At 44.2% G+C, this 71460-nt stretch overlaps 1 protein-coding gene across 1 annotated transcript; it reads left to right on the top strand.

Annotated features, from left to right (window-relative positions):
• Positions 1-35572: 35572 nt before the first annotated feature.
• Positions 35573-70800, top strand: BARX2 (BARX homeobox 2). The gene is made up of 4 exons (XM_005237155.3): positions 35573-36075; positions 66257-66554; positions 69166-69250; positions 70528-70800. The coding sequence occupies exons 1-4, from the start codon at positions 35889-35891 to the stop codon at positions 70777-70779; spliced, it is 822 nt and encodes a 273-aa protein (XP_005237212.3). The 5' UTR covers positions 35573-35888; the 3' UTR covers positions 70780-70800.
• The last annotated feature ends 660 nt before the right edge of the window (positions 70801-71460 follow it).

The following is a 71460-nucleotide window of genomic DNA, read 5'->3' as shown; positions in this document are numbered from 1 at the left end:
GGCATTGCACCATCAGCTTTCCGAGTGGTTATGGGGACTGGCGTGGGTGGAGAACTGCCTCAGCTTGCTCTGGTAATGAGAACAGAGATTGAGATGAGTTAATAAAGCATGTAAGCAGGGGCCCTGCAAAACCGAGGAGACTTAGTGCTTGCTGTGCATTCCTGTGACTAAGCAAGTGCTCAAGATCTGTGTTTAATAACTTGACACTTGGATAGTTTTCCTATGGAGAAATGATGCTGGATTTGGGAGGTTGGTGTGAATTAGGACATGCTAGCTTCATACCCACCCTGGGAGGAAAGAGCTGAGAGAGAATATGAACTTAAAACGTCATAGCACACCACTGAGTAAGTAAAGATACCGGGCTGAGGGAAACCAGGCAATGTCCTGGAGCCTAGCACTGTTCCTTAGCTGAAAGAGTATCTGGGGTGCTGCAAACATGCAGGGTAGACCAGCCCCTGCCATGTTTTCACAGTGACTGATTCAGCGCTGCTCCCCATCATACTTAGTGCAAATTATGTTGTGTAATAGCTTGTATATTTATGACTGTGTGGCCAGAGCTGCCTGTTTCTACTCATGTCTCTCTTGCCTGAAGTGAGTGAACAGAGCAGATTGGAACAGGCCTGAGGTCTAGCTACAGAAGCTGGACAAGTATCCTGTGAGAAGTGCACGGTATTCTGCATTTTTAACATTAGATTTTTTTTTCCATCTACATTGCAGAGTGGCTTAACCTCTGACACAGGAGCTGTAACATCCAGTTGTAATGATGACAACTGTGGCAATTCCTTATATCCAAATGTTGGATGTGGGTTGGCATGGAGCTGGGCTGCTGTAACCCTGAGCAGGTAGAATGAAGTTTAGAAGCTCTTTAGTTTGGAAAAAGGATAAGAAGGTGAAGGATGGCTTAGTGTGGAAACACTAAGGGAGGGAATCTGGATTTGAACTGATGAGATGGGGAGAGCTTAAAACAAAGTGACGGGCTGTCAGGGTTGAAACTGGGATGAGATCTGAACTCTGCCTTTCCAGTCGTACCCACTGAATTGCAATCCTGCAAGAAGAGCAAGTGAAAGGAGGTAAAGTGAGGGGCTGCATGGTGCAGGTGCTAGAAATGGCCTCTGGTACCAGCTAGCAGAGCTGCTTTCTGGAGCTGTGATGGACGTATGGCAAATTCAAGGAACCTCCAGGAAAGCCTGACAGAGCTGTCAGTTGTGGACCTGTCATACAAGATGCAGATGTTTGGCGGGCTCTGGCTTATGGAAACTTGGGGACACTTTTTCCCCTCACTAGGCGTAGCCAAATACAGGAAAGTTGTATTTTGGGCAAGTACTGGTAAAGTGTGTAACAGAGGTAAAGGCTGTGCTGTCAAGAGGGCTCAAGAGCAAGCAAGACAGAGCAAGACCTCGTTGTTTTGCTCTGTCCCATATTATTTTTCCATCTATTCCTTTCTTGGAGCGCTTCATCTGATTGTTGTATCATTCATGTGCAGGAGTTCATCCCCTGCATTGGTGATCGTGTTGTATTTTGGGTGTGTTAATCAGCATAGGGAGAATCAGTGAAACTTTTGGTAAAACCTTCATCTACCTTAGAACTTGAGGGCTGAGGCAGCTTTTTGCTGTTCTGTTGTTGTTCCAGAGAACTGATCCCACACCTAAGCATAAAGGAGAGTTTACTTTTCAACCTTTTTTTAAATTAGATTTTTTTTTTCATGTTTACAAACATGCTGTGAAATTCAGGGATGGTAAAACTTCCCAACAGCTGGCTGTAAGAAAGGCCATGACTGAACCAAGTACTTTTATTTGGCTGTGAACTCTCCAAAAGCTCAAGGTGGCTACTTACATCAAATACATAAACTAAGAATTACTCTGTCTGAATAGGCTTACACATAAAAGTAGGATTTTTATTTTCCTACACCTGTCTCGGAGCTGGGGGAAGCCAAATTTGATCCTGACTTCTGAGAACTGTATCGTTGCAAGCAGCAGCAGCTGCTGCCATAAAATACTGGTGCTCGGTGCTAAACAGGAATTAATGTTGCATATTTATCTGGAGGATGAAAATATCTACAAATATCTTACAAAATATATTGCAAAAAAAATCTGTAAATATATTGATTTATTATTGGAAGAGGTATTTAAGTCTTCTATTGGTTGAGTGTCCTGGATATAAAATAATGGAAGTGAGGGAATCCTCTTCTTGCAAATAAGTTATTTGGTAATGTTTCATCATAGGTTTTGCTGCTTTAGGTCAATTTTCCTGGGCAGGGCACTCATTTAAGCTCAACCATTCATCTGATCTTTGCAAAAGTTATTTCACAAGTGTACGCATTTGTGGCAGCTTGCCTGTGTTGTGTGCGCTTTACCGAATGAGAGAAAAGCTCAGGAAGCCTGCTTGTTTTCAGGCAGGTTCTGTAATAAGACTAATTGACTAATTTAGCACTCAACCAATGGTTATTTGCACTATTTTTAGCAAAACTTTTTTTGTTAACCCAAAATAGCGTATGGTGCTTTGTTTAAGCAAATAAATGATTCTGTTGGAATTTAATGATCTTACAAATAAATCTGAGAGTCTTTTAAAGTATCACCTACTCTAAGCCTTCCTAGATTACCTGTAGCTAGTTTTGAGCCACACAAAGGTTAACACAGGCTACAGATTTATAAAGGTGAAAAATTCAGAACAGCTTAAAGCTCAATACTTACCTTCACAGAATGTATTGCAGAAACTTAGTAAACTAGTTAGTAATCATCTAAAACTTCCTACTGACTTGCTGCACTGAAGGTCAATTTCTAATATCGCTGCAGTGAAAACCAGAAATCACAGTAATTTTTAAGGGCAGGCAGGATTTCACCACATAATTCTTTTAGGCTTGTATAGACATTATTTCACTTAAAGTACTGTATAAAAAGCTTAATCTGTAGATTTAAAAAAAAAAAAGGTTAAAGCTGCAAAGTTTAACCTGAATGGGATAGAAGACATCAGATAGAAAGCAAGCTCAGGATATGAACACTGAATTTAACAGCTGTGCAATTTAGAGTTGATAATTAGCTGCAGAGCTGTGCAGATACCAGGACTACAATACTTTTTACTGGAAGCAAAAGGTGATTATTGCTGACATATGTCAGACTTCTGGCTGTTGGCATTAGCCACCCCAAAAGTCTGGAATAGGAGAGGGAGTGAAAGAAGTCCTGTGCACGAAGCCAGATTAAATCTCATGTGAGTTAGTAGAAAAGGTGAGAAGAACCGTGCACAGGATATGTGGCAAGGTCAACAGCAGGTGTGATATACTGTTCCAACTTTTTCTACATACAGGGCATAGCAATAAAGGGGTCAATAAAGTTCTGTTGTAGAAAATGTCTGCAGGAATTGAGCTGATGCTGGGCTCACCCTGTGAACCAGCCTAATAAGGTGATTGTTGCAGACCTGTGCTGCAGCCAGCATGGGCTCCTCTGGCCCTTGGGCACTGGTTGAGAATCCCAGATAAGGGGAGGCAGCATCCAAGAGAGAGCCAGTTTGCTTATGAGGCTGTGGGAGTAGAGACAAGCTGGAGGAAAAAAACGCTGGAAGGAAAGGAAAGGTTGAGGGTGGCTTTGGGCGAGGGGTAGGAAAGAGAAAGTATGAGAAATAAACAGGGAATTTAGCTAAAAGGTTCCTTTGCTGATTGATTTAGCTTACACTGGAGAGAAATTGGCCTTCAGTCAAGGCTTTTGCATTGCGATTTGCAATGCAGTGCTTTTACAGGATTGTTCTCCCTCTGGGCATCCTAGAATGACAGTTGGGCCAAGCTGTTTTGGCCTGTGGGTGTGTAAACAAGAAAGGCATAAGAAATGTCCCTTACAAGGACAGTTCCCCAATACATGCTTTACATACCAATGCAGAAGTTGTGGGTCTGTTTTATCCCTGTGCTCCTCTGTTAGGAGGTGGATAGAAAGTGCACCTTCTTGTATCTGGAAATCTGTTTAAAAATGCTGCATCATCAGTTGTGGCACTTTTTTGGGGCTCACTTAGGATATGGAAACTCTCAGGCTGTCTTTGGAGCACAGCCATGTGCTCAGCCCCTTGAAAATACAAGTTGATTAAATATGTAGGTCAGAAACCAGAAAGCACATGTCAATTTGTTTAATAGATGAGACTTTTGTTGCCTAATGTTCTGTCACTGGTGCTGCTGATCATTTTTTGAAGGTAATATAATAATAGCTTTGTTCTCAGCTCAGAGATTAAGGAGGGTCACCATTAGGTAATGCTACCTAAAGGGCAGCTGCAGGTTTTTCAGAGGGATTAATAAATAATAATACCTGCCAGAGAATAAGGTTACATGTGAGGATTTCTGTGATAGAACAATCGCTAACAAGGAGCAAAGTCTTCAGAGCAGAACCAATCTCTGTTCCGTAAATGGTCTGAACATAAACACACGTGTATCTCTACAGCACATCAAACCAAAAATTAAGCCAGGAATCCTACTGGTAGCCTCCACTGTAGCCCTGTTTCTTTCCTCCTCTTCCAGCCCCCAAGGAACTCACTGGGAGCTCCTCCTGTCTGGCAGTCTGGGCTGTATCACTCTGCTTTGCGCTGATTGTCCCCCAGAGTTACCTTGCTACTGTCTGTAGTAGCCTCAGACCACACTGAGCGGTTTTGCACCTGAAATTAAAAAGATGCCTGGGTCTGTCTGAATCATTCTTCATTATCTCAGCGGGCAGCAGATTTAGGAGCTAGACTTGCAATGAACATTTATTAGATTGTGTGTCTTCTGGGGATAGCTCATTTTTTTAGATCATCAGATTCCATGTCTTAGCATCATAATTAGCTATAAGACAAATATACTCCAGTCAAGAGCTGCTTTTTTTTTTTTTTTTTCTTCCCTAAAGCCTGCTTATTCCAGGAGTCTTTCTTTTCTCATTTATAGGGGAGTTTTGCACAGTTCTTCTGACAAGTACAAGATAGCCAGTGGGAATGAGACCTGTAATTAATCCACTGAACGCACAATGCAAGTGGAACAGCTCTTGGATGAAGCAGCTCTTCAGTCTCTGTAAGGTACCTGACAAGGTGGCGAACACTGTTAGAATGGTGGGGTTTGCAATGTTGGTGCCTGGGTATGGTACCCAGCAAATTCATTTAATGTAAGGTATTGAGGACAGGAGGGAGAAAATTATGTCTTTCAGCATTCCCCTGAATTCTGAACACAGTTGCATGTGCATGATTCTGCACTTTCTCATCAAGACCTGATTCACTGGGTATCTAGTAAAGAAAATAAATTAAGCAGGAATGCAGTTTCCTACCCCTTCTTGTAGGTGTGCACGTGTTGAGGGAGGGGTGGTGTTGTTAAAAGCGAGTTCAGCACTGAGAACATTGGCCTGACTTGTGGGAGGTCCACATTCAGCTCTTGCATAGCCAGAGACAAACTGTGTGAATTTGGTCATGTATCCTCATTGTACTTTGGCTTGGCATCCCTAAAAATAACATCAGAGATTTTGTGGTAAAGTAAGATCCCCTTGGATGCTGCAGGATTAAGGGGTCTTGTTGGTTTGTCACAAAAGTGTTAAAAGTGGTTGAAAGCAGCAAGTGGGGATGGTTGTCCCTGTAAATTAAGTTCTTCTTTTATGTAATGCTACTTGGTTTATTACACAGGAAATATCTTTGTCTCTTAGCTCTCCAGCTACTATACTACCTGCCATTTATCGCAATTTACTTCTGAGACTGTTTTTCTAACTGCCTTGTGTTCTTGGATCAGATACAACACCCTTTCATTCTTGTTGTCCTTTTGTCTTTGCTTGTTTGGCTCTAAACATTTTGTTCTCTGAACATGGGCCCAGGTTCTCCTCTCTCCCATGCTGCAGCAAATCGGGAATACTGCTTCTGAAGCAATTAGTTAAGAAGCACCGACACACACGAGGGGAATTAGGACTGCTGATTATTTTTTTCAAGTTTTGTCAAGAATTCTGTACTTCTCTTCCCAAATCTTCTGGTATTAGTTCCAATGTACAGACCAGTTCCAAGACTGAGTGACTATACTTTGCCTGGTGATAATCCACACTGTATTTCCAGTTGCCTGATCCTCCTTCACTGGTTTGTAGTCACAATATGAGCTATACCACCAGCAGAGTTTGCATGTGCGGTTGTCTGACTCTTGCCTAGCTCAGCTGGATGGGTATCTCAAAAGCCAGGCATGTCCAGACAGTCATATTCTCAAGGCAGATGGCAAGCTCACTTACTTGGCCACAAGACACTCAAAACATCAAGTGAAGACTGAAGTGTCACTGACATAGAGTGGTGCAAAGTCTGCAGGAGTGCTGACTCTCAAATGAGAATCTGTGGGCAAGACCTCTGCTAATGGTTTCCTAGTGGAGTATTCCAGAAATGAGGAAAGAAATTACTTTCTTGATGTAAAAGCTTGCATTTTTATTACTGATCTCCAGGGAAGAGTGGAGTTGGTTAAAAAAAAAAAAAAAAAAAAGTTTAAAAAATTAAGGTCTGAGCAGAAATACTAATCTTCCTGAGGTCTTCCATGTTATTCTGTCATAGCTGTCTGTCCTTAGACTCAGTCCTTCTCCCATCTTATTGCTACATGCTGTGTCAGGAGGTGCAGGCTAACGAACAGATTTGGTCTTAACTTTCCTGTGCTGCTGTTTTCAGTACCTCTGCGCCGTGGCACTCCGGTCCACATCAGCACCTGCCTGTGTTTGGAAGTGGTTTGCCTGCAACCAGCTGCTCTTTCCTTGTTTGTATGACACCTAGTGCACCGGTGTCATCTCGGATAAAAACCAGGATTTTTTGGTATTTTATCTCAGATAAAACACCAAATAAAGAGGGGTAGCTACAGTAGAAACTTAGGTAGCTACTGAGTTTGAGATGTAAGAAGGCATTGCTCTTCTCTCCTGGGTTATAGCAGAGTTTACACATGAGTTGAAGTGTTTCCCTGCTCAGAATAGGGCCTGTTTAGGTCTGTGCAAAACTACAGCTGCCCAGGATACTTCTGGGTTAATAAGAGTCTTGAATTAGCAGCTTCCAGCCATACATGGGTACTGGGCAGAGGGGTTGTGGCTTTCAGTTTAAATGCCCATGAAGCTCCCATGTGAGGTGCTTAAGGTCTCATCCAAGAATTGTTTATTTTCGGTTGTATTTAGCCTTAACAGCCTGACAATGTTCAGTGTTGCTGGTCTCTTAATATTGCTGAGAAAAAAAATTGTTAACCCTGTTTTGTAAATGGCCAAAGCTGCATAGAGTGGCTGTAGTGGAGCAGGGACTGTAATCCCTAATTCTAAATTCTCTGTTAAAACCCTAATCCCTGGGCTATCCTTCTGCTTCAGACAGGGTTTGGGATGGATGGTGTATAATTTGTCTGGAGTGATGCACCTGCCACTATTTAAAGGTAGTTATTTTCCTTCTCTCCCTGTGGGGTTTTTTGATTGTTGGTGGTTTGTTTTGCTTCTTTTTCACTTGCCAAACACTTTTTTTTTTTTCCTGGAGTGATTAAAAAAATAATTGCTTGCATTTTGTAGGTCTCTGTCAGAGTCTTGTGGTTCAAATACTTCAAAAATTCCATGTAAGCTAACAGTATCTTGCAACTGATAAAGGTTGATGCCTGGACTGGTTTAAGGGAAGAATCCTAGCACGTGGTTTCCAGCGTTCACTGGATGGTGAGAATCGAAACATCTTCTGATTTACCTGAGGATCCTTAATATTTATATATTTTTTTAATTTAAAGGAAAAAGCAGGGGGGGAAATACAGATACTGCACACAGAATAGAGACAGAAAAGAACAGCAGTGTAAGGGGAACATGGAAGTAGGTCAGATGCATTGCAGACAAAAAAAATAATCATTATTATGATTAGGAGAGATTAAGGAAGGCAAGAGCAAACAGCATCAAAGGAATCCAATTTATCAAGCCATTTAAACAAGAGCATTCCTTGCAAGGCAAGTTCTCTGTACCATACACCAATTTGGAGCAAAAGGACAGGAAAATGTCCCATGCTATATATTTAATATCTAGTCCTCTATGTATTAGTCTATGAATTCTTGAAGAAACCTTTTTTTTAATTGTCATGAGGAACAAATGCTACAGAAACTGTTACTTGCCCTTCCTTGCTTAAGTTCTTTTAGATTTTTCATTTCTAAAGCTATAATTATCCAGTCAGGTCTCTAGGTGAAGAATGCACCCAGTGTAATAGTAGTGCCTGCTGACAGCAGTCAATTACTGCTTCAGCACATTAGGTTCTTTACATAAAATAAGGAGATTCTCATCTCAAAGCTTTCACATAAAAGACAATTTATAAGTGTGAAGTTATTTTATTGGAGGACATTAAGAAACTTTGCACTGACAAGTAGGTTCTGTTGCTTTTCTTAACTTTTGGGCAACTAGAAGTCTGGGAGCTCAGGCCAGCATGCTGGGACTTATCAATCTCCTTTTCTTCCCTTTTTCTGTCTAGTTTTGACAAGCTTCTTTGTCCCATGTGCCATAACAGCAAGGAGATGGATTTTGATTTGGATGGGGTTTGCTTGCTTTGTTTGTATTGAGGCAGAAATGAATACTGAAAGCTTTAGCTCTGTAAAACAGAACATTCTTCTCCTCCAGCATGGTTTTTTTGATGTACCGAACAATGGACCTTAATGGTAAACATAGGCTATGCCTCTTGATTTGCAAGATGCTCACATCCTTTTGCAAGACAGACCCTATGCTGTATGAATTCTGTTATGACCTGAGGGTCTGGGGCCTGTTTCTGCACCACACTGCATGCATCTTTTGTTGAGGTGGATTACCTGCTGCTGCATTTTTGTTGACTTCACACCGAGTTAGAGTGCTACTTATATGTTTTTAACATTGGCTTGGGTCCTCTAGACAGAAACCACAACCTCTGAGCTGTCTGACAGAGCTCTGCCATGTCAAATGTTTCTTAGCAGGAGCCAGCTGTCTGATAAATTTAAACAAGATGTGGATGTCTCTTAACAGCGGGTTAAATTCTGGCTGAACATCTTTCTAAATAGCTGAACAGTGCTGCCAGAGGCTGCAGGCTGGTTTGCAGCCTAGACCAAGCCCTATAGAACTGCTGACTTGAGCCGAAGCATGTAGAAGGTTTGGCGTTTTAGAAGCTTTTAATTAACACCACATTTTATGGCACTCATTAGTTTCCTATTCAGGAGGAGCTGGTGTACGAAGCATGCTGAAACTTTAAAGTAGTGGTTACCCATACAGCTGAAGTTACAGCTGGTGCGTTCTCAGCCTTGGGAGCTGAGAAGTCATGATGCTTTTCTGCTGCCTTTGCAGGGATCTGGTGCAATACAAACCCAGACTTGGGTTAACGCTTTTATTGCTGACTGGCTGTCACACTGTCACTCTAACAATGTTGCCTTTCAGGTCCAAGCACTGCCAGAACTCACTCTGCTCTGTGTACAGCACGAGGCAGAGCTTTGATGGAAATAACCTGGCTCTCCTTTGTTTAGGCAATAGTGAGTGTGTGGGTAAAATCTCAACCCCAGTCTTGTTTTGGACCTTTTCCAAAGATTGGCTTAAATGTTAAAGCAAGATACTTATCTTTCTATTTTGATGAAACTCCAGATCTTGATGGTATTATGTATGTTAAATACTTCCTGTGAGACTTGCTAACACAGCTTTGACTGGTTTAAGTTGGTCTAGAGTTTCTGGGTTCAATAAAACTATGATGAATTATACCTTATTATAAGATTTTGGTCTCTTATTGCTGCAATACAAGGTAACTCAATAGCAGTAGTCTTCTATTGCTGTGGTCCAGCACCTGTGAAAATCTTGGGTATGACATCGCAAGGTTTAGCTGCTTTGGAGTAGTCTTGCAGTGTTGGGTATTGATCCAGTCTGATGGTGTGCGGGCTCAGAAGGAGAAAGAGAGAGAGAAAGAGCAGTGAGGCATGAAGTACAGCTGCTTCTTATAAACCAGCACACTAGAAACACTTTAATTAAGTAGTGGAAAGGAAAAATTAGGCCTTGCCATTACTGCCTGGATATTTGGACTCTATTCCTAAATGTGTTACTGACTCCAGTGACACCCTGCAAGTCCTTTTAACCACTGTGTGCTTAAGACTTTCCATTTACAAAAACATTTAATTAATGTTGATGAAGAACACTGCATTGCTCTGAGAGCTGCTGGAAAAAATGGCAAGTCTTGCCATTATTATTATTATTGTTCCATCTTTAAGCTGTCAGATTATATAAATCTAAGAAGATGCCTTGAAGCGCTGTGTGCAGAGGAAGGCTCTCTAGAGGAACAAATTCCCTTTTCCTTCATCTTGGAATAAAATGTCATAATTGTACAGGAAGACAGGACAGCTGTTACTGAAAAGGAGGTATAAAAGGGTAGGAAAGAAGCTAATGCAGGACCAGAAAAATAAGGGATGGGAGACAGCTCTTCATCCAAACTGATAATGAAACACTAGGTATCCCCAAACAGACCTGTTGAGAGCACCTAATAAAAACTTTGACATTAAGGGGCCTTTATGGCTGTGAGATAATGGCTGTTGTCCGCTTAATGCCCTGGGCTGCGGAATGCAAATGCAGATAATACCCAGGAGTCTGAGATAATAGCACTCTACATGCTCAATGATGCTATTTCTTTTTTAACCTGAAAAACTCAAAGGTATTTTAAAGGCATCAGCTAAACCCCCAAACCCATTTGCCGCCTTTGTGGCAGTCTTGCCTAACTGATCAGAAACCTTTGTGCTCAGAAGTTGAAAACCTTGACTTGACTATTTCTATGGGAATTGTAGATCAAGGCTTCTGTGGGCATTCTACAGGGTACTTTTAATTTTTGTTCATCACATTCACGTTAATCATACTGGTGATTGGTATATCTGTCAAAAAGAAATATTGAAGCGCTTTGTCCAGAAATCCTGTACCACTGGTGATTTACCTACGTGCATTCCCCTTTCCTGAATCCCTTTCCAGAGCGTAATATGGAACTTTTTAGAATCTTTCTAAAGCTGCTACTTTTTGTTGCATTTCACTGCTGTTGCGACATACCTGCTGCATTTTGATGAAATTACTGGAACCAGAATCACTGGTGGTGCAATTATTCCTCATATAGATGCTTTAATTACAGCAGTGAGATGTTACGGGGTTAATTAATTGTTGCTTATTAAGTGCTTTGAGACTCTTGAATGAAAGATGCTACATACGCGCAGGAGATGATTATTAGTTATTAACAGTGATGCTCCCAGCTATTTGCAGGGTAAAAAACAATTTAGTTTCATTGTGAAATACTGAATTTGCAGTCTAGTCGGATCCATGGAATGTTTCAGGTTGCAAGCCAAAATCCAAGCATATACTGAGGTAGCGATGCAGAATGCCAAATGTGGCTTGTGGGAGTGGTCCCATCAGTCTCGGCTGGAACAGAAAAGAGCTGCAGAAATGCAGCAGGTTATAGAAACTGGAGGAGGGGATTGTGTAGGAGGAGGTTCCTCAGCTTTCAGCAAAATCAGTAGGAAATGGAAGAGCTCGCAGGAATATTGAGATACAGGCTCTAATTTCATGATCTTTAAGCCACGGGTATTGAACAGCATCCATCGGCATGTGTGCAGCCATTGTGGTTCCATTACCTTCGGAGCCATCTTCTCCTTTTTAGGCTTTTTCCTAAACAGTTTCTCTATCAGCAGCAACTGTAGGCTTGCCTGTGGGCATGGACAACGTATCTGTGTTGAAAATCAGGCTGCCTAAGCTCTGGTATTTATCCTGGCACTAGGGAAGCGGTGCTATGTCTAGAGAGATATTTCATCAGTTCTCAAAATTTAATAACTCAGTGTGTCAAAATATGAGCTGTTCAATTACTGGAATTTCTTTACTTATTTCAGAGTGATCTCTGTTCCCTTTGCTCCATCTTGCCACACTTACTCTTTCTTGTACGGAGGAATAAACATTTACTGATGAGAGAGGAGAGGGAGAGAGACTTTTGCTCTCTTGTTGCTTCCCGTAAATAAGCACAAAGTGCCTTATAAGGCTTTTTTTCGTACCTGGATGTTCAGTATTCGTCTCCATCCCAGAGATGAACCCACTTACTGTGGGAGTTTGTGTGAAGATTCTGCAACGCCTGTAAGTGGAAGGAGGGAAATACAAAGAAATCTCCCTGAACCCTGTGCCAAGCCGAAAATTACTAATATTAACGTCAGCTGAAAAGACTGGTCCTTTCTTTCCCTAGAAAATGATTATTGAAAGGGATAACTGTAGCAGTTCTTCAGGGTATTGGCCAATCACAAAGGTGGGGATCAGTTGCGTCTACAGAAGCAAAGTGTGACTACAGTTGCTGTTAAACTTCCACTAAGATGGAGAATCCAGAGAGTGTGGCTGGCAAGGGCAGTGTGTGATGTTCTGCAAGGTGGTAAATGCCCGCAGCTCCTGCTGACTCACACTGAAAAAGCTGCTCAGGCTGAGGGCTGTTGGATCTAGGAGAAAGCCAAAACAGCTGCCAAAGGGGGCACTGGAACCCATGCAGCATATTTCTAAATTTTTGGGGCTTGCCCCAGCATAGGGCAATAAAAGCCACCCAACAGAGGGGAGCTGGAGAATCTCAGTTCTAGAATAATGTGGCTGCTGGCTTCTGCACAGTTAATGTGCTTGGTTTCTACATGTATAGCCTTTTATCAAACTGCCTGTCACGATGACAGTGTTTGTCTTGCTGGAGGGGTGTGGGACTGCCATGTTTCTATTCAGGCATTCTGTGTTTGTACACCATGAACGCCATGGATTCACTCTGCATATGCAGATTGTCTGTGAGCTGCATGCTTAATAGCTCCAAATTTTCCTGGCAGTGTTAGTCTTGCTCTGCAGGTACTGTAGGGATAAGCTTTACATACCCAAAGGATATGTTCAGGAGTCCTGGACACAGAACAGTGTGATCGAAGCTGCTGCTGGATATTGAGAAACCCAGGAAAGTGTATGTGCTTTTCAGTTCCGCTCAGATAAAGTTTCCTGGAAGGAGGAACAACAACAGAATCCCATGGATCTGAGAGCCCTAGGTAAAAGTATGGATTTTAGCAAGTTATTTTGGGGTTGGGGTTTTTTTGAATCACTGTGCTGTGCCGTGTCCAATTTAGGACTGAAGTGTGGCATCCAAATGACACAATTTTAAGAAGCGTCAAAGAATGTCTGAAAAATTGGAAAATTCCTCCCAATTAAGTGACATTATCCTCTGGGTAGTTTTCACCAATTGTAATGGACCTAAGGCTTTTCCTGTTCACAATGAGAAAAGGTCTAGGTCTGTTCTCTAGCTTGATGGTTTAGGGGAGCTTAATTTTGTATAAACTGGCTTTATTTCCAGAGAATGAAGATAACGGTAAACAGAAATCACTTTCTGAAGCTTAGGAGCTACCCACTTAGGGGTCATAAGGAGGATTCAGCAAGTCTGACCAGACAAACTTCCTTGAGGAAAGCCTGTTGCCATTTTCCTGTATGTGTACAGCAGCTGGTACTGCAGGGCCACGGCTGGCAATCCTAGATGCTTCTGCAAAACAGATGATGATAATAAAAATACCCCACACCTCATTAAGCAAGGCACGGAAAACTCCAATGAAGATGCAGTTAAACTTTTTATATCCTGATGATGCAGGTAGGGATTTCTGGCTTCAAAAGCAGGACTGGGGAGGAAGTTAGGGCAAATTCCATTGAAAAGCCTGCATACCTAGAGCTGTTTTGTAGTATGAAATACTGCAAGTGTTGTGGCAGATAGAGAGAAGTGCATTTGTCTCAGTTACTGCTACAGCCCAGAAATGCAAACATTTTCTATGCTGCAATTGTTTTGACACAGAAGAATGATTCTTCTTTCTGTGTTCTGGCTTTCTTGGACTCTGATCACCTGTCAGGCAAGGTATGCCGCTAGGCAGAGGCGAAGTGAGAATGGCTTGGTGCCCATCTTTGTGGGCGAAAGACTATTTTATTAAATCTTTCTGGACAGTGCATTTCAATTTCTATTGCTCTAGGGGATATGGAATCTGAGCCAGTCAGTGAAACAGGCCTCCTGCTCTGAGAGGTGCCAGAAGCGATCTGCCTCTCTGCTGAGTGGAAATGATACAGTAACGGCCAAAATCTGTGTTCCAGGATTCAGCCCACGCCGTTGATTTTCCCATTGTGGTGGTGTTTAGAGACACAGCAATTCCACTGGGTAGACACTGTGTAGGTCATGTGAGACACCAAAAGAGCACGCATCTCCAAAAGGCAAGACAGAAAAGCAAATTGTTTTTCTATGGATGGGTTATCACATAGTGGCTTACTAATGATAGTATGTAAAATCTGCAGTGTCTGTTTTACTGATTTATCCATGAAACTATTCTTTCTCTTAATATTCAGCTCCTGCTCGTGGGATTGAATTGATGGTAAAACCATCTGCAACATTATTAGCAGTCTCAGTATAAAAGAGATCCTTTAACAAGGTGTTAGGGTAGTCTGTTGTCTTCCTGCTTCAGCCAGCCCCCCACCCAGTCTCTCTATTTTCCCTGCTTAGTCAGCAGGTTAGAAAACAGATTCAAAGCAAGGATGAAAGAAAACGGCCCTAAAAATGCTGACATCTCAAAGTACTGCACCCTGTCGTTCAAGCACCCAGGGACAGAAGTACTACCAGCATCTTCCTAACAACAGACTTTAATCTCCTTCTGAAGGTAGACATGCATAAAAGGGAAAATAATTTACAAAGACTGATGCTAAAAATAAAAGCTTAGAAGAAAGAATACCTTATTTAATCTAAAATAGGCACTGTACGGAACAGAGAGGAAAAAAATCAAAACCAGTCTTTTCTTCCCTTTCCTGAATATAATCTATTTTTTTAAAGCTTGGATAAGTCAGCCTGGTATATTTAACCTCTCATGGTGGTGGAGGGAGTGTAATTTGCAACCTGCTTCTTGTGTCTTCCTCTGCTAGACAACCATCTCCCTTTGCTCAAAGGTAACATCTCTCACATTTTTGTATTCCTGAGCAGAACAAATTTTGTCAGCCCTTTACAGCCAGACTGGGAATATATCCTGAGGAGTGGCTTCTGGTACTGTTTTTTCCAGGAATCCCATTGGCATTCCCAGTGACATACTGCTCCTGCTGGTTTACTTTCTGTTAGCTTCTTCATCCCCTTTGTCTGAGCTCTGTGCAGCCTGGCAGAATAATGTCACGCAGGTCAGCAGCATGTCTGGGAGTAGAGCAGAGGTCTAATGCTGCATACTTGCAAACTGGCTTCCCAGCAGTGGTTAGAGTCTGTAGCTGTACGTGGGACACTCATTTTCTGTTGACTTACTCCAGGTGAGAATCTTGCCAACTACAGAGAGGGACTCAGTTAATGTTGATTTAATGTCCACACTTTGTGTGCCTTTTAGACAGCCACTTTCTGTATAACACAGCTCCCTCATTTCTCACCGTAATTTAATTTTAATTGAAGGCTTGGGGCCTCTGTACAGGTAATAGATTACTATTCAGTGAAAAGGAGCTTATCAAAGCAATACAGAGCAATATTGTGGGTGTGTTTTTCTTATTTGCTTTTGTTTTGCCAATTGGCTGAGGCATCAGGTAGTTCTAATTTTGCCTTTCTTGCTGCTGCCCTTCACCCTGCCAGGGTCAGGGCTGTCTGTGAACAGCTAACTGATGTGTAAAGAATACTCTTCCTCATCTCTCGTGCCTTCGGTGTGGACTTGCCCTTTGATGCATCCTAGCTGAATAGGATAAAAGAACCCACATTCAGTGCATAACACCTACAGCTCAAGCCAGAAGAAGAGCCCAGTAAAAGACCAAACAACAAAAAAAACCTCCTGCTTTGAAATGTACTGATGTTTCTTACTTTCACAGCTGCTTGAAGGACCAAAGCTTCTAAAATCTTAGAGAAGACACTGATAGCATCTGATTCATCCAATAATGTTTCTTTAAACTGGTTTCATGTTTTCAACGTGAAATCTTGGGGGTCCTATATAAAGCAAGGTCAGCATTCTTCCCTGTTTCAGAACAGAGGAAACAGGTATGGAAAGGGTAGATAACTTGTTCAGTATCACACAAAGAGTGCTGAGAATGTTAAGAACTACAGGAAGATGTCCTGATTTTGAGCTAATTGATGCAATACTAAATTCACTGTATTTCCCATAACTGTCCTGGTGTGGGAAGTCCAGTCCTTCATTAGTAGAATGTTTGATTTTTCCCTTTTTCACTGGGAAGATGTGTCTGGGAGATCCTGTGGGCCTGGGGGGATGCTAGTGAGTACTTTTTAAAAGAGTGAAGGCTTGTCTTTCTGATTCCCGTTCATTTGACTGTGGCCTGTGAGGGACTCTACTCCGGAGCACCAGAAGAAAGATCATGAGACCATGACACATGGCTTAGGGTGCTATAAACCAGTCCTTGCTCTGGGCCTCTGCAAAAGTGCAGAGACACTGTTGGAAATGGAGGGGGGTGGGGTGGGTAAGCAAGTAAGAAAGAGGGGGTTACAGTGGTGGGAGAGAATGAGAAGGGGAGGGCAAGAAAAATATGTGAACACAAGAGGTTCAAAGACATTCTTTGGCTTCTGCCTCTTGTGCCTGTGTTGGCTCAGCCCATGCTGGGGCCGTGAAGACCTCTCTTAATCTGTGTTTCCTTTTCCTCTTTCACTGGGAATGGGAGAGTCATGTGTAAGTGACCCTGCTCTCCCCCTCTTTCCCTCTCCATTTCCTTTCCCAGCAGCGTCTCTCTGGGATACGCAGCCATCTGGCTGTTTATTGCAGTATGAGCTGAACTTTTAGATGTATCTTTGGAATTTCGTCCTGGTTTAATGGTTTGTCTATCATTCGTTTGCATTTGCTATATGTCTCATTTGTGCGCCTGGAGCCGTTGTTGCGTGAGTGCACTGTGTCCTTTTGTATCTCATGTGCTTTCATGTTTCCTTTTTTCCCCAGAACTTCTCAACATCCTTGTTTGGTTTCTATTATTTTTCTTCAATTTTTTCTCACATTTCTCTGCTTCCTGTTAGCACAGGGAGCACCCTCCCACTCCCAAACAGTTGACTGACCATAGGCATCAGCCTCCCTCCTGCTCTAATCCCATCCATCCTGGGTCAAGACACTGACCTCAGAGGCATTGCTGGAGGCGGAAAGGGAAGATGCAGACGATTCCAGAGGAAGTTCAGCCTTGAAGTTCAGCACTGGGATAATGAGCAAGAATCCTTAGCTTCTCTCCCTTTGTGCCCTGAGTGCAAAATGCACAGTACAGTCTGCTTAACTCCTTCGCTTCCAGGAGCAAGCTAAGATGCAAAGAGATAGGGAAACAAAAAGGAGCATCTTCCAAGGAAGTCCATCTATTCTATATTGGTAAGAGAGCACGAGGTATTGAGAATATACTGGCAAAGTAGAAGTCTCTCCTGGATACTTTCACACTCTTTTCCTCTTCCAGGATATCTCGTAAAATAATGTTAACCATGCAGCTGCTGCAAATAGATTTCTTGATGGACTTCTCATGAAAGAATGGATTGTGGAATGAAATCTTCATTTGTGTCTGGTGATGAGATAAACTGTAAATATTACAAGGCTATTGTTTCAGGCTCCTTGAGCATTTGAGACTTTTTCCTTTTTATTTCATTCCTCTTGCTGCAGCAGTGAGCTTCCCTTAGCTGCTCTCTTGTGCTGGACACCATCAGGGCAGGGCTGAAGATGAAGCTGATGCTTTCTGCACCATCACAAGTGTTATGTGTGACGAGTAGCATGCAGGGATGGTGTGCTGGGATCTTGCCGAGGAGATTCAATGGCCACTGACAGCTTCACAGTGGCAAAGGATATGGACTCGGAATAATTAAACAACTGTGTCTCATTGCAGCTCATGACAGCTTCCAGATGCTGCTGTAAGTGATTCCAGACGTGTTTTTCAGAACCTCTGGTTGTTGAACGCATCCACGCATTGGGAGGGTGAGAGCTACATCCTATTCCAGAAATGCATGTGGCACCGTGTCTTTCTCCTTTAGACTTGAATGGTGGGGATGAGACCAGCAGCATTCAAGAGTACACCCAAAGGACAAAGCCTTTTGCATGTCCCTCCAGTAACTCTGTCCTTTTAAGAGCTCACAGATTTGCATAACCCTGCAGTTGACCAGGGCACAAAGGATTGTCTCTGTATATTGCCTGTAAAACCATTTCCTTCCTTATGCACAGTTACTTTCAGTGCCCACTGTCTCCCTCAGTGGAAGACGGGAGTGGGAGACATGCAGACCCAAAGGGACCTTAGTGATTATCCTGTCTAACAGCACGGAGCCGGGAATTTCTTTTGGTTACTCTCATGCCTGGCCTGATACCTCCCCCTGCTGTTACTTTCTGTTTGCAACTCAGCATCCAGCTCCATCCCCGCTCTCGCTTGCTCCTGCTGAATATTTTATAATTCCAGAGCTGAGGTCAGAGCCTGGCATGGTGCAAGTGGCAAGAGAGCAGAGGTGGGACGGTGGGTTTACAGCATTAAGACTCCACAGAGCAGGAAGATGACTTTAAATGGAGATCGTGGCCTTGGCATCCTGGATGAGCTCTCTGTGTGTGGGAAGACTCAGAAGGCAGAGGGGTTCAGCTCTGGGAACCCGAGTTCAGGAGCCAGAAGGCCCTTCTGGTACTGACTGCAGGCACTTCTCTCGGTTTCCCCATCTTTAGGATAACAGCGCCTCTCCATCTGCCTCCTAGGGCTGGGTTTTAAGAGATTGATTTGCTAAGCTCTGCAATTTGATATTTGGGGGTTTTTTTTCATGATAGTTTAAGTACTCAGTCTCAGTGTCATTAAAAGCCTTCTTTTGTCCTTCCCAGCATGAACACTTCTAGGCTGAGATTGGGTTATATTGCAGTGTTTTTGAAGTAACCAGTATAATGATACAATTATAGGAGAATACAGGAAGGAAGAAAAGTAACAGAAGTGTTATTCATCCTCATTCAAGCCCCTTCACTGTACCATGATACAAAACAGGCAGGCAGTTGGACCAAGGTGTGCAGAGACTAACTGTATTCCCTCTGGCTTGTGTGCAGGAGCTGCTAGGCTAGTAATGGTGTTACACTGTCCGTGGGGGTGTCCCAGAGAAACGGAGTAACTCAAGAGTGTCAGATCTTGGTCAAAGGGACAGTTTTGATTGCATGGTGATCCAGCATCCAGCACAATGGGTGCTCGTCCCAGCTGGCTGCCATCCTACGAAAAGTAACTATTGCTTTCCAAAATGAAAATAGCTATAATATAGTAATAACAGTAGAGAGCGAAAGACAGACAAATGAGAGGTAGAAGAGGGCATGCAGTGATGATTTGGTCCATTATGGTAGAGAAGTTCAGCCTGAATTCTTCAGCAAAGCTCAGAGGCATTTGGGTCTCTTATTTTCTCAGGTTTCCTCCGCTCTTGGCTCACGCTGCAGCAGTGAGAGGTTATGCTTGTGTGTTGGCTCCAAGGCTCTGCACTGGAGGATTGCCATCTGGTGGTCTTCTGTTGGCAGGGTATGGCTGTAGTGAGTGGTGAACTGGCATTTTGCAGCCCTGCGTTGTTTTCTTGTGCGACTTGGCTCATCTGTGGTCCCTCTGGAACGCTGGCAGGGCAGAGGCACCTTTGCTAACTCCAGGCCAGGCAGGCTGCGGAGTGAAGCTGCACGTTTTTAAATGGTTTTCCAGTGGTACGTGTACTTTTTTACAGATGATGAATCCTGCTCTGTGTAAGAGTTTGCAAAATTATAACTTTTTTTTAAAAAAAAACTTGTACAAATGCACTAAAAAGCAAAATAATTAGTAGAAGTTGTAGCATTAGAAAGCAAATGCTGAACAGTCTTATTAAATCAGCACTTAGATGCTAAAGCTGAATGCATTCAAATGAGATGCAAAACTTTTATTTTGTAGCGGCACATCTCAGCAGATGGGCGAATTCTCTGTTTCAGGATGCTGTCAAATGAAGGCTTTGTGGATGTGTTCCTGAGGATGCTGTTTCACCCCAAAATTACTAACCAGAGCAGTTCAAGGACATCTGAATTGAGCTGTCCGGATAACTTTATGGTATGTGCTTTAACTCTATGAATGTGTTGCTGTTGCTTGGTGGGGAGGGTGACTTAAATAATGGGAAGAGAAGGTAGGGTTGGGGTTCAGATTATGCGGATTATGCTTTTGTCCATGGGAGAAAGTGGATGGCACTTCATAAGATGAGTCTGGGTAGCCCTGTCTATGTACATTTGTTTAGAAACATACTTACACTGATACAACAGTAGTGCAATTTCAGTTACCATGAAGTTGGCTACAGTGTTTTACTTTTTAGCTGTAAATGTACTGCTATAAACCGAGCCAGTCCACACAAAGAGGAAATCAGACTGCTTTACAGTGGGTTTAGGAAAATCATACTTTGAGTGATGGAAATCAAACAGAGGTGAGGAACTCTGTGGACTGAGTTGGAGTGAAGACTTCTAGGTTCTCTTCCTGGGACACATGGATGCGATTCATGAGCCTGTTCCTGTCTGTGATGAAGAACCATCCAGGAATATGGATATGCAGGATATTCCTGATAGGCAGGAACCGACTATAAGGCTGGCAGTGACTCAGAAACAGAAGAAAGGAGTGACCTAGAGTTAGGCAAGATGGTTTCTTTAACAAGCATTAAAGACTCATCCCAGGCTCATTCCCTAGTCTTCTGTTCCCCCATTTTATATGGCAAGCAGCAAAGTCTGTATCTGACACTGTTACTATGAGCCTATTGCACCTTCAGAGTTTTAATAACTTCTTGGAGCAGAAGGATGCAGACATTGGCTATGATTTTATTTGGTCCAGCTGGTGAACCTGTCCTTGGCTTGTCAGGAGACAAGGGAAAATGCTCTGTTTCGATGAGTAGAGATCCTGCAGGGAAAGACTATGACACAAGACATCTGGTTGCATTTGGAGTGCTGCCCTGAAAATCACTCTTATTTCCCTAGACATTTCTCATCCTTCATCTTTGCCTCCAATTCCCCCCATGTAAAGAAAATGATAGTGTTGTGTGATCCGTGGATGCTGTGAGAGTGAATCCACTAGTACTTGCAGGGCACTCAAATCCTGCGGTAAGATACTCAAAGAAAAGCCAACCAATAAAGAAAGTGATGAATAACACAGGCCAATATAAACGATTTCTTGGATGTGGTACAACACACTTTTAATGACTCATGGTCTCGTGTAGTGTAAAATAACACCATCACTTCTGACAGAACAATAGTTTCATATTGCGTCATGCATCAAGAGCTCACAGACTTATGCACAAGACAAACTTTTGTTTTATACCCGCATGCTTTGCAGCCTTCTGCCCCTCTGCTTCATAAAGATTTAAGTGGGGTTTATTCCAACTTTGCAGCAAAGCCGGTGTTTCTTCCTGAAGATTAGTAATTAGATCCTGTGGTAGCACTTAGATATTTTGATGATGGGTCCTTTAAAAGCATCTTAGATTAGATAGTCAGATAGGAATGCATGATAATAAACTGAGCAGACAGGGCCATGTGCTGAGTTACTCGTTATCACTTCAATCCATTTTGAATTGTGTGAACATGCCGACACTAGAAAGGGAAAAAAGTGGGCTTTTTAAAAATAATCTTCTTTTTTGCTCTCCATAATTGATTATATACATACGTTACTGTAGACAGATTCAGAAGAAAGGACAAGGAATAAGTCATTTTACCTTTGCCTGTCTTTTGCTGTCTTTGCTAAAAAAATGTAGAGTTTAAATAGATACAACAATCCTCTGAAAGTCTAAATTACATTCTATTAAAAACTTTATTAATGAGCCCTCTGTGAAATGCCAGCTCTGGGTGCAGGGAGGCAGGCTGGGGTTTCAATGGATTTTGGTTGGAGCTGTGCTGCCTCCAAACACAGGATTGGGCATTTAAAGAGGGGAACCTGATCCCAGAAAGGCACTGCGGGATGCCATTCACAGTTATGATTAGAAATGTCCCAGGAATGCATGGGGAAGGATGAGTGTACAGTCTGCCTTAAACAGTGCCAGCATGGCCTCTAGCTCTCTCAGAAGTAGCCAGATGGTATTGTCTTTTTTTCCCAGTTATTTTGATTCGACAAGGTTGTCTTTTCCATGTGCTTAATGGTAACAGCTCGTTCACTCAGTCTGGCTGCAGAGGACCTGGGAGAGGGGCAACTGACTCAAATCTTTTCTGTGGGATCCTTTGAGGGTCTGCTGCCGTCCCCGTTCCCCAGTGCTGGCATGCAACAGCCTGCTGCGGTGCTCCAGCAAGCAGGGAAAAACACAGGGACACCATCCGGTAACTTTTCAGCCTGACATCCAAATTTCCACAACCATCTCTTTCCAGGCTCTGCAACCAGCAACTAAAGAATCTCTACAAGGGGCTTCCCCTTCTCTTGCCAGTGTGGTAAATTTAAAGTTTTGAGGTCATTGTGCAAAGACATAACACCACTGCAGCACTAATAACATCATTACTAGCTTTAAGCCTGCCAACAGGTTAGTGGCTGAGTTTAATTTCTTCAGCTATTTGTCAGTTATCTCCAGATAGGCTTTGATTATTTTCCCCCCCGACATGCAGACTTTGTGATTTGTTGGGCGTACTTAGCTTCGAGCTTTATTCACAAGGAGCCCTAACCCAGCTTTGCATCAATTGAATATCTATTTTTTTTTGAAATTTTAAATCCCGTTTTTTAAAAAGGACTTGCAATTGCAAATTTTGCCAGAAGGGGGAATGGTAGCTCCATCTCCCAACAGCTGCTCTAGCCCAACTGGCAGGCATGTACTTCTTAAAAGCTTTGGATTCAGTTAGTCCTTTCACTCTTTCTCTTGAGGCAGCTGCTGGAAAGAACTCTTGGTAGCATTCAGAATAGATTAATTATTCTATTAGATCAGTTTTACCAAAACCCAATGATTCTAAAAAATCACATCAGGTCTGAAGCGATTCTAAGTACTTATTTAAAATCATGAAGCTTTTATTATTACAGATGCTGCTTGAAAGAGGCATCTTTTTCTTTTTTGTTCTATCTTTTGGTGGTTTAGCTTCTCAGCAGTCAGAGTTTATCTGACAGAGATGTGATTATATTTCTAGTAACACAACTCAGGAAGCCGCTACTTTAAGATGAATGTTAGCTACATTCTTGCAATGGATTATCGAGTCAGAAACACTTCAGACCTCAACAGTCTTGGCCACCTGAAGAGATTATTCGGTGAGGCTACATTTCAGAGGCATCGATCAAGATGCAGGCCCCACATGTAAGGTTGCTTCTTTTCAGGTGTACAGGCAACTCTCCAGAGAGCTGTCTGAGCAGAGAACAGCAACCAAAAAGGTAGAGGTACTTTGCAACTTTTCTGGGGTCACAGGGCTGGCAAGTGGCAGAGCCAGGAGTTGCATCCATCTCCTGAAACAGAGTTTGCAGAAAGGACCATGCCTTCCCAGGGCACAGCAATGATCGCTTATTAATTGTTCAGTTTAGCAACCGATCCATTATCTGCCTCTCCTGTTTACTTCTCCATGCCCTCCCTTCACCCAGAAACTCAAACCACAACAAATTCTGTACCTTTTTCTGGGGAAGAGAAGTCTTCAGAGAGACTCACAGCCTTAAATGTAATGGAAACATTTGCTAATGAATGAGCCCTCGTTATACATGTTACAAGGAAACACTTAATTGACAGTGGCCACCGGATAACAGGGTTTAATTAATAAATCTAGGTGGCGTCATGTACACCACAGGAAGGGATTACAGGGGTTAATGCGTCTGTCTGTTGGACTTTTATGGAAGAGTTGTGTTGCCTGTCTTTTAAGATGAATAACTCGCATGTCTGTGACCCAGCACTTGCAAAAGGGGGAGTCAATTGGTTATGAGAACACAGCAGCCCTGTCTGGACGTTTGAACATGAGTTGGATGGCATCTGAGGCTGAAGGAGACCAAAGGGACATTTGTTTTCTTGCCTCTTTAGCCAGCATCTGGGTTTCTATGGTTCTATCTATTCTAACCACACACACCACCCTGTGTTTGACAAACATTCTTCTCAAACGTAACATTTTAATGACTCGTTCATTAGTGCCTCAGACAGACCGTCAGCACCCACCACAACAATACTAGCAAGCTTTAGCAGCAAGCCATGCAAAACAGGGATTCTCAGCTGATGGATATTGATAACTATATTGAAAATGTAGTGAAGCTGTGCTGACCTACCTCCGCCTACCACTAATACAGTGACTCCATGGCCGCTGGAAGCAGGGCTCTGGAGATCCCACTGAAATCTGTCACAGAAGACAGGTTGCTGTTACTCTGACCTGCAAGCCACTCTTCAAGTTTGCAGTGTAGTGTGAAAAGGTCAGAAAGAGTCCAGGACTTCTCATCAGTCTGTCTTTTGATAACATTGTCTTCCTCTTCTATTTGCATGTATTTATAATGGTTATAAGTGCTCATTTTAGAGCTGAGAGCATTTATTTGTTTGTAAATTACAGTGGGGTAACATTCACAAATATACCACCAGCCCAGGAACGCTTCACCTTTACCCACTCTGCAGATTGCTTGGGTGCTAGTCACCAAGACCTCAAAAATCCCCTTCAGAGGAGAAGGAAAGCAGCAGCTGACAACATGTACCTTTGCCCAAGAGACCTGTATCTCCTAATATGAGTTGGCTAAGCCCTGTGGAAGCAAACAGAACCAGCCTGATTTATCCCAGCCCACAACCCAGGCTGCACGTCTACTGTTACTTATGTGTACAAAGTGACAACTGGGCACTAGATGAACAAAACTGCTCTCTGCTTGAAGTAGTGCCCCGTATCAAGTGAGCCCTTTGGAACATGGCAGAGTTGTTTGTACTCCTGTAGGAAGAAGCATCTTGTAGCAATGTGGCCGTACCAGTCCTGCTTAAAACAATTAGGAACAGAAAACCCTTTAACCTGCTCTTTGCCTTTCCCAACAATCATTTGTGGCTTACCAGTACAACTGAAGTCATGTTCCTTCGCCTGATTAAGATTGTCATTGTCCTGCCTTTACTATATATATGTATAAAAATCACACTGGAAGTTTAAAGAAGGAACTTTTCACAAGGATGCTGCTCTAAGCTCACAGCAGGTTTTTATTGTTAACCAGTTACTTATCCTGATTCAACTAAGAGAACAGCTGGACCATGGAGACCTAATTAGCTGGTCATTATTCTCATCTGGATCACAAGACAGATCTTTATCCAGTATCAGTATAGTCCCATTGCAGGCAATGGAGCAGGATTAATCTGTTAAACTGGATCCTGTTCACAGTCCTAATATTCTGAAAGACCCTGGGTGTTTTCCCACTCACATCTGCAGAAACATAGCAGCTAACGGCGAGTGGTAAGTGGAAGACTGAAGTGAAGGTAGTATTGCCATAGATGACTGATTGGCCAATGCAAGTCAAAGCAGCAGCACACACAGAAAACACCAGAGGGACACAGAACAGCTCCTGGAGTCAGCCACATGCCTCATCTTCCCTAACCAGCCCCCTCCACGCAGTCATTCAGATTCCTCTCCTTCCTAAGATCTCTGTTTGCTTCTTAGCTCTCACACCTCCTTTCACACTTCAATGTGTGAATGCCCTCAGCTCCCTCATCTCGCTTTGTTACAGCATCCACAAGCTGCTTTGATTATGGGTAAAGTTAAGACGGAAGGCTGTCACGCTGGAATGGACCAAGAGCTGCTGTAAGCTGGTTGGTGTACATGGAGTTGATAACTTGTTTTCCTCTACCCAGATCAGCAAGGTTAGCTCTACTTATTGGTGTCTAAATTACACCCTTGAGTTTGGAATTAGTTGTACATCAAATGTCCATGTTCAGGCAGTTACACTGCAACAGAAACACCTGCTAGTTTACTGTCAGACTTTCCAGTTAGTGATGCTTTTGCCATTTATTGTCAGCCCCATCCTTCTCACCCCAGCTGCCCATCCATGTCTGCCCAGAAGCTTTTTTTCCTGAAAGAATTGTAGCTGAGATGCTGCATGCTTCCTTTATCTAATACAGCAGGATAACAAATAGCATATAAGAAGAAAGCCTACTTCCATCATTCTAGGAGCAGACACATCACTGTAAAAAAAAAAAATCAAGCTAAAGTAAGCTGGTTCATTGTTAATAATCACTAACAGGCTCTGAAGTGGTAAAAAGTTGAAAAGAAGCTTGTTTTACTATGAGAAGTTTTGTATCTTGGTTTATTCTCTAGCTGCAGCTGAATCATTTCTTTCTGCTTACTTGATAGAAGACTTCCACGTGCCAATGTACATACCCACTTTAATGCTTCTGTTTTCCTAGGCATTTAGTATTCTTCTGGACTCTAGAGCTACAATGGTGGTAAATAATCACTTTAACATAAAAAGCACAGAATAGGATGCAAAGAAGAATTACTACCAAAGAGTCTCAGAGCGCTCCCTGACCCCTTTGTAGCTCATAGGGAACTATCTGATCTACAAGAGGGATCTATGGCTAATGAAAATAAAGTTCTATTAGCTCACATTAAGTCTTGGAATATTCTTCTTTTAGTGCTAGAAGATACAGTGGTTTTACATTCAGCATTAAGAAAAAAAAACAAACCACAAACAACAGAGAAAGAGCTCTGTATAGTAAAGCAGAGCCTAAAGATGTCCTTACCATACAGTCTCAGCCTTTTCATCTTCATGGTATCCTTTCAGGCTACTATTGTGCAATTGTAGTCTAAAGAGACTCATTTTATGTTGACTTTACCTATTCTACTAGCTAGAATGCTTTGTTTTCAACTTCTAAGACTAACATTGACTTATTGCCACAGTATAACTAGCAACCATAACTATCACTTAGTTATGTTTCTCTAAAGCTGTCCTGTCCCCTTTTTATAGCGCAGAAGACACTTAGCACAATGACCTCTAATAATGACCTCTAATAATTAGTGCTTGCAGGTGAAAATGCAGGGGCGTGGGCACCCTTAAAGGGGAAAGATGAGCTTTCCTTCTGGATTTTTTTTTAGCCAGAGTTCTTTTTTCTTTCTTTTCCTTACAGCAGGGAGATCTTCAGAGTAAAACATGAGATGCTAAACAGGGAGGAAGGTACTGCCTCCACTCTGATAAGATAATAATGAGAAGATATTAGGAAAAGAGGGGCTACAATAGAGCTAAGTGATGAAGAATTTTAAATGTAAGACATTAGTGTGGGAAGAAATGTTAATGGTAGATTGGTGGCAAAGTAGTAGACAGGTAGCAGAAACAGGCTTTCAGGTTGAGTCTAGAAAGCTTTCTTTTCCGTGTTAGAGATGCTCTTCAATTGCTGCTGTGTCTGTCTGCAGCAAGCTGGAGAGTGGAACTTTATTTACCCTAGGAAACCTTTGAAATAGGTGGAAGGCAAATGGGAACAGTTCTTCCTTGCAAACAGATGTGATCAAGGTCTGTGCAGTCTGAGTTAAGCCCTGAATAAAAGACACTGTGCCTATGATCGGTTAGTAGCTGGTACTAGGCTTGAGGCCCCCAGAAGTGGTAAGGTCCCTGGCAGTGGGGATTGAGGCGTTTCAGAATGCTGTTAGAAAAGGGCTGTTAAGGGTGTTTTAGAGAGCAGGCAAGGGAACAGGTAATGGTGGGAAGACAAACAGCTCAGGGTCAAGCATAAAGCTGAGATTATGGGCAGAAAATTGGGACATCTGAGTCAAGGAGCTTGGAGGTGCTCCTTAAATGCAAGGGGATCGGACACATGCACCAGTTGTTTGATGTCCTGCTCCCCCACTTCCATTGATAGCACAGGAAAAGCTCTATGGCTTAACCATTGGCACCAGGGGCTTAACAGCTATGGGTATTTTAACATCCTAATTATACTGAATGGCAATTGAATTATAGTTGATTTCTCTCTGTTCCTCATGGGTACTAGCTGTTTTGTCTGAACCCTAGGCTGGGGGCAGCGTTTGTCCCTGCGTGGAGCTGGGATCATCCGAACGGCTCCATCTGAAAACGTGCTGCAGCGGGCAGAAGGGAGGTGAGGCAGAGCTGGTCCCCGTGGAGGTGAGCAGTGGCACAACCTGACTGATTGCAGATTCCTCTGGGTGCCTCAGCTGCTGTTAAGCAATCCAGAGTGTGACAGTTTTGCTTCCAGAACAGCATTGGTGCAGACGGGTCATTTTTCAGGGCCAAATCTTTTAGTCCAAGGCTACTCTGAGGGACTCAGTGTTATAAGTAGTTTTGACTGGGCTGGGGCTGATGAATCTGAGCGTACTGCAGGCAGCCCCGCTGCCTGTGCATAGTCCCCCAAATACCCTTAGAGCTGCGTGCTGGTTCCCAGCTGATGTTGAAATACCCAACTGCTGCAACCCAGGCAACAAATCCTTCTGGGAATGGCATTGTTCTTCAGCTGAAGGCCATGAAACTGATTCCTGAGCTGTTCCACAGGTAGGAACTTTATGCAGACTTCGTGGCAGCTCAAGGAAGGACCCTGAGCATCACAGGTAGCCAAATTAGGCACTTTTAATAGGAGGGAGAAACTCCTCTGTTTCAGACATCAAACACTGGCTTCCATGCATACAGCAAGCCCTTTGCCTGTGAGCAAGCTACCTCAGAAGAGTACATTTGGCCAGCACCTCTGAAAGGAGTTTTTCTCTCTAGCTGAGGTATTGCTCTTTCCTTGTTTGGAAGGAATGAATCTATTTATAGGCGTGATGAGGCTCTGCTTCTTGGAAATCTCTCTGCCCTTCTCTCAGCATTAGGCAATGAAAGTCCTAGCCTCACCTGTGAACCCTAGGGACCCAGCAGTGCTACGGTAAATTCTGGCATGCTGTTATTTATTGACTCCCAGAGCCTCTGTCTCTCCTTGTTTGTCCTTGTATTAATTAAGTGCAAGTCTATCTGCTCCAGTGAATTGCAGCAGCACGGTGCCTGGGTAAGTGAAGAGCGAGACCTGAGCTCTTGTAGTCTGCTGTGATAGCTGGGCTCCTTGCAGGGAATTCCTGGCCCTGCAGCCTGCTTGGGAGGGGAAGGCAGAGCAGTTCATGTAGGACACAGCAGCTGGGCGCTCTCTGGGGATGGTGGTCTCGGTTTCTTTTGAATGCCTGTGCAAAGATCCATCTGCAGGTTTGGCTTTAGGGTCCTGCAGAGCCCAGAATGATGAAGGCTGTCTAGAAACCGTTTATAAAGATAAGTACTTGATGGCATCAATAACTCCCTCTGGGCTTCTTGCAGGCTGAGATAGTGGCAGATTGTCAAAATTACTTAACATCCTGGAACACCACCCATTCCAGTATGAATAGGCTTCTTGTGTACAACTCACATGATTATGGTGTTTTTCTGGTGTCTCTATGGAGACTGGAGACATTCTTGTGGTCTATTGGTTTGGGATCCTTTTTCTTCTCTGCTTTCAGGTAAATTCTCTTGTAGGAAAAAAAAAAGAAAACAAACAGATATAATCCTCGTGAATAATGGAGAAAGCATCAGTCACAGAACACCAAAACATTCTGGCCTCTTTTATAGAAGGAGTTTGAAATATTTTGATTTCTTCTTTTTTAACACACTACCATCCAGCTTGGCAAAGATTTAGCAAACCTTATGCAAAAAAATAATTGGCCTTAGGCAAAGCTGGATGAAGCAGTGAGCATTCACATGTGGATCCTCATCCCAATTAGGCTAGAGTCTGGATTAAAGAGTGAAGCAGTGTTAGATTTGGGAAGCCTTCCATGCCAAAAATGGGGGGAGCTTTTTCAAGGTGTTCCAGTCCCTAACACCCGTTCTCATGAGATTGGATACTTCCCCTTACCGTTGGCTCCAGTCCCTCTAGGAAAGGGGGTTAAATGAGATTTTTGTTACCTCGTCCACATTAAAATAGGGGTCTTGGGTTTTTTGGCATTGTGGAGAGGACAGCAACGTGGGTGGGATGATGAAGAGATGGTTATGCAGTGTGGAGTTCCCTGGTGAACTGGATGCATGGGGAAACCACTGTTTATTGTCCCAGTAATATTTGGAATTAATAGTAGGGGACCAGGCACATCTGTCTTGCCCAAACTGGACCCTCAGGTGTTGCGCTTAGGACCGTAGTGGGAACGGTGGCCTTCTGTGATATTCTCCAGGATTTTTTTCTTCCGCAGCCGTGGGCCTGTCCATGACTGGTATGATCTGCTACCTCTGTTCCACAGCAAGTCCCATGGCTGTGTCTTACTGCTCAGGATGACACAGAAAGCTCCTTTGCATTCCTGGTTGCCGCTCCCAAAATCCTTAGCCCTAGTTTACAAGTCCAGGTTCTAGCCTCTTAGCTATAGCATGAAAAAACAAATCCCCACTTGCTGAAAGATGGCATATGTTTCTTGGCGTAAACTCAGGTGTACGTGTATCTATACAACACCCAGAAAATCAGAGCCACCCCATAAATATCTCTCTAAATGCCTTCAGTTCTGCCAGTGAGTCTGTCTCAGGATTCATAATGATTTATTCTATCCGGTTTGGTGTGTTCTTTGGTGCGTAGTGGCAAGGCAACACCCCCAGTGAGCTCATGGAAACCACTCCAACCACCACCGCCAGTGGCAGGATCTGGTTTGATTTTGGTAGCAACAGAGCCTGGGAAAAAAAAAAGAAGCTGCTCTGGTGTTCTGTGCCCCTGCAAAGAGGTAACTGGAAAAATGTTGAGGCACTGTCTCACAGCCCCCAGCGCCGCTGTGGGGAAAAAATGAGGTCACAGGAGGAAAATACAGAGATTTAGATTTAGATTATGCTCTCCAGAGAGTGCGTGTTGTTGAGTGAGGTCTAGCTTCTGTCCTGAGGGTTAACAGAGGGAGCCTCTGCCTCAGTTTCTCTGCACGTAGATCTGAAACCCTACCTAGGTCTCCTTTCTAATGGACTTTACAATCTGTGATGAGCTTTCTGCCTTGTGTGTTCTGAGCCTGCTATCAGCACTGATAAAAATTACTGTTAGCTGTACTAGTACTTTAAAGCAGAGCATCTTAGCTAATTTGGGGACTAGCCAAGGGCTTCATTAACACGATAAATACCATTATACTGTGTTTCTAGATGATTCAAAGTTGGCTCTGAGCAAGGGAGAAGAGTTTTAGGGCTTGCAGCAGAGCAGCAAGAAATGAAACAAAGGCGTCCCAATTGATAGTTCAGCTTTCAGTATAGTTTTATTGAAGAAAGTAACGCAAGACTTGGTTTATTTTGACCATGTCAAGGGCTACTTTGTAGTGCTGCTGCCACAAGCTCAGGTCAGTCCGTTAAGGGACAAAACCTGCTCACAGAGCCAGGGCTGGACCATGCAAATACTGCAGCATCACAGTGGGGTAGGAGGAATAGGAGGAGAATCACTTGGGCTTGGTGTGAGGTCTGTTGACACTTTAAGAGGTTGCAGACAGATTTAAAGGTGACATAAATAGTGTAACTGTGAGGTTTTGCAACAGGCTTCGTAGCTTTGGGAGCTGGAGAAAAAATTCCAATGAAACCGCTGGACTTGGAGCAGTCCTATTCCACAGTCACTTAGGCCAGGAGTGAAATTTGCTTGTAAAGATAAGCTGGAAGCAACAGCCTTCCTGAAGCCTGAGCATGGGCAATTCCCTTTCTGCTCTGTGACTGCTATTACATCACACACTTCGGTGCCCAGTGGTGTCATCGTGCCATCTGCAAAAGGGGCCAAGGTGAAGTTCAGAGTCAACAAACACTTCAGTTTCTCTTCCATGCTACGATGGGATCCTGCTTTTCCAGAGGTCTTACAGGAGATGGGGGAGAGTCCCTGCACAGAGGTGTCTGTGTGTCTTTCTCTCAAAAAGCATGTCTGCCGGGGGAAGAGAGAGGACTAAAGGGACTCACTGGGTTTACCTTATGTGTGCTGGTTCAGCACATTCTTCCCGGTTATAAAAAAACATAAAACTTTCTGGGCAATGCCGTTTTCTCTGGCCCTGGACAGATACTAGAAACTTGCTTTACTTATGTGGGATGGATGCAGAGATCTTTTGCTCAAAGGGACTTTCATGCTGTGAGGTCTTTCACGCTGAGAGGACAAAGTCTCTGGATTCCCTTGAGCAAAACGCTGGCCCAAATCATGCCTCCCTGTTTCTAGTTACACCAGATTTTTCTATTCTGGATCGGGTATCAAGCCCAATATCATGCTGGAAAAGGCATACACTTAAGATCAGAGTGTTGGTGTTTAACAGGATTGGTTACGTCTGTATGTATTTTCAAAAGTAGTTGGATTGTACTGGAAAAGGGACTTTTTAAAACATAGTAATGTCAGGGGCTTGCAAAAGATATCTTGCCCTTTTGATAAGGAAGAAGGAGTTCAGAATATGAACTGGTTTCAAGTTCTTGAAGCACACTTCAAGGTTTGGCGCTTTTTTTTTTTTTTTTTGACAGGATGGACAGGAAAAAAATAGGGGGGTTGCATTTTAAATACTTGTTTGAACGTGGGAACTAATGAGCTGAAAACCCACCAGACAGAATTCCTTTCCTTAGGCAAATGATCCCAACGTGCTAGGAAGTGTACAAATACAGAAACAGGTAATCACAGTGAGCTAACTCTTCCCTGAGCAGAGCCAGGTACTTGGGTACTGCCTAAATAACAAATATAGTAATACAGCAGCGGCTTAATTCCTATGGCCTTAATCACCATTCCATGATGATTGTGCTGGGACTAAACAAGTCTACTCTAAGGTGCTTAATCATTTTCCTGAGATGCACAGCACCAGTGGGGTTCCAGTATTGCACAAAAAGTGCCTGATAGCACAAATCGTCTCCACATTAACAACAAGTTGTCTCCAGAAACCCTAGTTCGGAAAGTCTCTTGCTGTATCTTCTCTGATTGAACACGAGTGCCCTCCTGGATGATCTGCTTTCAGTTCCTGGTGGAGGGCTGAGCTCGCTGCTCTTCAGTGTGAGCAGCACATTGCTGACCGCCCAGCTCCCGGCCCTGCTATTTTCCTCCTCAATTCTGATCCTGGTGTTACACACAAAACAGACGGCTTCAGTCAGTGAATTGCAGGATCGTGTCCCTTAGATTAATTCCCCCGTTCCTTTTGGAAGAAGGCATTTGCAGAAATCCTGGTAACTTGCTGCCATTTGTGAAGTGCAGGTGCTGGGCTCACACACGCAGGCTGCGTCAAGTCTTCTGCCCTCCCAACCTTCCTGAACGTGCCTTTTGCTTTCCACCCTCTACTACGGCCCCGTTTCTCAACCACCAGAGAAACCTTAGGGAGAAGTACTTATCAGCAAGGCTGTCCTACATGGGAAGAGTACTGGGGGCTCCAACAGCTGCTCGGGGTTTGAGTCCCCTTGGCAGATGTTTGCTATTCCAGCCACTTCATTAATTTTGGAAACAAAACCCCTGATTATTCCCGACCAAAGCACGCCCTTTTTGATTGACAGCCAGTGTGTGTTTCATAAGACATAACCCACTGTATTGCTCTGGCCACTTTTTTTTTGTCTTAAATTAATAAAAGAAAGAAAGTTTCTAGAGACACGCCAGGGTATGCTAATCCCACCCGCCAGTTCATCTCCCTGGGCTCTGGTAAGGGCACTGGTGCTCCGAGAGCACGGGCAGAGGTGCCAGCCCCACATCTCTGGATATCCAGCCCTTCGGATGTGAGAAAGAAACGTTTAAAGACAAGCAGAGACTCGTCCTGCGGTCAGTTGCGTGTGGGTTAGGCGAGCTGGCAGTTTTCTTCCTCTCTTGATTTCTGGGCTGGATCTAGTCAGGCTCATGGAAGACTCTTTGATTTCCAGTGCTTGTATTGTGCTCTTGATTTAGGAAACACTCCTCTGCTGCATCTCGTCAGGTTTTGCGAAGCCAGTAAATGCAAAATTAACTTGGAGTGGGGGTAGGAGGGCTGCAGCTACTGCCCAGACACCAAGAAAACACGGGGGAGGAAAATGCCGTACGCTGCTACTTCAGGATTTAAAACAGTAGCTTGCTCAGGACATTGCTTCTGAAATATTCTTTGCGAGAATTATCAGCAAGCACTAATTGCTTAAGTTAATGTTATTGGTAATTATTTTGTTTCCTAAAAAAAAAAAAAAAGTCTGAAAAAGAGGCAAAGATAATGTGCTCCTAAAATGTTTTATGTCTGAACTCAGAAGTGAATATCCATAAAGTCACATTCATAATGAAGTCAGCAAATCTCCTTAAATAACTGCAGTTTGTTTAGGAATTAAAGCAATGGTTTAAGTAATTCAAAAAGAGTTGTATCATCGGGGAAAAAAGTCCTTGAACTCCTTAGTTGTTTTTGTTATTCTAGTTAAATTCCTGCTTGTAAGATTGCTTTAGTTTCTCCAAACAAGAAGAAATAAAACCATTCCCAACCAATTTATTTTAAATGAGAATGCCCTTCCAAGGGTTTAATGAGCAAAACGCTTTGTTTTATCTTTGTTTTAATGTAATCTGCTGTGCTGTGTTTTTTAAAACCGTGTAACGAGTTTTTAAGAAAAAAGTTCAAAGGATATATCAGAAGTATTATGTTTCCTTGCATCTGCCTTCCAGTTTTGACAGTGCATGGACAACACGAGGATCTTTTTTTGATTTTAGGGCTCTCCAAATCAGCAAATATATCTCTGAGGTTAAAGCCAAGTGATACTTGTAATTGAAAAAGAAAGTGCTTTTCCAAAAAAGATTAAAGATAGTTTAGAGATTCTTGGAGGGCTTTAAAAAATATAGATCAACATGATAAAAGCTGCTCAAGTAATTTGTGAGAGTTTGAGTTGGTAGTTGCCTTCTGGAAAAACAGATTGAGTTTGCTTATAGTAAAGTAAGAGTTTGCTGCCATTTGGATCACCAAAGCATGAAAACTATAGGGTGGCTGATCGTGTTTTGCAGATTATACTTAAATCCTTGTACGAAGCCTGCAAATGATTTTTTTGGGGGGGGCGGCACATCTCCGTAACGATCCTCTCTTTACCCGTTTGAAGTTTGCAGCCACAAGTAGTTGTGAGCCGGCTGCGGTTTCTGGAAAACCATGCAGCAACCGGTTAATCAAGAGGACTCCTCCTGAAACGCCTTCCCGTGGAGTGGATAAGGGCTGCGGGTGATTCCCGTGCTAAACCACAGTGACTCCAAACGGGGCGCGGTGCAATTTCTCAGCAAGCTAAAATCCCCATCTGGGAGCCATCCTCCCCGTGCATCGGGGAACCGCCACAGAGAGGCCACGGAGTGGAGAAATAAAGCTCAGGGCTCAGCCAGCCAGGAAAACCAGCTTCGGCAGAGCGGGGGAACCTCGGCACCCCATGCGCTGCCAGTGGGCTCTGTGCGCAAAGAAGGGGCTCAAAGCTCATCTTTGCAAAAACCCAGCTGAGATAAGCCGCGATGTGCCAGTAAATCATCTCAGCCTGGGGACTGAGTAATGCTGCTCCGGTGAAGGCAGCGTTTGCTTCAGCAAGGCACCTATAAATAGTATTATTTTTTCCCTGCTGCTCTCCAGCACTTCGTGACTGGGGAATAGGTTTTATGCCGATGGGAGAAAGCTGTAGGGGTTTGGGAAGCAGCGCTCTCCCACCAGTGGTCTGCGTTTGCAGGATGTGCAGCCGTCTGCATTCACAGGATGTGCACTTTTAATTTTTTAAAGTGATTACAGGGTAGAGGGGGGGAAGAGAGAAGAAAGGAAAGAAAAAAAAAAAAAAAAGCCAGCCCCAATCTGGAACCTTTCCAGTTTTTGCACCAAAAAAAAAAAAAAAAAAAAAAAAAAAAAAAAAGACAGACACACACCCCAGTATCTTAAAATAGCGAGCAGGGAGGGGAGAGGAGCGGGATCCTCCCCGCCCGGCGCAGGGTAACAATGGTGCTCGGCGGGGAGCAGCGGGGCCCTGATTGACAGCCGGGGCGTCCCCAAAAGGACGCGCAGAGATGCTTATCGCCGGGTTTATATAGCGGGGAGCCGGCGCCGCCGCCAGCGCGGCGGGAGCGCAGCGCCAGCGCAGCACCAGCGCAGCACCAGCGCAGCACCAGCGCAGCACCAGCGCAGCGCAGCGGCCAGCGGGGCGGCCGCGGGCAGGCTCGGAGGCGCCGGCCGCCCATGCGCAACCGTCCGCGGGCGGCGCAGCCCCGCGCAGCCCCGCGCAGCCCCGGGGCCGGCGGGCGGCCCCGCCATGCACTGCCAACCGCAGCCGCGGCTCGCCGCGCCCGGCCGGGCCAAGGCAGGCAGGCGGCGCTACAAGACCTTCATGATCGACGAGATCCTCTCCAAGGAGACCTGCGATTACTTCGAGAAACTTTCCCTCTACTCCGCCTGCCCGGCCCTTCTGGTCCGGCCCAAGCCGCTGCACTCCTGCGCCGGTAAGCCTGCTCGCCGCGCCCGGCCCGGGGGCTGCGGGGGGGGCCGGGGTCCCCTTCGCAGTGTCCCCCGGGGCTCCTCCGAAGTCCCCAAGTCCCCGCCGCTACCCCCCGTTTCACACCCCCAGCCCGCCCGAAGGCATCGCGTTGGCTCCCCAGGGAAGGGGGATGCTGTTTGGTCCAGCTGCGGGGCACATCTGGGGGGGCGGCGGTGGGGTTCAGCCGGGATCCCCCTCGGGAAGGATCCCCGGGAGCAGGGATCCCTCGGAGAGCAGCCTGGAGCTGCTGCCGTCCGACCCCGGGGGTTGGATTTATCACTGCCAGCTGTGGGAGTACAAAGAAATTAACAGAAAAATGGAGGAAAGGAGAGAAAAAAAATGCTCGATACACAGTTTTCCTACTTTACATTCGCCTTTCCTTTGGAAGAAGTTAGGCTGTTTTCTAACAGCAAAGATCTGAAAAATATATTTGTCTGATGATTTTGCAGGCACAGACAGCACAAATAAACCTGTGCAGCTAGCTCTGCCCCGTACGGCTACCACTACTTTTAATCCAACGTGAGCAATTTGGTCTTGACGATGGGAATTATTAAATTTCACAAACAGATTGGGCTAATGTGAGCTTTTAAAATCCCATGTTAAAAGGAAAAATATCATTCATACGATGCATTCCAGATTTTAAAAAAAGGGGGGAAAAAATCCCTCTTTCTGGTGAAGCAGGCTTTTTTCCAGATTTCTATTCTTCCCGTACGGCCACATTTCCAATGGTGACACCTCATGCCTTAAGAGAACCAGATGATGAAAGCAAAACTTAAAAATAAATTCTTCATAAAATCATAGTGGTTGAAAAATATTTGCAAAGGGCTAATTCCCAGTGAAATTTTATAAATTCCAAGGTCATAAAATTTATTTTTCCTTTCTTTTTCCTGGGAAAGTTCATTTCATGTTTGTTTTCAGTGGTGTTTAAAAATTGAAGGCCCGTGCTTTGGCTTGGGTTTGTTGGTTTGGTTTTGTATTGCTTGGCTGAATAGAAATGAGAAGGAACTTTTCAGGTCTTTGTAGAGCAGTGCTAGTAGCAAACTTGCTGTTCGGGTAGGCTAAGAGCCCAACAAGTAGAGTACACCCTTGGTCCAAGCGTAAGTCTTCCCCCAACCTCAATATTTATTTTGTAAAAAGTAATTTTTAGCCATCCAGAAGTGATGAGGAGGCCAGATCAGAATTAAGACTCGTGATGATCAGCTTTTGGGAAGAAGTTACTTGCATAGCGTGATCCTCATTCAACGTGTATTTCTACTGATCGATTAGTGCGTGGCATTCCTCGCCTTCTCTAAATAATTGCTGACGTTTTTATACCAGAAGATCTGGTTGTTAATCAAGATATTGCTGACAGGGGTATTTTTTAGAGCTGATCCTTTACTACCGCACAGACGGTGCAGTTCAGCGCTTGGCCGAAATAGGCATGAGCATCCCAAATGGGTTCGATGCGTGGCAGCTCGCAGTTAGCGTAGAGGGTCTGATTCTGCCCGCATCTGAGTATGTGTTGTGACTCCAGAGTCGTCAGGCTGCCAGGGAGAGGAAGGAAATCCCTATCTCTGTACAGAAAGAGGAAGCATTTGGAAAAAAAAAAAAGTCCCTTTAGCACCCAAAAGGAATATTAACCTGAATATTTACCAGCAGCCAGAAGCACGTATGACTAACTCAGCATCGAAACCCCACGGCTTGAATGTCACCTTCAGGCTAAGGGGTCCTTGATGTCTTTGATGGGTGGGGTGCTCCCCGGCAGCTCTTCTGACTCTCATCACCCCCATGGGAAAAAAGAGAAAAATTATTTTAGTACATAGTTCTGCGTCAAGTATAGCAAACACTGTCTTTGCAAGACTAATGTATATTCATTAAATAATCATTAATAATCCTGGAATGATTCAGCAGTGGATTCTGAGTGATGCTAGCAAGGCTCTTGTGGTTACTGTTCAATTAAAGCCTTATTTCTCTTTGTGCCTGGGATCTTTAATGAATTTGCCCTCAAGGTTGTGTTTCTAGCCCAAGCTCTGGCCTGTCCCTGTGTCAGGGTGGATTGTGAAGATCTGCTCCTGGTGGTATAAGCTTGATGGAGTTTCTGTGCTTGAGACCTGAGGTACAGAGAGAGATTCACTTGCGGGATTAAAAGCGTAGAAGAAACTGCTAAAAAAGACCACACTTCCAAATTGTAAGCCTTCTTATAAAACTTAAGGTTTATAGGTATAATTAAAGTCCTATATGTATTAGGTAATGGGAATTTTTTTTTGATTACAAAAGAGAGGAAATTCTGTCATTGCCTAAGAAATGGACACCACCACAAAAAAAAAAAAAGTGAAATAATTTGAAAAATATCCAATACAGATCTGTTTAAAAAAAATGAATCGAAACAAAATGACAGAAAACCAACCAACCAACCTAAAAACCGCTTAGGGACTAAAGACTGCAGAAACACAGCGCGGTGGCATTTAACTCCCAGCTTGTGTTTCCTTAGTCTCTTGAGTTCATCAGGAAGGGAGGGAGCACTTAGTCTGTCTCTTTGCGGTTTAAAAAAAATTAGTCTTAACCTAAATCACAGAAATTTACCTTGCCAGGATAGTTGTAGCTGGGACATGGGAGTGTTTGAAAGAGTAATGAGTAATTAGTTGCTTCAGCTGACATTCTCTTCAGCAGCACGGCTGTTTCTCGAGTCAGGAGTCAAATTTTGTAGGCATTTTCATGGGCTAAAGAGTTAATTTAGGTTCTTTCATCTTGGGTGAAGTCAGAGGAGTCTGATACGCCTTTGTAATTTATTTGGAGCTGAAAGATGTAAGATGTTGTAGTCGCGCAGCGGGTGTATTTAACAACATCCTTTGTTAAGTGATCTGAAAAACATCGGTAACCAAATGGAAAATATTTTTTTCTTTGCCTATGATCAAATGCTAAATATTTAAGCATGTGCAGCTGAACTGGGACAAAACAAATTTCTCAAGTAGAGGAGGGTGAGGGGTGGAAGGAGCTTTTTGGACTTTTCCTGTCCCTCGTGAGGTCCAGTGCTGACATTTTAGTGGTACGGAGCATTCGGGAGGTCTAGCGCAAAGCTCACCGGTCTCACTGGGGAGACTCCTGTTGCGAAGAGCTTGGAACAAGCCCCAGCCAAAATTTTTCTTTGGAAAGAAAACTCCCTGTAAAAAGGATCCATCGTTAGCTTAAAATTTGGTGTATGAACATGTATTGTGGCAATTACTGAGCCAAATAAACAGGGCTGAAATCATACTGAATGTGTAACAAAACACCAGCCCAGGTTCAGAGCCACTGTGATTAAAAAAAATTAAATAGTAAAATAGAAATATCTTCAGATGGTGGTTAATACATCATTGATTTATGACTTTTTGGACTGTAATGACTTCATCAAAACATTATTTATTTTGTTTTGTGATAGTTATGACATAATACAAAAGGCCAATAAAAATATATCTAATTAATTTGTCTAAGTAATGATTACAGTGTTAATGTGTACTGTGCTTGGTTTGTTAAAGTGACTTCTGAAGGTTGCTTTCTGAGTCGCGTCCTATAGGAATCGCTTTTCAGATCGGCTTTATGTAATTTTTCAGTTTTACATTTAAAAATATTTGTAGGCGAGTCTATACCAATTCTGGTTTGTTTCCTGGATTTTTTTAAAATCTTGGTTTAGCAATACCTTCAAAATCCAATCGCCGTATTTGTCGTTCCGGGCATGATAAGGAATCAAAGGATGTTGTCAGTGTACAGTGTTGTGAGGTCAGACTGAAAATGCTTCATATTTACCAAAGTAACTGAAATCGCTTGAAAAATAAAAGCCAGGGTGGTCGTGGCCGGGGGTGGGGGGAGGCTGTGTGCCATCCCTTGCGATAGTGGAATCCGTGACATTGCATATTAATAATCAACAGTATTGGTCTTGCATCTTCTAAACTATCCGCATGAATTGAGATGGCTGGATTAAAAAGAATTGCATTGTCTCTTTGGAGAGAGAGCTTTTAAGAGTCTTTGGTTTATTTTAGCGAAGTTGCTAGTACTTAATATTTATTGTCTGTGCTGTGTCCTATTCCAGGGCTTGTAAAAAAACCCAACAAACAAATAAATAAAAAAAAACCTCCTCAAATTTGGAAGTATCTTAGTGATTTAAATCCCAGTGAACATCAGTGCAATTTATTTCCATTTTACATCAAGGTTTTTTCCTAGTGCGTATCTCAGGTAGGACTGCGCTGCTTTCTCTTATATATATATTTCTCTATAACTAGAAGGACACTTTGCAGGAACGTAGTTTTACAGGCACAAAGATGCCTTATTGCTGTGGCCTTACTTGTTTTCTACTTGGATACAAAAATATTGACACCTCTGTAAGGGGAGTTGTGCTAAAGGCAATTGTGCTGCTCTATGTATATTTAAAAGTGCCACAACTTTTGGAAGTGGGCATAACCTTCATTTCCTCAGCTCGGTTATATCTTCTTGAAAGTTTACTGCTTGCTAGTTTGTGGAACAAATTGCCTTTGAAGAACACTAATAATTATGATTTGTTTCCTTGAAATTCTTATTGGGGGTTTTGGTTTGGCGGTTGGTGGGTTTTTTTGATTGTTTTAGTGATTTTTTGAGGATGAGACTTTGTTCAGTATTTGTGCGGTTGGGGTTTTAACGTAGGCGGGTATCTAGTATAGAATTGTTCAAAATGTGAATTCTTTTTTTCCAGTTCTCTTGTCTGTCTTCTGTTGGTTTATCTTAGGATGAAACTGAGAACTGCTTATCCACAAGTTGTTGGGTTTGGTTTTTTTTGAGCTGTCATTTTCCTGGTGTATTTGGTATTTTCTGGACTGAACTAGGCGATAACCTGCAGTCGCTGGGCCCTGTGGGGAATCCTTGCTTGTGCGATAAAGCGTGAGCTGTGGTATTTCTGGTCCTCACCTCAGTCAGTCTTGTCAGCCTGTTGTAGGAAGCCATGATGGGAAAGTAGATTTATTGCATCTTAAAAGAGCTCATGTTTTATGCGTGACCTCACAACGCGATTCCTTTTGATTCCCTTCGAAAAGGCCTTGATGTAGGCAAGGTTTGGATTTGCTCTGGGATGTTACTTAAAAGTGGGCTGGAAGCTGTTTCTTTTGCTCAGATGCTTGCTGAACCTTTTTCCTTTAAATTGAAGGGATCCTGTTACAGAGGTCCTGGGGGAAAGCGGGGCACTGTGGGAAAAGAAAGCGGAATCCATGTCGCGTCCATCCCAGCGCGGGGAAAAATGAGATGCCATCCATTCAAAGCACATTATCTGAAACGTAACAGCTGGATTAATCCCATTAAATAAAGCTAATACAAAGTTGGGGGTGTACCTTCTAGCAGGCTAACTGGAACCTGAGGGCACCCAGCCTTCCGTCACCCCTGGATGAATTGCAGATGTGAGGGTTTCTGCGGCATCCCCATCCTTATTACAAGGTGCTGGGAAGAGTTTTGGTGTTGTGGTGTATGAAGTGGGTGCTCCGGAGTCCTAGATGTCTTAAACGGGTGCCTGCAATGGCAGGAGCTGGGACTCGATGACTCACAAGGTCTGTTGAAGACCTGTGTCCCAAAATGTATCTGTTGAGGGAAGCGGGCCAAAATTAATATGCTTGTTTATACGGCAGCAGGGAGCGATAGGTGCCAACTTAAATTGCCAGGCTGAAAGTGTCTCTGTGTGGAAATCTACATTGCTGCAATGCTGTTGGGGATTTTTTTTTTTTTCTGATTGTTTGTGCAAACATATGAAGAAAAAAAGAACTTTTGAAAACCGCCTACGTTTATTGAGTTTAGCTTACAAAGATAAGTATAATTGCATAGTTTTAATAGCAAAAAGTAATGTCAAAATGACAAAGGAAATCTATTAATCCTGAAAAATACAAAGTGTTGCTTCTGTAGATGTTTCTGCTCCAGTATTAGGAAAGCTGTTGAGTATTCCTAATAAATTTGAGATAATTCAGAGATTATGTTACTGCATACAGATCCTAAAAGATGCAGTCACATTTACGCTGCTGTCTCGAAGTGCTCGTCTGAAGACCTAGAAAAGTCAGAATTTGCTGGCGGGACTCTCTCCCCGCTCCTATAGTGTGATTTATTCAGCTGCAACCTTAGGAAGGTCTGAGTTTTCTCGAAACGCTCAGCCAAATAACTCCCTGTCCATTTTAGCCCTACAAGAAAATTACTTTCTGGAGCAATCACGCTGAAGATCAGTTTATCAGCTGAGGTTAACTGAGCAAACGCTGTAGCTTTGAATGTGGATTCATCTGTAACTGCTGAATTCAGGGCACAAAATTTCATTTTAAAGAGCTTGGTGTTTTTCAGGATGTCCACCTTAGTTTTTACATGTTTTGATGTCTTTAGCAGCAAACAGTTCAGAAATGCCAAAAAGTGGCATATGGGGGATAATAATGGGCTGGGTAATAATAGCTATATACTCGGAGAAGTGTCTGTAAATTTTCTCAATCAGATTATATCCAGTATCAAAGGTGGTATTTCAGAAGCAAAGGCAGATCAGAATCTGGCCTTGGTTAGGATGATCAGAGAGATCTGGTTCTAAAGAAGTTTCAATGCTAGATACTAAAAAATTTGGAATCAAGACTGAATTTTGCGGTCTATATCTCAGTACAGTTAGTAGTGAGTAAAAGAAATTAATGAAAGGCAAAACTACGTGGAGCAAAACAGAAAATCACACCCCAGCAATTGCCATAGAACATACTGTGGAAAGTAATCGGCGTTGTGGTTGTGGTTAAGCACGAATAAGCACTGTGGAGGAATGCTATAATAGGAGGTATTAATGAATGTGGGATTCCACTTGGAAAATTGACACCTACACCTTATTTTCTAAAGCCTCACGGCTTGCACTGAAGCACAGTTTAAATCCCTCCGTGCTGATGTAGGTTTAAACGCTGTAGGTTTGTAAAATTGTCCTCAACGTGGACACTGCTGGTGGAGCCCAACTGCGCGATGCAGACCTGGTGCCGCAGCTCTCAAGTTGTTGCAATGGTTATTTTTATGACTTCTATTCAACTTGCTGCCGTGAAATGCAGGAAAAGACAGATTTGTCTGGTAGAATAAAAGTCCTCCAGCATTGCTGCTTTCAGTACCAGCTGGGGAAGTTGGGGAAAAAAAGAAGTAAGGCCATTTTGAGCCAGCATGTTGTGTGAAACTCCTGCTCGGCTCACCGGGCTATGGGGAACAGAGCAGTAGCTACAGACACTTTTTGTTTTTATTCTGTTTACCTGTGTTGAGCATTATATTTGTTTTCCAGTGAAGCAGCATGCTGGACATTTAGCTGTACCATAACCTTGGCGGTGCGTTGATGGGAGTGTTGATCCACCTTCAGAAAGGGGTCAGTGCCGGTAGGAGTGTTGGAAGCAGGTTTGGATGATTGAACGAAATCTCCAGCTTTCTGACTTGCAGTTGCTTCCATGCTCTCAGTGCAAGCCTGTGAGGAAGCAGATTTGCACGCAACTGCACGTGAGAGATGGCAGAGCTGGTCATCTGGAACTGATCTTCACATCAGGAACCGATCTCTGTAGATGCCTTGCTCCATACACTCACTAGAGTTGTTTCTTAATTAACCGGTGGCATTTACTGGGTTACATTTACTCCACTCTTGCTCACTGTTGCTCAGTTGGTCTTAATTGCTTGAGTCTGACGATCAATTCCTTACGCTTATTCCCTTGATACCTTGTCCAGTTAGAGAGGACTGTGCAGCCCTGCTTGGAGGAACTGGAAACTTGGGCTCTGCGTTTGCAGACGGTGTACAGAATTTCATCACATCAAAGTGAAAATGCTCGGAACCGTCAGAAAAATGGATGTTTTGGTTTGTTGGTAGACAGAAGAAATAACAATCACCTGTCCTTTTCAGTTCAGGGTGAAGTAAAATATTTTGGATTTATCTTGGCAAGTTAAAAGTTTAGAAAAGTGCGTGTGCGAGGAAAATCAGATCAGAGAAAATACTTGACCTGGAATAAAATATTGAAAACATATCTTCTGAAGGCTGAAACAAAACTTTCTAACACTTTCCCTTTTATGAGGCATTTGGCAGAGCAACGAAGTTACTTTCTGTATCGCAAAATATTCTCTTTTTTTCTTTTTCTTTTTTGATGAAAGGAAGTTACAACCAAACGTTTTCAGTCAGTTCTGTTGCTGCAGCTGGAGTGCAGAAGCCAGAACACGTTAACACGAGCTTCACATGCTAGCAAATACTGGTTCCTTGGAAAACTTAGGACCCGGTTTGTGATCTCAGCTGTATTTGTGTAAGTCAGGACAAAGTCTGTAACAGAACAAGATAATGGGAGCTGAGGAGTAGATGCCCTGTGGAGAGCGGAGCACAGCATTGCGTCACTCGGACGAGACAGACCAAGTTATGCCTCCTGCTGATGGGCACGACGCGTCCGCTCACACTGACTTACAGAGGAAGGCATCCCCTCTTTGCATTGCTTGCATTTCTTGCCATGGTGTGTCTGATCGCTCCCACCATGGATTGCATGGGTGAGACGAATGTGAGAGGTTTCAGAGCAGCTTAGCAGCAATAAATCGTGAGGTCATACTAATATATTACCGTCCAGGGAAACATTGGGGATGGATTTCTCCCTCCCAAGTTACCTATTATTCCTTGTGTTCCTAGCTCTCTGGGACAATCTAGCTGAGAGGCTTCTAGCCCTTGTTGAGTGATGCGAAATTCCCAAAGCTACCCTTCAATGCCATTGTAAAAAATATAGAGAGATTTGGTGTTAGGACCTGGCTAACACAGTAAATATTTAATATTTACCCATTTTCCTTTCATACGACTTAAAGTTTTGACTAATTCTTGGCATCTTCTCCCTCGTTTCTCTTGGCCAGAACGCAGCTCAGAACACACCAAGTGAACAGTTGGAGATATTGTGGTCAGGTGTGCAGGTGCTCAGTGCTGAGAGCAGTTTAAGTAACTGAAGGGAAGGATGAAGAACAGCCTTTCCCCAAAAAATCCTCCATCTTCCCATATGTGGACCCCTGCACTGGTGCTCAATCTCTCCCAACTGCAGTTAGCATGTCCTGGTGTTGCAAATGAAGTTATATCCTTGCTGCTTCTCGTGTGTCCTCTGAACGTATCCTGGTACCCAGAGGGGGCTGGGTGATGCTGGCAGAACATGTGCCATGAGGATGCGAAAGGTGTGACTCTGCTCTTGGCTACCTGATGAGACTTAATGAGGGTGTTAGTGTTCTTGGGGTCAGTATCCATTAGTGGTCTGTGTAAATCTCTCTGAAGTGTGCTCTCTCTGAAGTGTGCTGCATGGCAAGGCAGTCCAGCATCTCTTCCTTATAAAGAAAATAAAACCCGCACACCACACCCACACCCCCCCCCAATTAATTCCTTTTTTGACTGGTCTGTACATACCTCTTCATAGTTGGCATTTTTGTAGATCAAATATATATTATTATTTCAGTAAGAAGAAAATAATTTCAGTAAAAATAACAAGGCATTTTCTAGAAGAATATTCTGGCATACATGGTGAGTGGGAAAATATAGTCTTTTTCCCTGTACAGGATTTTTATAAAACTATGGTTTTGGCAGTACTTATTTCCAGAATATTTGAGCTCTATCTAAAACACAAAACCTGAAAGAACGCTACCCTTAACAGCTCCCGGACAAAATCTCTGCTTTGTTTTTTCATTTTTCAATTTAAAAATCACAGTTTGGTGGTTGTTGGTGTTTTGTTTTTTTTTTAAGGAAGGAGAAAAACAGTTTTCAAGAACTTCCTATATAACAAAAATAAAATTCCCTTTGAAAATGTGATGACAGAAAATTTGCAAATACATATGCTCTTTTTTTCTGTGAGATTCAGAGCAACAACCTTACAGTGACCTTAAAATGTGTTTGGATGTCTGAATTCAGGTCTTATCTTGTAAATTCTTTAACATGTCAGTGGGTTTTATTCATGTAGTTAGTTGGCTGACTTCAACAGGACTACTCATGCAAAGGATTTCAACTGGAAACTCTCGTATTTGCCCTGTAACTCTGATAATCTTGCTACTCATTTTGTGGATTTCCTTCAAAATAAGGGAGTTTTCAATGTAGTCATCAAGTCATCTTTAAACGCTTGGCTCACCATTTGACTTTGGGTATTTCTCCTAATGATTATCTTGCAAGTTACGGGATAGTTAATGGCTACTTTTCCTGCTGAAACAAATTCTTTTTTAACTGGGATTTCACTTTACAGTAGTTGGATTTCATCGATGGTTTAATAGACATCTTCAGATCTAATGTTGAAGCAAGAACAAGTCCCTGTAGCTTCCAGTGGGGGGGGACCTATTGCCACACCTGGTGTACAACTGCCTACATTTACACATTAAAAACCAAAACGCTGTTGTGTAAGCACAGAAGCGTTGAAACCTTAATAGGAGCATCTCCTTTTCTTTTACAAGACACAGAACCGTGTGTGATGTGTTTGTGGTTACTTAAATAGGGTATTATATGACAGACTAACCATTCATCTGAAGCAAAATTAGCAGCAGTGGTACTTTCTTATGGGAAATATCTGCTTGCACATCGTCCGTGTCACGTACGTGTAATTGCATCACCTTATACGTCTTTAGGAAGACGTGGTGCTGCGGCTTGTGTTTACTCACGCGGCTCAAAGAAAAATATGAAAAGTCCCCCTGAAATAGAAACAAGTAACGTAATCGTTGATACAATATAATGGTAAGAAGTCTGAAGCAAATGGGGGTTTTTTGGCCACACAACATTTGCGTGAGTTTGTGAATGCATTTTGCTTCACCCTTCTGTCTGTTTTGTTCGAAACCTCCTCTTGACAGCTTTGCTAACAGTTCATTTTGTTCCTGTGGTGACTAAATGGTGGAGGAGCTGATATTTGGAGGTTTCTGTATCAGCAGAGGACGGCACTAGGCAGTTTGGATATCTGCCATCTGCTCTTCGTTGTGCTCTTTTGCTTTTCTTACCCAGATTTGTTGTAGGTTGCTGAATAGCAGTTGAATTCTCTGCTGAGGGATAGGAAGCCACTCCAGAAGTTAGAAGGGTCGGTTTCACCTTGTTGGACTAAATTACAGAGCAATCATGAATGATGGGAAGGAGTCTGATGAAGTGGGTGAGGAACAATTGATGGATTATTTTAGTTAAAATTACTTAGAGCCCAATCCAACTCCCACTGAAGTCAATTAAATCGTAGTTGGATCAGGGCCAAAATGAGTCAAATCCAATTATGCCTTAACTGTAAACATATTAAAGCGCGTTATTATAAGGCAGTTTAGCACTTAAATGACATTTAAAACAAAAGCATTCATGAAATCCCAGACTGACCGTGTTCTGTTTGCACGGTTCTACTGAAACCCTTTTCCTTGCGGACAGGGACCTCCGAGGCTGGTGCCTGACCCCTTTAGCGCCTGTCTGTTGTGAAGAGATGTCCCAGCCATTGATACTGCAGATGTATTTCTATCTATCAGAGACTCCTGGCTAGAGATGGCCTGAGAAGGGGCAGCAAAGATGACTGAAAAGGGATTGTAGAAATCCTGGTGGTGTTTCATCTAATTGTCAGGATGTAGAGAGCTTGCTTGTGTAAGTATCAGCTCATAAACTTTTGCATGAGCTAATCTCAAAACTGTGAGCGTTATGGATATTCATCTTTTGTCTCAGCTGAACGAAGTACAGCATCCAAAATATTATTTAAAAAGAAAGAACCTACGTGATGAAAAGATGGATTTATAAATACGTTCAAGTTTAACAACATATGGTGGTGTTTTCAGAAAATCAGGGAGATGATCTTTTCAGTTGTGATTCATGAGCCTGCTTTAAGGCAATTTATGTATTCTTTTATAAATTCAGGATTGATCGTCTTTGTTCTGTCCTCAGAATTTCTTCTCACCATCCATTTTCCAGCAGGACAAAGGCATCTCCTGCTCTTTGGACCACTTCAAATTTGGCAGTCTAGGGTTTCCTGGCTAGCGTTTGCCTGACGGGGTATGCTGTCTCAGGAGGCTTTATTACTGCATCCTAAGTGCCATCCCTAAAGATCTGTCAAAATTTGGGGACGTGGCAAGCTGCGTATACAACAGGGAATAGCTATTGACCGGGGTCACTCCTGTCTCTCTGAGCAAACTAGATTTGTCCCCACAGACAGACAATCTCCCAGACTGATCCCGGACGATCAATGCCAAGCGCCAGGACCGCGGCAGGGTTTGAAATGGGTCTGATTTGCTTACTGTCTGCGTAAGCAGCTGCGTTTCAAACGAAAGATGGGGCCTGATCCTTGTTGTAACGAAGGACACGGCATCGTGGTGGCTCTGTGAAAGGTCTTTGTGGCGGATGGAGGTGTTGGATGTTTGCAGAGCAGTGAGAGGACAGAAAACGGGCCATGGGTGGAGATGAGAAAGATCAATTTGATGGCACACACAGCTAGCATGGGAGTGCTGGGGTGTCTTCAGAGCTGTTTAGCTGGCTAAATGGGCTTCATCTTTAGTCTGTCAAACTCAGTTTGGCAAATTATTTCCTATTCTTTTGTGCTGTCACAGTGTTCATGGTGATTTTTCCTTTTTTTGTGTCCTTCTCTGTTTTCCATGTTTCTATTAAAAGCAGGATCAATTAATAGCTTCCACTAACGCTTTCTAAAGAGCTTGCAACTATGAAATTTGAAATGTCTGTCTTTCAGAGAAGGGTAGAAGTGATACTTATCCAGCAGTGTTACCCAGGAAAAAGGGATACAACCATGATAAACATAGATATAGGGCTTGTATGGCATGTACTCAGAGGAAATAATACTGCCTGTTTTCTTCCCCGTCACTAAACAAAGATGCTGCCATGAAGGCAATAGAGGCAACTTGATAGCTATAGTTGATTCTCTGTGGCTTTAATATGTTTGAAAAAAACGATTTCTGTGATCCGTGCCTCATGTTACAACTTGTAAAAATGCATTAAAATCGGTTGACAGCTATTTAAAAATGGAGCGTTACTATTACCTGTTCACAGATACCGAGTGCTTAGTGCAGCCTAGGCGTGATTTGTTTGACTCGCATTAACTCACCAGCGACGTTAACTTTGGTATTACCTTTCAAGAAGCAGAACCGATGATAATGTTTTTACCTGCTGATTGTGTTTATCTCCAAGTGATGCCTGCAACATAAAAACGGTACTTTCCCGTAGTAAATTACAGGATAGAAAATCCTTTTGGATGGTGGAATATATCATTCATCACGGTGTCTTGATGGCAACTTTGGTTGAAGAAAAACATTTCCTTTAGGGGAAATATCTTGGGAAAACTCCTGATATTTCTTAGGAAGCAGAGCTGGTGCTGAGTTTCTGAGTACCTCTGCAATGTTTTGAACTTCTTGCTGATGATTTGCCAGGGCACAGCCAGCTTTACCCTGAAACCAGTCATGCCTACAAGGCATTCACTGAGTATTTTTTACAAATGAAGAAAGTTACAATGGAATAGCTGCTGCTGCCTATTGCTGCTTTGTCAATTAACCTAAAAATCCATCAAGAAGAAACTGGAGTGTTTGTTTCCAGTTCCTGGCACGTAGCTTTAGCGTGGCTTAGAATGTGCTGGACTCTTTTCTTGTCTTTTCAAAATATTTGTTTTCCGCAAAGCCAATCATGGGTCATTTGCCTCCAGTAATTGATACCGACACTGGAAATGTTTGTCCAGTTGATGACAAAGTTAATTTTAAGTGTTTGAGAAGTTATTGCCTCTGGTTAAACGGGGACCAGTTTACCCATTGTGAGAAGATTTGAATACATAGCTCATCTAGTTTCTCTCCACAAGAATTTTCTTCATTCAGATGTGTCACTCTTTACAACAATCAGTAAATAGTGAGGCTTGTGTATTTTAAATTCTAATTTAATTGTTCGCATGCTGCAGATTATGTCCAAATACTGCTTTTCTCTGTACCTCTTGATTTCTCCCCATCCCCACTTCTTATTTACTCCATGAAGTCAATAGAAGTTTTGGGTGTGTAGAAAAAGAAAAGGAATTGCATCAGACTGCAAATATACGAATGTTTTCTGCTGAGCATTCATTTAGCCGGCAGCCTGGGACATGCCGCTGTTGGGAACAGGGACAACCGAACGGAGTTTGTGATTTTGCAGAGCCCGTGGAATAGCTGAGGACTTTGCAGTGGATGTGTGGTGGTTTGGTCGTCGTTACTTGGCGTTGTCCTTGACCACTACGTGATGTGGAGCTGCTCGCTGCATGCCTCATCTTTCCCATTATTTAAAGGAAAAGAGCAGTTCGCTACAGACTCGTGTAAAGGAGTGTCAAATCCTTTGCTAAGAAGAGAAGCCCAAAGTCATATGGGTGGTGGGGATTGCGTATGTTTAACTGTGCTTTTCGTAAGGATTGATTAAGTACAAATAAAATCCTTATTTTTTTCCCCACCAGAGCAAAGTCTGTAGAAGGAAAGGGACTTCCCCACAAATCACATTAAGATAGGTGTTAAGGCAAAGCTGCATTTATTACTTTGTAGGGGTTTCAATTCATTTGTTAGCAATTTTTATCCATCCTTTGACACTTTACTGGACTTTTTTCATTCTGTCGATGCCCTGCTGGGTTTCTCAATTTGCTCTTTCGCTGTCTTCCTTCCCTTTTCTCCCCTTGAGCTCTTTCTGGCGATCTCCCCTCAGCACAAACTGCAGCTGATAATGTTTGAGTTCAAGTCGAACTTTCGAACCCATGACGTCAGGTTGGTTTGGAATTAGGGAAAACCAGTTTGCCCATCCCTCGTTGTAAAAGGGTTAATCCTCTAAACTATTGAGAGACAAGGGCAGGGAATTATGAAAGCAGACCCTGTTTTATAAGCATTTGTATTGCCAGCGCTTGAATACCCGTAATAAGTAGGTTGCTTCTGTGATTAATGACTGTGTTTTACATGCTGACGATGGATGATGTGTCTTATTGTAGAAGCCATTTACTTTTATTTGGTCTCCTCACCCAAGCAGTACTGGAAATGAGTTGTTAATGTCTTGGTGGGAGTATGTTTTCTTCTCAACAATTTAATGAAAGGTGATCCACAAAGAGGAGAAAATAATTAAAATTATGCCCTTTTTTGCATCTCTGTAATGTGTGCAAAGACAGCTCATGTGGATTATTTTTTATAATACAGGATTTTTCTTTTTCAATAAAGAGATTCTTGCGTTGTTCCCCCCGAGTTGGAAGGGAGTAGGAATGTGTCGTCAGTCTGAATTTGGAAAAGGCAAACTATTCAAATGTCTTAAACGCAGCCTGTCTTTGTTTTATTAACTTATTTTTAATAAAGGACTAAAATAATTTGAAATCTTTAGTTATTTTGAGCCAATTCTTGTATCGGGCTATATGTTTCTGATTTTGCTGTAGTTTCAGTTGCACTTCTTTCCCCCCCTACGTCATGTTGCACGTGTAAAGGAGGTGGCGAAGGAGTATGTGTGGTGGTGTGAATACACGGGCCAGGCACAGAAGTAATCTTTTTATTAAACCTATATGCATTCCATGTTGCATCCATCTAACTTCAAGATTTTCATTTCTGTATAATGGCTTAATAAAGGAATGAGTAAAAAGACTGAAAAAAGCACTCATGAATTAATTGGAGAAAATCTGTTTTAAGACGGCAAGATTGGTTGCGGCGCCCAAGCAAGTCTTTCTAAAGCTCTACATAAAGTGAAAGACCTTGGATCTGGCTTCCCAGCAGATCTCGAATGGAAACAGACAGCTCTGGGCATTTTGTTGATACTTGGAGAGAGAGAAAGATGAGTAGGATTTTAAAACAATAATTAGAATTGAAATGGTTTTTCATATTGGGTTCACCAAACGTAACTTAAAGGCTCATTTAGCACTCAGAATTTCAAAGATCCCTCGTAACTATTGTGCATTGATGAGCAAAGCAAACCAATTCAGCTTGATGGGTGAGTAGTGTTGGTTGCTTTTCATATATATATATGAATAATATTTCATATATATATATTTCATATAGCAGTTAAATGCCAATAATTGCCCAGCTTCTCTGGACAGGTTATCTAACAATTCCAGGTGGGATATGGCCCTCATTTCAAGGCTTAATGAAGACACCGGCAATGTAAAGAATCTGTCACGTTTGTGGGGAGAGCATGGAAATGCCAAATCAAAGATGAGTTTCATCCCAGCAGTGCCACATAAAAGAGTCTGGTAATGATGGTGTTTGGGAAATATAAAAAATATTATCTGCAGACTTACTTAGATCACCATCGTGTGAAAATTGGCAGCCAAGGCTGATCTTTGGCAGAATATCTTTCCTGGTTTAAAAAGAACTTTTTGTCTAAAAAAAAAAAAAAAAAAAAAAAAAAAAGAGAGAGAGAAAAAAAGGTTGAAAAAGTTATTTTGGCTTGAAAAAACCACGCGCTGCATATGTGCCTTTTATTGGCCGAGTTCCCGTGGAAACATCGCTGGTTGCACAATAACAGGATACATACATTGCTTCAATATTAGCATATATATTAATGGCACATCAAGGAATTTCATAATCGTGTGACACAAGAGTTCTCCATGCAGTGCTCATGCAGTCTATTAATGGGAAATGTCTTCAGCAGGCTGTGAGATAACACCTCTGCCTCCCCTTGTGGCTTCCGATCGAGTCCTTCCAACATGCAACAACCCTGCGTGGTAGGTATCGTCACCCCCATTTTCCATGTGGGGGAAGCAGAAGTCCAGTGAGTGCCAGGGACTTGGCTGAGGTTGCACATTAAGGCAGCAGCAGGGTTGGAAACACGATGCCTCATGTCCTCTTTCGCCCAAAATCTACCTCTCGATGAACCAAACTTTGTTCATTTGGTCCTTTATGGGGCAAGTGAGAGTAAAGGAGACAATATTCCCGTCAGCCTGGAGTTGTTGCTCGTGCTAGCAGGAGCTGTGCACCCACACAGGTGTGGAGGGGAGAAGGGGCTGCCTTGGCTTTTGTGTATCAACTTTGATGCTTGGTATTTAAATGACATTATCGAGTCACAGGTGTACCTGTGGAACACAGCGATGCTGCATTCCTCGGTGCCGTAGGAGAATGGGAGGTAAATAGATGTGCTGATGGAAACCAGAGATGGGTGATAACCAAAGCTTTGACTCAAAGTCCTCCAAACCGTGGGGCGAGGGAGGGTCTCCCATTTGGATCCCTGAATCAGAGCGTTTCTAGGGATGTATGTGTAGTTCTAGGTCGGAGCTGTCGGAAACAGGTGTCCTTCTAACATTTCTGTTCATAATGGCATTAATTCACAATGAAAGCCAGCAGAATTTCAGCACTGCAGAAACCTAATTCAGTTCTTTATGATTAATTAGGGCCTCTCTCCACCCTAAGTCTGATCTGTATTTGTCTGGAGCTGCGAAAACAGTGTCTCCTTGGCTGGCTGCCTATCAGAACAGAAAAAATCCCAGCACACTAATGTCTGACAGGAGTAAGGCCTCGTATTCTTTGGAGATCAGGACAGCTAGAGCTCACCAACTGGAATTTCTGGCTTATCCTTCTACCAGTGCTGTGGGACAGTCAGCCTGGTAGCTGGGAAAACTTGTCATCACTTTTCTGACACGTAAGTGGTTGCATGCCTCCAAAGTGCTTTGCAACTCTGAGGTTGACATTTTTGTCATGGAACCACTTATTCTGGGTGTGTTCGTTTTGAGACCGCCCATCCTTGAGACGTTTTTCAGCTTGCTTTTTAAGATTAAGAATTTCAACAGGAGTGAAACTGTTTTGTGCTTCAGCTGAAAAAAAAACAGACCACCACCCACCCTGAAATGAATGGGCTGGGTCTCAGCTACTGTAGGTCAGTGGTGTTGATGTTGGGGGCTGTGCACATTTGTGCAGGCTGAAGATCTGGTGCAGATCGTACACCTTGGTGTAGGGTGGACTGAGCTGATGTTTGGCATCTTTCTAGGTCCTTCTCCACTGAGAAGCTGGCTGTTCTGCTTGTTGCTTGCTTCTGTTTCCCTGCTACAGACCAGCCCCATAGCTGCCTTGTCTGCTCTGCTTGTGTTTTCACCCACTGGCTGTACACTGCAGTGCAAATACATGTGTAATGCTGCAGTCTGACATGTTCTTTCCATGATGTCTGTAGTAGTGAATGCAGCTTTCCGTGTCCTCGCTCACTCCTGGGCCACGGGGCAGGCTAATTAACTACAGATGTTGAAGTGAGTGGAATATCGGGTTTTGCCTGGAGACTGGGGGTGTAACAATGTGAGCATCCTGCCTCCCCACATCCATACTGGATCGTCACGGCTGCAGGTAGAGGCAGCGATGAAGCTGTATGACTGAGGGTTCTTGCGACATCTTCAGCTCATGACTAACCTTCTATCATGTAGACAGTCCTGAAGTCAAGGAAACTGCTTTGGGAATGAAGTTGCCAGCACTGATTTTTAGCAACGTTGCAGAATGGTTTGCAGTGAAAGGTTTCTATAAACTGGAATTTCAGCTGTTCGGTTTCCCCCACCCCCCCCTTCCAAAAAGTAAAAGCTTAGCTGTCCTTGATTCATTCTGTTTGGGTTAAGACTCAATCCGTGGGGTGACATGGCTATGCTGTTACTTGATGTGGAGGGAATAAAAATAGCTGTGCCCAGTGCCAGTGGAAGCTGTGACATTGTCTTTGTCAGCTTACTCAACCAAAAAGGCCAGCTTTGGAGGAAACCCTTATTCCAGGGTGCTCCACATTCTGATAACAGGGTTTCAGCTTCCTGGAGTAATCCTGTGATGTGCATTATGCTCTAGCTTTATTCCCTGTGCGTGTCTCTCCTCCTTACCCCAGCCGCAAGAGCTGGGTTAAGATTGCTGATCTAATTGGCAAACACAAAGGATAGACAGGCTGTGAACAAAACCTGCTCGTCTATCGTTTGCATCCTTCTAAATTGCATTGTTTGTGCAGCTGTTCAGACAAATCGTCCGGAGAGTTTATTTTTGTCCATAGAGGAAACAGAGATGAGTTTTCTTTCTGTTAAGGCAGATGCAATATCAAAGAATCAGATATGCAGCTCAGAGAGACCAACCTGTCTGCTAAACATGTCCCGATGGGGGCAAGATTATTAATAAAGCAACCCTTGAGATGATAAGTCACAATTAAAAGAGGCAAAGACTTTGCCGAGATGTGACAGGTCTCTTTCAGGTTAACACTGGTACTTGCTGAAGTCTCCCTTTCATTTCAGCGTGGAGGAAAAGAGGGGGATGTCTGTGTATTTTAAACACTGATCTACTATTCTCCCGAGAAGAAAAAAGCGTCTTCCAAAAGATCCATCAGGCAAAATTTACAGTCTGGTGTTTGGGAACAATTGAACTCTCTCTCTTCCCATGTGTCACTCACCAGGGTGTTTTAGAGGCTCGAAGCAGGAAGAGGTGGTGATATTTATGGGAAGCTTTTTGCTGGAGCTCGCACAAGGGTGGGCTTGAGAAACCTGAAGAGTGCTTTTGTGTGCCTGGCTAGTCAGCTGTCCCAGGCTGGTGTTTGCTTATGGATGTTGTGATAATAATTAACAGAGCAGGAAGTAAAGGACTGATTGATTTATGCACGCATGGCATTATGTGTTTGAACTTGGACAGAAACTATGAAGTCCTGAGAGAAGGCAGATTTATTTATCAAATGTGTAAGGACATAAGAATGGTCATAATGTGTCAGTCTAAAAGTCCATATAGACTTGTATCTTGGACGGTGGCCAGTAAGAGATACTTAGGGAGCAGTGTAAAGAACAGAATGTGACTTATCCTTCCATTAAACTGTACCCTCTCAGTTCTGATGAGCTGTTTCTCGATCCAAGTCCAAATCTCACTCCTTGACCAGTGACGCCATCTGGACGGAGGATGGGATTTGGCCTGCTGTGTTTCTCCCCCGCGTCCCAAGATGTCTGGTCATCTGGCTGTCAGCAGCAAAGCAGAAACTTGTTGCAACTTAAGGCTGGACACCCTGAGAGCTGTGTCATCTTGGTGCAGTGTTTCTCCTCCAGCCCCAATAGACAAGACCAGAGACTGCCTGAAAATCCACTCCTTCTAGCTATTTGATTCTGTAATCTTTTTGGCAACTTTGCTTGCTAAGCCTGGGTCCAGTGGGTGATGAGCTCTAGAACCGGGTCTTATCCTTGGTAATGGAGGAGACATTTGGCTGAAGTATCTAACATGACTTAGTTCAAAAGAAAGAGCTTCAAATTGAAGTTGGCTTAATGGAGCCAGCATCCCTTGACGCAGATGCGGTAAATGAGCTGGTGGCTTGTATCCCAGTAACTTCCCTGCACTGACTGAGTGCTGGCGTTTATGGAGATGTTTGTGTTTGTTTCCCTGGGACTAATGTGGCCTGATCTTAAAACTCCCTCCGAGTCCAAACAGTGAAGGGCCTGGAATGGAGCTTTGTGTCCCAACCCACCCTCCATGTGGAGCTCTTTCCAGTCGGGATGGCCTTGGGCCCACATATCCCCATAGAAGATATGAGATCTGCTTGGGTTCAGGGCGCCTCCTTTTCCCACTGAGCAGGATTTAAAGGGATCATCTGCTAAAGATGAGGAATCTTGGACAGGATCGCGTTTCTGTAGCCTCAGACAAAGAGCAGGACCTCTCGGAGCCGTGCTCAGTTTGCCTGAAGACTGTGGATTTGGGCTGGGGGGGGGGGGCTCCATTCCAAAACACAGGTTGCTGTTGGAATATGTGAAGCAGAATAATTCAGAATAGAAAAGTGGCGTGTGTTCTTCGGATTCGTTCTCCACTGGTCAAGCTAGAGTGCTGTTACATCTGCTACAAAGGGTTTCTTGAGCGCTGGCCAAATAGATCCTTTAAATGCGTCTTTAAAATAAATAAATGAAAAAAAAATCTTCTTATAGAGAAATTTTCTCCTTCACTGAGGATCTGATAAGGTCCTGGCATGCTCCCCTGTGTGACAGACAGCCTGGAAGAAAGGCGGCTGTGTGCAAGGAGAACAGTCTGTAGGTGCTTGCTTAAATCTTTCGGACAATTGAGAAGAAGCTGGGCAGCTCGGCGTTGCTGCCGGGTGACAGCAGGAGACATCGGCGGGGTGACTAGCCCTGGGAGAGCAGCTCCACCGGCTCTTCCGACGCTGTGTTCAACGTGCATCCCCATCTCCTCCAACAAAGCCGGCTCGTTATAATGGTTAGCGCCAACCCTGCCAGAAGAACCCTGGTGCCATCCTGCAGGGATCTGGCACCCATGGAGACACTGATGCTGGAGGTGAATTTTTGGATTGTGTTTATAAGATAGGGCTGGATGTGGGGCAATTATCTGTCTAAGGCAGGGTATTACACGTCTGCCTGTGGCGGCGGGGAGGGAGACGAGTTCTCATTCAGGGAGGCTCTCGGGCTCATCATTTGTTCGAGAGCAATTACTTACGGTGTGTATGGTGCCTTAAACATGTAAAAAAGCACAACATAAATATCAAATGTCATTATTAAGTGAGGATTAATTATCTTTCTGGTTTGTTTTTGTGAAGGCCTCCGGCATGCGTGCCTCAGATGCATTCAAACTTATTAATTACTGTTATTATGTAGAAGTTATACTGAAACATTATGTTGATAAATTGCTAATGGGGACAGGCTTGAAACGGAAAACCGGAATCTCACAGCTCCAAGCGCTGAGGAAATTTCACTCATGGCTTTGAAATCAGGCTGAACTTACCTACAGCTCCAAGTGCCCCACGGCTTGAGAACCGCAGCTGAAGCTTGTGTCCATCTCCGCTCACCCCTGGGTAGCTGGACAGGTAGCTGCATGATGAGGGTTGCTTTGAGAAAGAGTGCCTTTTAGCTACAATACTTTATATTCATTATTATAAATGTTAATGTTTACAGATGTCAGTGTTTGCCGCTGACTTAGCTGAAAACCCACTGCGTGAAAAGAAAAAAATTAATTGAAGAGGGGGACTTCAAGGTGCTGCTGCTGAAAAGCAAAAAATTTCAAAAAGAAAAGGGACTGTTCTCTAACAGGGAACGTAAAATAAGAATCCTGCGTGAGCCTTAATTTTCCCCACCTAAGAAGCTGCTGTCAAAAATTACCATTTGATGAGACACCGCTTTTTTTTCCCCCCACTCACATTTGGCTTATCACAGAAGGTAGAGACTCCTGAAGAACTGACCTTCCGTCAGAATGCCCAAAAAAAAAAGGATCGTTCTATCAGTGCTAAAATTAGCTGCACTGATTTTCATTTCTTTTCTGTTTTCCTCCTGTGGACACATGGAGGTGAGATCCTGGCCCCACTGAAGCCGATGGGCATTTCGCCATGGGCAGCAGCTGGGTCTGGATTCTTCCATGAGGGAGAAGCCGTTTGCTCCCAAGTTGGCTTTTTGTTGCGTGGCTGAGTTGCATTTAATTTTGCAGGACTCATGGTCCCTGTCAGGCTAATAGGGTTTGTTGAATTGAAGTGGAAATAGAATATGGTGTGAACTGTACCTGCAGTCTTTGACTGAGGAGTGGTTAGACTTTACTCCAAGAAACCTCGCTGCATGCTATTTTGGAGCACCACCAGTGTCTCTTCGTGATCCAGCTCTGCACTTAGATTTCAGGGTTGATTTTCAGGGTTGACTGCTCCGCTTTCCTGTAGCCTCTGTGACACTCACGATTCCCATGGAAGTTTTGGCTCTGTGCATTTGGGCTGAGTCTTAGGACTATTTTTGGAAGCTTTCAAAATGTCCCAGAAGTGCCCTTCAGCTCTGCTCGTCTGCAGAGGCTTTGGCTCTAGCTTAGCTACAACTGGTTTCCACACGTAACTGAAGAAAAAGAGAGCTAGCAGAAAAAGAAACAACAAAACCAACGTCCTTTCCCAGAACAGTGCTAACTTGCGGTTAAGTGACCGAGCTCTTAGGTGCTGAGGTTCTGGAGCAGAGCAATGGCATTGAAGAGCATTCTCAAGCATTCCCAGTTCCAGGACTCCTATTTAATATGTAATAGCCACAGGAAGATGTGATTATAGGGGTGAGGTATAGCACTTCTAAAGGGTCCGAGGATCACATGAAGGTTTTCCAGCTGTTTCAGTACTCGGAGAGGGGTTAGGCTCTATAGGAGTAAGACTGGAAGGAATGAGAAGAGAATCAATGAACTGAGTGATACAAAGGGTTCCTGACAAATCACCGGTCAACACCTCTCTGGCCAAGCATTGTTTGACAGGAAAGCTATAAAATTTCAATTCATACATAGGTACCACCTCTGGGCTTGAGGCTCAGCTGACTCGTGCAGGGGACAGCTTGAGGAAGACTCTGCGGCCGTGCCTGGACTTCCAGCCCACTACGAGAGGACACGAGGGGCAGCTAGCTCTGAAAGACCATCTGTGTCAGTGTGTGCAAGGGCTGCACTGTGCAAGTACACCGACTCCTCTCTTGACAACTGTCAAGCTGTCAACACAGCGTTCACAACCTAATTAGCCCACCTCTCTTCAGGCCATAATTAGCTCAGGTGCAGTCGTGCCCTGGCATGGCTGTGCTGCTTGCCATTCTAGAGATGGCTGAGGGATCTGTGCGCAGCACCATGCTGCATAGCGTAAACATCACCCGGGTTGCTTTTTTAACTTGGGATTCAAGTGTTTGTTAGTGACAGCACTCCAGTGGGCAGGGTGTCTAGGAAAGGACTGGCTCTTGGGCTGTTTGCAAGGGGGCTGGGAGGACCTGGTTGTTTCCCTCCAACCTTCTCCGAAGCACTTGTTCCTAAGGGGAAATGAATTTGCCTGGTACATGCACAGACCTGTGATGGTTTTCTCTTTCCTTTTGCCTTTATGTCCTTATCAGGGTGCGTGGTGGAGCACAGTGTTGATCTTGGGAAGAACCTGATGCAAGCAGCCTTCTAAGAGTTGGTAATCATAAAGCCGGGCTTAAGGAAAACATGAAGAGTAGATGAGTGCAGTTTTTCTACTTATGCAGTGGCTTATGTTTTTTGTGTGTTATTGGATAATATAATGCAATTGCAAATAAGTGAGGTATCTTGGTATGGTAGCGCCCGTAAGAACAAGATGTAAGCATGAGGAGGAGACGAGAAGGCATCTCGCTGGGGAGGTGTTTGGTTGGTGGTAAACTTGGCAGCTCGAGGGTACAGCTCTGCTAGCAAGGGCATGCTCCTTGTCCCACTGCCTCTTGCCTGCTTGCCTTGACCGACCGCACGATTGCTTTCATGACAGGTGCACTCAGCAAGAGAGCTGTCAGCATGGCTATGCAACAGTGCAGTGCTGGATGTAGGCTGAGACAAGCCCTGCCAGGTGAGGGAAGGTCGCCTTTCCAGGAAAGACAGGCAGCAGCGCCCAGGGAGACGCTGATCCCGTGCTTGCCAATGCTCAGGATGCTGGGGTGCAGCAAAGAGGAGGCAAGGACATGTCTGGGGGCTGCTCAGGTGGAGCAGAGAAGGCCTAAATCCAACGTCAGCAAAAATAGATGGGGTAAGGTCTAACCTGACTTTTACCATCGGCAGGTTTCTGATGGGTGAGAGATGCTGCAGGTCCGTGCGGAGCATGCTGGCTGAGGAAGCTGAGCAGAAGGAGCACAGCCCTTGTGTGAGAGGCACGTGGGGTCCCTGCTCAGCCTGCAGCTGGCTCGAGCAACCAGGAGGCAAAGGAGCCCGTGCTGACCTCAGAGGGTTTCTGTGTCCTGGGGTACATGGTGGGTGTTTGGCTGTTGTCTTTAGCCATCTGGCTCCTGGGCCATGTTGAGTTTCTGGGTTGTACCAGGTCTGTGCTCAGCTCTGGCTCTAGTGGTAAGGTCCAGCCAAGATCCGTGGGAATGGCATGGCTGGCAAATCTCAGCTTTTGGGGGTCTGTGGTGGAAAAAGTAGATGTAACGCCCTCCCCGCTAATCGAACTGTGTATGGTTCAACTCATTCTCAACGCTTCCTTGCTTCTTTTGCCTTCTTTGCTTCGCTCAGGTCTTGCTTTTTCCTTTCAGTAGGCTGTCCACTCTTTCGGCAAAATGAAGTTCTTCCCTAACTGAACTGTGCTCCTTCTTGGTTCCCTTTTGTTTTGACACTTGGGAGACGACAGATTTATAGACCTTCCTGAGTCATAAGTTCATTTTCTTTTATTATTTACCTTTCACTGCAGCCCATTCTGAGTGAGATTTCATTCTGCCTCCGAGCAGGGCTGACCTGCCAAGAGGAGCTGATCCATAAATCTTTCCTTCCTTTTTCTTTCTTTCCAAAACAGAATTAGCTGAGTTTGCCTAGGAGGAAAACTGTTCTGCCGTTGCCGGCAGTCAAACAGCGCGATTAATTAGTGCTTTCCCTTTTCTCTTCCTTCTAGTCTGTGTCTGCTGGGGTTGAAAGTAAGCCAGGGAGGAGAGGGGGAGGAGGAAAAAGAAGGGGAAAAGATTTGTTTGAAGTATTTATTTTTAATTAGAGCTTTTGCAAGGTGATCTGGTGTAGTGGTGGTGTACCTACTGTGTCGCATCCAGTGGTCATAAGAAGTTTGATAGAAACATCCCAGCGGATGAGCAGAGATGACTTGAGGCTGATGAAAAGCAAGCATTCCCAATTCCGTGCACGTAGCCGGGAGCCAGGCTCTGCTGCTTTTCCCCTTGTGTTCACACCTGGGGTAGGAGGGAGCAGGAGTCTGACATGCTGCAGTTACGCCTGAGCTATCAGCTTGTTTTGGCTGGTAAAAAATGACATTCCTGACTGAAACCTTCTGGAGAAAACGGGGTGAATTCTCTGCCCTCCTTCTTGATGCTGCTGCTGAAAAGCAAAACAAGGGAGGAAAAAAATAATCTTTGGATACATTGACTCATGATACATTCCTAGGACAAGTATTTTACATGGGATTAGGAAACTAGAGTCCAGGGTTCTTCTAGACCTGCGTGCCATGAGTAAGGCGATTCATTTCAAGGTGGCGTGGTCAGAGCGTTGTGCACGTGGCCAATCAAATATTCACTGTACAGTGGATTTAAATAGCAAAACAAAATGATTTCAGATCCTTAGAAAACACTCTACAGATCCAATGTTCTTTTTATTTTTAGCTCGTGGTTAGTTTTAGCAACTGAGTGGCCAGATGTTAGCTTTGTGGAGATGGACAGAAATAAGCATTTTCTTGCTGCTTGAAATTGAGGCTATTCAAGTCCATTAAAAAAATAACTACAGGAAAACTTCTGGTGCTTAAGCACCACTCTCTCGGTTGTGTGTGGTATGAAGTATGGATTGGGCTCGTGCTTCCCAAGTATTTGAGAAGTGTTCAGCAACAAAGTGAGCCCGAGACTATCCTAGACTTTGGGGTGATTAGGATGACTCTAATAGATAAAATTGGGACTTTTCTGTATAAAACCACATAGTAAGAGACCGTTGTTCCTATGAAGAGCATTGAGACCTCCTGAGTCCTAACCCTGGTGGCTTTACTGTTGGACTGTGCCGCCTCTTGGCTGTTTTGGACAGAAACAGTAGAATGCTTGAGGTGTGTCAGCAGGGCAGCAAACTAATTCCTCATTGTCTGGCTTATGTGGGCTGCTTTTTTTTTGGTGGGTCCTGATTGGAAAAGGTGCTCGGACAGCAATGCAGGAAAGCATGTGTTCAGCTGGAACTGTTCTGGAAGGCAGGTACGCGAAGGAGGAGTGCTTCATTTCCATTCCTTCCCGTTTGGGGAGACAGAGCGTGTCACAACAGTGCTGAGCAGACAAGAGCTGCTTGCCAGCATTTAATTTGTCGAAGATTAAGAAATTGTTCCCGTTCTTACAGTACCATGTCAGTCTAGAAATACCTTTGAACTCTGGGGGATGTGAAATTTAGATCTAGCCTCAGATTTTATAGTGTTTGGAAGCCAAGGCTTTGTCAGGGTGAGGACTGTACAGATGCTTTAAGGGGAGTCATGTTAACAGTGTACCTAGAGACAATGGATTGGTTCAACTTCAGCTGCCTTTGAGCGCTGGGATAACTAGATCCAGAACGGGACACTGAACTTAGGCTTTTTAATTTGTGGTCTGGATGCTAGCTAGTACAATGTAGAGGCTAGCTATTCCTGGTTTATCTGCATTGACTGCTAAAGCATCGCCCCCTTTCTGGCCAGCAATTTCCCACCCCCACCCCACCCCAAATGTCTGCAGCCTTGAACCCCATGTATTTCTGTAAATGCTGTCCTTACTCTATGCCCTAACCATCCTGTGTCCTCATCAGGCTGAGGGCGGAAAGCTGAGAAGTCTTACATACGGCTGGGCTGAACATCAGCAGATGCTTTCGTTATTTACGATGGTTTCTAAAAGCACTGTGGCAACTGTTGGTGTCAAACCATAAGCAAAAGCTTCTCTTATGAGCAGAAATGATAAACAAATATAGGACACTTGGTGTCAACAGCCTCACAAATCTGTTCACCACCTGGAGCTCGAAGCAGCTCAGCAGTTGCAAACCACTACTCGCACAGAAGTAGAGCAGCGGTTTCAGAAGTGCCGTAAGTAAATAAGTGTCCTGACGTGGGCACCAAAAATAAGCATGTGCTGAGCTTTTCTGAGCATTTGGCCAGGTCACAGCTGCTGGCTGCTGAACATTTTGGAAAACGTATCCCCTCATTCAGGTGCTCAGCACTTGAAGACATGGACCTGAACATCTCCAATGTCATCTGCTTCTCTAATAAGCAACCACTGTTTTACCCTGCAAAAACAGCTAGGTTCTCGCTGCTGATCTTGGAAGGAGGAAATCAGTTCTTTTATTCCTGATCCTACCAGATTATTAGAAAAATAGCCTAAAGAGACTACTTTCCTCTGTTTGATGGAGGCAGATCTTAAGCTCTGGGACCATTGCACCTAGCTTCCCCCCACTCCAAGCAGTCCCACATGCTGCTACTGGGCCATATGGGAAAGCAAATATCCCTGATTGCTCTGATACCAAATACCTTTTGCTGACCTCCCTTGAAGAGAGTTCCTTGTAAAAATGCTTTTGTCCAGAGGTTTCCGTCACTTGGAGCCTTGCAGGGGTTTCTGAGCTCTGGTGATTTATGACTCCTTAAGTAATCTTGTGGTTTATGGAGAGGCCTGCTGGAAATATACAGGGGTGCAAGGGTAAAAGTATCAATTAACCAGTGATCTGGTGCCAAAAGCCATCCATGTGCAAGGCCAGGAATGGGGTTTCAGGCTATGAGATAAGGCTCCGAGAATGAACCTGCAGGGGAGCAGGAGCTCTGTGACAGGAAGGTTGGAACCAGGACCCCCTAACAGCAAGGCAGAGGTACGTGGGTCCACTCTTTACGGTGTGTAACCTGGGGGGACAGTGTTTGGTCTCCTCATCCGGAGCATTGAATGGGATCCGTGAGGTCTCTTAAAGCGTCTGTGGACAAGAGCTGTGATGTAGAGGAGCAGTTGTGTGGATGGATTAAGTGCCAGGACTGCTGCCAGGTGAGGACCGTCAGTGCACCTCATTGCTCTCCCAGGAGCATCTTCAGTGGTGGAGGTGGCTTCAGGGCTCCTGCGTAGGACTCTTGCAGTGGAGGTGCCCTTCAGGAAGGGAAGAGGGTCTGATTCTTTTGGGCAAATTAGGCTGGAACAGGGGAACTCGTAGGGTCCGTTGGTGGGCTGGCATTGCTTTGGCTGTCCCGTGGTAGCAGAAACTGTAGCGGGCACTGGTGAGGCAGATACAGGAGCAGGATCTGTTTTACCAGCTGCCTACTGTAGCTGCCTGGTGTCAGTGGGTGCATAAATATCAGTGAGGGCAGGATTAGTAGTGTACAGCAAAGGACAGTGCACTCTGTCCTAATTTATGGTCTTTGAATGGCCACTGAGGTTGTAAATCAAGGCAGGATTTCTGCCAGGTTACTCGGTGGTGCTGTAGATCAGCGTGGTCTTCAGCTGGAAGAAAATCCACGGAAAGAAAAGGTAGATAACGCTTTACACGAGCTAAAGGTTGGCTTGGCAATTCTGATCTCGTCTCTCAAGTATCTCCTTGGTGGCTGAAGTGGAATAATTTAAGTTTAATGGAAGTATTTTGATTTTTAGTGTTGCAGAGATGTGGAGAAGAAAGCAAGGCTTAAGTTCCAGTCTGTCTAAACCCTGGTCTGTAGTCCGTCTTGCTTAAATCCCAGTCTGTTGAGATTTACAGTGGTTTGGCAATAGTTTTCCAAGCTTGCTGTGTAAGTCACTGGATTTTGCACAATTTGCAGTGGTTGTGGAGAGAAGTGACAATCAACGAGCTGCACCATTCTTTGGTGTACCCTGTGCGCTCCAGCTTACCTGGACCTGATGTATGTGATCGCAACCCTTTGCTCAGAGGAGGAGGGTAAAGAGTACAGGTCATCAGCAGGACAGGCTGGCAGCTCCTTTCTTCCACTGTGAGGAGTTACTCACCGAAATAGACTCATTGAAGTCTGCAGATCATTATTTTCATTAGCGGTGATTCATAAGAAGAGTTTCACAATCAGGCCTGCTGGTGTAATATGTTCCTTTCCATGGCACCATTTATCTAAAGATCTCGGAATACTTTCTGTACATTAAACTTTAATCCATGTTTTACCACCAGTGAAGTAGGTAAGGAGGATTGTTTCAATTCTGCAAATGAGGTAAACTGAGGTACAGAGCAAGAAAGTAATTTGTCCAAGTCCGTGCAGGTGGTTTGCAAAGTTGTAGAGAGTCTGTCTTGCAGCAGACTTACGTTTCCCACGTGTGGTCCCATTTCCCTGGCCCGGACTGGCCCTGACTTGAAAGGACTGGAGCAGAGCTGCTGGTGTGTTTTTAAGGCTGGTACCAACTGATAGGTGTAAGATGTAGAGTTAAGAGTCGGTGGAGAACTCTGCTTCCAGTCTGTTCACCCTCGTCTGCCTGCACGGTCAATGGAGTCCGTGTAGACAGCGGAGGATGAAGGTGTGATTCATCTGGCTCAGTTACTTGCTAGAGGATGAGATGAATTGTGACTTGAACTCCGTTGTCTGTGGGTGACTCTGTCAGCTGAACCCTGTCCTAGTGTCCATAGCAAAGCAGAGTTGCACGAACGGGGACAGATTTCATCGTTTGCTTGGAGTCTAATCTAATTAGACCAATTATTTCGATGGTATGTGTTATAATGGCTCCTTAAAAGAAAAATAGACAATGGAAATGCAGACCTTCCTTCCCCTGTGCTGGTGAAATGTGCATCAGGACTGCCAGCCCCAGGACAGCTATGCAGTTTGGTGGAGAAACTGGTCCAGAGAGGGGAGTTGACTTGCTGGTGGTCATTTAACAAGTGAATGGCAGAGCCAGGAAGGGTATTCCATCTCCCTGCTCTCTCCAGTGCTCCCATTACTTGACCTTATTGCCACTGAACTGGCCTTTATCCACCTCTGTTTCCTTCCCTGCCAGGGTCCCCTTCTCTGAGGGCATATCCTCTCATCTCCGTCATCACCAGGCAGCCCTCCGTGGTCCCTCACCTCATCCCAGCTGCCACCAGCTCCCGTGTGCTGCCAGCCCAGACTTCCTCGGGGACTGCGAGCGCAGAGACGCCTGCCAGCGAGACCCATGCCAGCAGCGAGTCAGAGGCAGAGCAGCCCGCACCTCGGTTAAAAAAGCCCCGACGGAGTAGGACCATCTTCACTGAGCTGCAGCTGATGGGCTTGGAGAAGAAATTCCAGAAGCAGAAGTATCTCTCTACCCCTGACAGGTAGGTCGGTCTCTTGCACTAGGAGGACTGATCAGACGGGCTGCTCTAGCCCCGCTCAGCCATTCCCGTACCAAACGCTCCCCGGCTGTAGGGTGCTGCATTCTGGCTCCGCGGGGATGCCTCTGCTGTTGGCCAAGGACACGGGCAGATGACCAGATTCAGTTTCAAGGCTAACTTTGCCTGGGATCGAAGGTGACCTGAACAGATTACATCAATGGAAACGCCACGTGTGTGCTAGCCGGCAGGCGTCCAGGCTCAGAGATAGGCAAGGTACAGAGCAGAAGGCGCTCTGTCTTTTTGCCATTCCTGCTGCACGCTCGAAAAAGGTGGAGCCTGTCTCCTCCTGGGATCTGGTGGTGGATGGCTGTGTCTCCGTGGCAGCTGAGAGGTTGGCTATGGCTTCAGCTGGCTGCTGAACTAGCTCTCACCTAGCAAACTTGGGTAGCAGCTCGGTGGGAAGGTGGTGGCCGGTCCGTGAGCTGGGAAAACAGAACCAGGGTTGCAGAGAGCTGAAGGCTGCCTTGCCCTCATGAGAGCACAGGTAAGGACCTTGTCTTTGTTGAAGAAAAAGGCAAGTTCTTAGGGACTACTTGGCATGGAATGGAAAAACCAAACTAAGGAGAGGCTTTAGCTTTTTTTTTAAAGGCTTTGAATCCTATTCTGCAAATTTAAATTACAGGGAAAAGACCTGTCCAGTTCCTGTGAAGTTTGTAAACCTAGAGAGGGTTTGAAAGGTACGCCAGACCCTGAAGCCCACAGATGGCAGTGTCCCAGTATTTAAATTAGTGTGCAAGACAGACATGCTCTGCTCGTGCTGCCTGTCACCAAAGCCAAGGATTGCAACTAGACCAAATTTCATGGACGTGGTCAGGCTGTCTCGTACAGTTTTAGAGTTCCTAACGCGCCTGTACTGACTCCTCGCAGCTTCACATAACCAGATGGCTGACGCTGTTGATGAAGCACTTGAGGCTGTTAATTAATTTTATTGTATGACTGTTCCTTGGCTTTGTACATGTTAGAGGCTGAGCGATTCCTGTCCGTGTACCACTTCCCCTCTGTTTGTTTCCTCCAGTTTCCAGGCAATGCTGGTTACGCTGATGTGTGTGGCAAGAGATGGGAACTGGTTGCAGGTAATCAAAGTGTGGTAAGACATGTGCGCTAAGGCGCGAAGAGTTAGTCAAGCAGTGTTTCTCTCTGTCAGCTCATGGCTGGAAACGTGATGGCAAAGCAGTGGATTGTGATCTGCCTTTGCCTCTGCAGCTTTTGGCCTGGACAGAAGATTGTACCACCAGGAGGGCAACCAGGGCAGCACTTGGTTTGTTAGTAGAAAGAGAGTGCAGTACGACAGGATAATGCCTCTGCCAGGTTCTGCTTTTCAAATAACAGTGATGGTATCTTTAAGTCAGTGGGGTATCTCTCAGGCGTTATGTAGTGGCATAGGCAGCAGGCAGACCAAGCCCGTAGATTTAATGTGAATCCAAAGTGTGGGAAAAGCATGAATCCATGAGTGTCAGCTTGAGCACAAAGAGCTGGTGTGAGGTACATAGGTGTTTGTAAATGGAAGAGTGAGTCTGATTGCCCAGGAGCCCAGCTGAAACAAAAGTTTTTATTATGAAGAACTTGGCCTTGACAAATATGTTTCCCCATCCAAAGGCAGGGAAATATTTGCCAAAAAGTTCACACAATCCAGAACACCTTGGAATGTGACTCTGAGGTTGAGCTGTCCCACCTGCAGGACTTGTGTGACTCCGTGGGGCACTTGCCCAGCGTTGTTGAGGATTTCCAACTGTCCGTTGTGCAACTCCATTACAAAACTGCCAGATGTGTGGTGCTGTCACCTGTGGGGAAGGATAAAGAGTTACTCTGAGCTGCATTTGCTTCATATCCTGGGTTTTAATATAGAAATAATGAATGGTATCAGATGAACTTGCATAGGTTGGAGATTTGTGGAGGATGAATCAGGATTATGGGCTGTCTGCCACATATACCCTTAAGCTAAACACGCAAATAATAAATTCGTTTATAAGCCTAAATTGCCTGTAATAGCAGAATGCATAAGAAATTAATAGGTTTGGATGTACTACTACTCCATGAGAAATGGGAAAGTAGTATTATTCCCATGATGTAGGTAGTGGAGATGAAATGCGATGCAAAGAGCAGCACTTTCAACTGGTGCTGGGTGTCTTGGTTCTAATGTGTTGGCTTCAGACCCCGTAGACCTGTTTTTCAGGGATGTGTCGTGCCAGTAGTTCCCTCCTTCATAGACAAACGTGGAGCATCAGCCGTCGGAGCGCAGCAGGCTTGTGTTTCAGAGGGGGCAGGCAAACTTCGGCAACTGCTAGGTCACAGAGGAGAAAAGAGAACAGATAGCCTGCAAACACTTAAATATCCTTTCTTCTTCCATAACAGCATATACCTTCACATCCTAAATTCATGGTATTTACCACTTTTGTCTGACCTTTTCTCAAAACAACCCGTTAGAGAGACAAATAGCCATCTTTTCTCATGGTTCCACTGTTGTATGCTCTTACAGTGTTACATCGACTGCGCCTAGCATCTGAGCGCTACTTGTCCTCTGTAAAATTATTTCGATGTCTGTTTGGTTTCCCAGGCTTGACTTAGCCCAGTCGCTGGGGCTGACTCAGCTCCAGGTGAAGACATGGTACCAGAACCGTAGGATGAAGTGGAAGAAAATGGTAAGTGGGTTCGTTACCATTTCTCTGTGGTCCTTAAAAACTGATTTCGAAAGAACAGATTTGGAAGCGGAACGTAGTGTCAGTGACCTGTGACTATTTATACAACTGGGGTTTTTTGTTGTTTTATTCTGGATAACTTTTCATAGAGACATATCTTTTTATAAAACGTTCATACTGCAGTGTGTGGTGGGCTAGAGGGGACCATAGGCAGTAGGAAGAATACAAAGCAAAGAGATGAAAGAAATGAGAACAGAACAGAGGGAAGAACCAAAATATCTCCCTCTGCGTTTTTGGCATTCCTGTGATCCTGATGCTTGTGGGATTAGTTATGTGCATAGACAAAAAAGGTTGTATCGCTCTATGGAAACCAATGCAGTTTTGAGAGCTAGCATCATTCATCGTTGCTTTTCATATCTTCCTTTCACCCCTTTAGCTTCATGGCCCTTTTCCAGTTAAAATGCTTTTAGAAGGGACAACTGTCCAGTAAATCCTGGTGGGAACCACGATGTTGTGACATTCTCCGGTGGAGATGTTTATGTATTCTGATCTGGGAGGTGAGATGCAGTTCTAGACTGTATCTTGGAATGCATGTGACAGCTGCAGAAGTTACTGCCACTTAAAACAAATTTGGGATTAGCTTGGATACCGGTCTTTGGTTGGAAGTAGCTTGTTGCTGCAGTGGTGGTGTGAAGGGAGAGGGAATTAAATGCAGGAACAGACCTGTCTTGCTGACTCCCACCTTCTGCTCAGGTGGGAGGGGTCTCATGCATTTCAGTACCGGTGATACAAAAAACCCCCACCGCAAGACAAAACAACCACCAAAACCAACACACTGACCAACCAAAAAGGCTATTCCAGAAGGCAAAGAGGCTGGAGGAAAGGCAGTCAGAGGGAATCTTAGCGAAGATTTATGACTGTTCTTACTTGGGCTTAGACTAAAGCAAACACTCAGGATAGGAACTGAATTCTGCGTGGAATCTTCTCTGTAGTGTTGAGGACTGTGTGCCTGGGTTGCCCTTGGGCCTCCTGTAGGGACTGACTTAGGAGACCTCCGCAGCTCTGGGCGTCCTTGCTGCTAACGATGGCATTTAATTTCATTCACGTGATAAAATGGGTGAACGTGGATGTCCTCCGTGAATGCGGGGCACTTCTGTGAGGCTGAAATGGTGACCAGTGGCGACCAAGCTGAGGTCAAAGCCGAGTTTCATCCTTCTCTAAAGGATGTCTCACAGCAGCGGAGTTCGGATTGATCCTGATGGTTCGTCTCTTTGCTCCAGGTGCTCAAGGGTGGACAGGAAGCTCCAACAAAGCCCAAAGGCCGTCCAAAGAAAAACTCCATTCCCACCTCGGAGGAGATTGAAGCGGAAGAGAAAATGAACAGCCAGGCTCAGAGTCAGGAGCTGGAGGGATCTCAAGCCCCGGAGGAGCCTAAACTGGCAGAGGAGAAGCCAGAAGTCACTTTGGAGACAGAGAAGTCTCCAGAACATATACCAGAGCCCTCCTCAGAGGAGACTACACCATTAAGTTAAAAGGGAAAGAAAGGAGGGAAAAAGAAAAGCAAAAAATAGATAAAAGAGAAAAACCAAAACCAAATATATATATATGTGTATATATATATTTAAATATGTATGTAATTGTGCGTGTGTACATATATATATAAATATATATATATATATGTAGACCTCGTGTATAAGTCTAAAGATTGGTCACTTTGTGCCTTTGGGAATCAGCCATCACGGGCCACGGTGGAACAAGGACATCCCGTGGGAGCGGTGACGACCCGTCCCTCCGGCGGTGTGCGAGCCTTCCCACGGATCGCGGCAGAGGCCTCAGCGTCTTTCCAGAGAAAACCGCGTCTGAAAACCCGTGGCAGCTCCTGGCAAGTGAAGGAGAAGTGCAGGGCTCCTTGCAGGCGGCGGGAGGCAGATGCGTAGTGATATGGCTGTGCCGGAGGGTTCAGTGTGCTCGCTTGGCTTTATCCTTGCCCTTAAAGTAGTGCACACGGACGGAGGGCTTGGTCTGGTCACGGATCGGGGAGGGCTAAGAAATGGGGAGCTCTGACAGCACCGTTCCCTCCTGTAACCAGCACTTATTTCTGTTAGCGATGGGCCCAACCTAAAGAGCTTTAGGAAGGAGCTCAGACCCGTAGATTTGCTTTGGCCCAACGCAAAGATGAAAGCTGCTGAAGTGAGATTCCGTACCCGGGTCAG

This window comes from Falco peregrinus, chromosome 15, assembly GCF_023634155.1.
Source record: "Falco peregrinus isolate bFalPer1 chromosome 15, bFalPer1.pri, whole genome shotgun sequence".
NCBI classification, from domain to species: domain Eukaryota; kingdom Metazoa; phylum Chordata; class Aves; order Falconiformes; family Falconidae; genus Falco; species Falco peregrinus.
Note: the sequence above shows the minus strand (reverse complement) of the source record. Positions and strands in the feature narration are given on the sequence as shown.

Excerpts from the sequence above, each read along its gene's own strand:
- BARX2 (XM_005237155.3), top strand. The coding sequence starts at position 35,889 with ATGCACTGCCAACCGCAGCCGCGGCTCGCCGCGCCCGGCCGGGCCAAG. Across the intron at positions 36,076-66,256 it reads GCCGCTGCACTCCTGCGCCG|GGTCCCCTTCTCTGAGGGCA; the intron begins GTAAGCCTGCTC and ends CTTCCCTGCCAG. Across the intron at positions 69,251-70,527 it reads GGATGAAGTGGAAGAAAATG|GTGCTCAAGGGTGGACAGGA; the intron begins GTAAGTGGGTTC and ends TCTTTGCTCCAG.